The 71,305-nt window shown below is 42.6% G+C and overlaps 2 protein-coding genes across 4 annotated transcripts; both read left to right on the plus strand.

The window, feature by feature from the left end:
- The first annotated feature begins 11,225 nt into the window (after window positions 1–11,225).
- VDAC1 (voltage dependent anion channel 1) lies at window positions 11,226–27,351 on the plus strand. Of its 2 annotated transcripts, none has more exons than XM_080353221.1 (9): window positions 11,226–11,317; window positions 17,802–17,871; window positions 18,407–18,456; window positions 19,426–19,578; window positions 19,669–19,721; window positions 22,429–22,656; window positions 24,899–25,049; window positions 25,506–25,563; window positions 26,384–27,351. In XM_080353221.1, exons 2-9 carry the CDS (start codon window positions 17,805–17,807, stop codon window positions 26,473–26,475), a joined length of 852 nt encoding a protein of 283 aa, XP_080209347.1. In that variant the 5' UTR covers window positions 11,226–11,317; window positions 17,802–17,804; the 3' UTR covers window positions 26,476–27,351. The 2 variants fall into 2 exon arrangements, with proteins under 2 accessions (XP_080209347.1, XP_080209348.1); XM_080353222.1 differs by lacking the exon at window positions 11,226–11,317 and adding an exon at window positions 17,296–17,328.
- Window positions 27,352–28,392: 1,041 nt separating this feature from the next.
- Window positions 28,393–35,387, plus strand: LOC308045911 (keratinocyte-associated transmembrane protein 2). 2 transcript variants are annotated; one of them, XM_080353454.1, is made up of 3 exons: window positions 28,393–28,527; window positions 31,473–32,071; window positions 33,821–35,387. In XM_080353454.1, exons 1-3 carry the CDS (start codon window positions 28,428–28,430, stop codon window positions 33,950–33,952), a joined length of 831 nt encoding a protein of 276 aa, XP_080209580.1. In that variant the 5' UTR covers window positions 28,393–28,427; the 3' UTR covers window positions 33,953–35,387. The 2 variants fall into 2 exon arrangements, with proteins under 2 accessions (XP_080209580.1, XP_080209581.1); XM_080353455.1 differs by lacking the exon at window positions 28,393–28,527 and adding an exon at window positions 31,155–31,383.
- The last annotated feature ends 35,918 nt before the right edge of the window (window positions 35,388–71,305 follow it).

Here is a 71,305-nt window from a genome sequence, read left to right on the forward strand (position 1 = left end):
TTTAACAGCATATGCTGAACCTGTTGAATTGGTGATGTCCCTTGGAAATTGTTGTACAGTGAAGGAGGGTGTTAATTTAGCGCAGCATACGGAGATGGCTTATGTGTTGATTACGGAGTACGATCCAGACAGGGTAGCAGTCAGGAGAAGCATTGAAATACGGCTTTTGAGAGGAGCGCCTGCCTCACTAAAACCTGTGTTTATCCCAGTAGCAACAAATGCTACAGATGATGTAGGTGCTTTGGCAAATACCCTGAGGAAAAGTGATGATCTATTGATTATGACAGTTTCATAACAAGAAACTGAAGCAGCTGCCAAACTTCTGAAAGTGCGTTTACAGGACCAAGGCTGGACAATTAACCTGACTGAAACATGGGGTCCTAATGCCACTGTGCTGTATTTAGGAATAATTTGGCATGGACAGCTTCGAGAAATATCAGCCAAGGTACAGCAAACAGTCCAGCAGTTTTCTGTACCAGCTGCAGGAAAACGATTACATGCCTTTGGGGGATTTTTAGGGCATTCGAGAGCTTTTATCCCTACATCTTCTGTGGAGGAGGCTTTGCCTGGTAAAGTGTTAATACAAGAGCACAATGAAGTTGATTAACTGGAGTCACAAAACAACAGTGAAGTAGATAATAAATACGACCTGTTCCGAACTGCATGCTTAAGCTCCAACTCTGCACGTAGCTTGTGAACATGGATGGGTTTATATCAGATTATATGGGCCCCCTGCCTGCATCTGGGGGGTGGCAATATGTATGCACTGATGTGGATACAGTGTCAGAACTAAGTACAGGGGAAATGGCATTATTTGCACCAATGTATTTGTTTTTCTCGACCCTCAAACTTGACAAAATAACTCGTAGTTCTTGGCGTATATGCTTTCTTCAGAGGTGATAGAAAAAGCTTTCGGAATGTTACTCCTCTCAGCTGGACTCCATGAATGCAGAAATCCATATCCACTGGTTGCAGATTGTAGTCTGAAATGGGTGTTTTCCAGGCCTTTACAAAGTCTGTCCCTTCTTGGAAAACCGGGTACTAACTGCTGGCTTAAAATCACTGCACCTCCTTGTGCACGAGATGTGTGTGAGATGTGCGACCTGAAAGACCTTGGAGCTTCTGCTTCCTGGCCAAGTGTAGAGCAGGTGTGTTGTGAAGGGGCTGATCGTGGCTCACCTGCCAGCAGTGGGGAGGGAGGAGCAGATGTCCTTTGAAATGCTTGCTGAGAATCTCTGCTTTTCTAGTCAGACTCAATACCCTTGTCCCAGCTCTCCTCAGTGCATTTTTTTGTGCTGCTTTGTAGCAGACCTGACTTTTCCAGACCAGAAATTTTCACACAACTGAATCCTGTGGTTGTTCAAATATTTACACTTCAAGCAAGGCTGGGGCTCATCAAATTCCTTTCAGTAGTTTTCATTGTGCAGGAGCAAATGGTTAATGCATGTGTTCAACGAGGCCTCTTCTTGGCCTTTTAAAAAGAGTTATTTGTGGAAATAACTCAGTCTTAGAGAGCAAATGCTTTTTAATTACATCATTCATAAAAATCTTTGTGTTAAACATTTTTAGAACAGACTCATCTGTCTTTTGAAGAAATGTGTTTGTCTGCAGTCAGGAGACAAGTCATTCAAGGCTGTTGGAGAGTAGGGGACCGCTGCTCGCCTCATTGATTTTTAAGAAGCTCTTGAGGAAGCGCCACTTTGCCAACACTTAGAGTGAGTGCCAGGGTTCTCCGTCCCTCGCCGCACAAAACAGCCTTGAGCCCATCAGCACAGGAGAGGCTGTTGGCACCGCGGTGTCTCGCTGTCCATCTCCTCTCCAGCTTGACGGGAAACTGTACAACTTGTTCCACACCCGAGTGACAAATGCAGCAGTAAGTGTATTAGCACAAGATATTTTCATTTTTTTCTTTAATGGTTATTCCCACATCCTCCTTCAGTCTGTGCCCTTCGAACCCACTTCCAGTAATTAAAATGGTAATCCCAGTGTCTGCTCTTTGGCTGCCTTGTTACTTTGCTCTTATAAATCCTGTGTAACCCCAAGGCTTTGATCTGCATGCATGCTCTTCCCTTGGATAATGGTCCCAGAACATCTTTGATTAACATATGTATTTTTTTTTAAATCTTGAGTTTTCTTCAGATTTGAGCAAGCCTTCCATTTATTCAGTTTTCTAGTTTTGCCAGGTGTATCTTATGTGCATGTAAGAGTGTAAGGGTTTGAACACAAGCCTTGTAACTATGTTTGGAAAATTCAGGTGTGTGCTTGCTTTGTTTGAATTTTAATTTTTGTTTTGTGCCAGGGGCACCCAAACAGGGTGACTGTGCCTGGGAAGCAGCGTGTGTACATGTGCAGCCTCGCCGGTGGCCGTCCTTGTGGCCGTCCTCGTGGCTTCAGGCCCTTAAACCTGCCAGAGTATTTTTGCTCCTGCTCAGAAAACTCCTGATCTATGAAATACCAGCATCACTAGATGGCACATGTGAGCTGTTCTTGTCTGACGAGCTGAGCACAAGGCAGGCAGTGAGGTTTCCTATTTCAATATTATTTTTTTTACAGTTCTGCAGGTGCTTCTGCCAGCAGAGCACATACAACAGGTCCAAACCCACACTATAGCCCCATTAAAAACCATCCTGCTATCCAGTGTGGATCTGCCACCTCTGTTCCTGCACTTTCCATCCCAGGGATGGACCAGGATAGAGCTGTTAGTTTGTCAACCTTTGCCAGCACAAAATATAAGCCCAAGAAATACCATATAATAAATAAAACAAATGCTTTATCTTTATAAAGATTGTCTTTTAGCGTATTTTATGAATTCTGTCTTTGTATAAATAACTACCTGCAAAAATACTGGCAAAGTCAAAAAATGCAGAGTAAGGGTGACCTAATGGTCAGTGCTGGCAGGGGACAGGGTGGTGGCTGTCCCACCGCTGGCCCTTTTCATGGGACTTCTCCCCCGTGCCACCACAGGGGTAACATGCATCAAAGTGATGGCCTGAAGTGGCTGAAACCAAGTGTCCAATGTGCTCCTAAACTGCCCCTGGGCTAGTCTTAACATCTGCTGCTTAATGGGACCTTTGTCACGTTCACGACAAGGAATTATTCTGTTTATTAGGTGCCTTGTTCACAGCTTGGTGTGCCAAGTGTTGAACTCGTGGAGGAATTTCCTTCGCTAAAGCTTTCAATCAAAGTTTAACACCAAAGATCAAAAGAGGCTTTTGGACAGAGAGAAGTAAAACACTTTGATCCAAAGAGAGTAGAAACTGACAGCACTAATTGTAATCAGTGAAAGAGAGGCCGATGTGTCTGTGCATATGTGTGCAGTCAGTGTTTATTGTAAAATTCTGCCTTGCTCTTTCATAATTTAACCAAATTTCTGTGCTGTGACTGATGTTTCTCAGAGCTGAAAGAAAATTGCCTTTTCCTTCTCTAAGGTGGAGCAGATTAAAGAGCAGAATTTCTTCCAAAAGGGGAAACCCACATTCTTCCAGGATGCTCTGCAAGCTGCTATTCCTGTCCTGCTCGCTGGACTTAATCCAGGCTGGATGCAGAAAACAAATCTCTGCTGGGCTCTCAAGGCCAGCATCCCCCAGAGCCAGGCTGCTCCCAGCCTCGGCAGAACTGCCAGACGTCGGGTAATGCTTTGGCTTGTGCTCGGGAAGTGATTTCTGCTCCAAACCCTGCTGGGATCCATGGAAAGGCTGCCCTGAGCTCAGCTTAGTGCAGTGAAACATCTGAACTATTTTCTCACTTGTGTCTGAGCAAGCAGGTGGATGTTTTGCTCTGATCTTCCCTCCAACATGGAAGGGAATCCATCCTCACCTCATCCACATGGACTTAATTTGCAAAATCTTTTGCACCATAATTTTGCAGCATTTTCACCCTGCACCTGCCTTTATTTTTATAAATGTAAATCCAGAAGTTTTAGAGATTCTTGGCTCGAGTCACTCATTGATCCTCCCCATATGGCTCAGTGGGGTGACCCCAAGATGACCAGCAATGTTAATCCTCAGCTGTAGACCATATTTCTTTAGGAGAAAATCTTTATTTTCAGGTGTTTCTATAAGTACAAAGCAGGCTGCAAAGGAGAGCTCCTGGCCAGCACTTTGCCTGACATCCTTGGCTGGGAAGTGTGAATTACAATGACCCTGAAGAGCGCTTTTCTGCGGAGGGTGGAGCAGATGTGGGGACACACTCTCAGCAGCGTGGCACAGCCCGCTCCTCCGGCAGCGGGATCTGTGTCCTCTGAGGAATCCCCCTTTGCAGCTGAGACATCTTTCATCTTCCAAAAAAAAACCTCAAACAAAACAAACCTCTTTCCCAGAGCAGCCCCCTGGCTTCCATTGCAAACAGCAATTCGTCTCATGCTAACGCAGTCCTCCCCTCCCTGCAAGGGATGGAATTACGAGTGCACTTGATACTCGGCTTTAATCTGGTGCCAGAGCTTGCTCAAAGGGCTGTGAAAGGTCTTTCCTCTTGCAGGCTCCTGACCATGTAATCCTTCCTCTGGAGTTTCTGGTATTACATCCCTACTATTCTTGCCAGTCAGTTGTTGGGCAGTCCTAATGTTTTGAGTTTTTTGAAGAGGAAAACCCATGTGTTGTGGCATTGAAATGAGAGCTCTGGCTAATCCTGTATAACGCCAAGGATGGGTCTAAACCCACGGTGAGGTGGGAGGGACCCAGTGGCCGCCCCTGGTCCTCTCCGTGGATACTTTGCTTCCCTGCAGTCCTGTGTGGGAAGGAAACTAAAAAATGCAGCTCTCTGGCATGGGCTGTTCTTCCCTGACCCAGAGATGATCCCTTTCTGTCATTGAAAGAAGCAGCTTAAATGGAAAAGCTGTATATAAGATAATATACACCCTTCTGTATAGGTGTATCTGTCTTCCTTAGGCCAACCAATAATTTAACAAACACTATTTATTGCAATAAATAGGAAATATTATTCTACTGTCCTAGTCCAGTGGCAGTTTCCACCATCTGCTTCAGTGGTAATCACAGTTGCATCCACCCAGCAACAACAGACACCATTTGTCACAATGCTTGGAGATAGAGAAGCTCTCGTTTATATACTTAGTTTTATCTGAGTGAATTTAAAAATCTAAACCTGTGTGTCCTGTTTTCTTGGGTACTGAAGATACAGCTGCATTTAAGACTGGGGATGCACACACATAGCCCAGCCACATTTAGAGTTTTTCTCATGCATTTGGTTTAACTGCACGGAATAAACACTGCAGCTGATGAACAGATGTTCATAGTGGTTTTGGTTTATTTTTTTTTAAGCAGTCTTACATTTTGTCAGTATTTTCAGGATTATTCAGTCAGGCAGCCACAACATGACTTGGTTAAATAACCAGTTAAAGAATGCTGAACCACTCGCCTTTTCTCTTTTTTTTCTTGGCACATATTAATCCAATGTGAACAAAAAAAACAAGCATCCTTTTAGCTTCAGCAGTTCTTGTTTGCCAAGGTGAATTTTCCTTGAACATTTAACGTGGCTGTGCAACCTCCTGCTGTGCCGATGGCTGCAGTCAGCCCTGAGCCCTGGCAGCTTCTTCCTTCCCCGAATCTCTTGTCCATCCCCGCAGCTGCCTGGAAAACGCGCCGAGGATGACCCACGATGGCACTTTTGATATCTGGCTCATCCCTTGCATGAGGGCTGGTTTCTCTTGAACTGTTTGTCAGTGGATATTGATATCCATGAGTATTGGATATCTTCATTTTCTGACCACGTTCTTGCCTGGCACAGAAGTGTCAGCTGTGCTGGGTGGCCAGAAATCTCTCTCACCCAAAGGCCAGTTTCTGCCATCCCCACCGTGTCTACTTGATGTGATGAAGAGGGTTCTTACAGTTCTATTCAGCAGAGGCTGGTCCCGAACAAGTAAAATAAGTTACACACTATTGCTAACAATCATGTTTGCAGCTCTGTAAGCACCGTGTGAAAGACTTATCTGCCAAATTACTACCAAAGCTTTCTGAATTTAAATAGCCTACAAACAATGTTTTGCTTGGTGTGTATTTATCACCTATTTATCTTACATACCATCTCTTCACTGCTTCCATAATGTTGCTTTCAAGACAAGATAATCATGTATATTTAGAAAATACTGTGACTAGCACAAACTTTGGCGTTGATTTTCCCTTTTCCTGAGAAGGCTGCTGCTTCCTTCGGCATCTGTAGCGAAAAAAAAGTATGCTAGGAAGGCAGGACTTTGGTTTTTATTCTCCAAAGCTCTCTTTGATACCTGCAGTCACAGCTGCTTGCAGCGATGCCATGCTTGATGCCCCTGTGTCACTCACCGCTTCCCCATGCTTACTGACATTGTCCACACTCTGTCCTCAAAGAGACAACTACTCCAGACAGCCTCGCCCAACATATTAAACTTCCAACTCTCCCCAAACAATTTGAGTTGTAAAAGCCACAACATCTGTTTTGCTGAACCCAAGGCTGAGAGTGCATAGAAGGTCTTTTCCAACCAAAACAATTCTGTGATTCTGTGTTACCTTCCCCTCTCCTCTGCCCAGGGAGCTGCTTGTTTGGCTCTGCAGTGTGAAGATGAGGTTCCTGAGACCACAGGAGTTTGTGCTCCTGCAAACAGCCCTGTTTGAAGCAGATCACTGGTCCAGGACAGGCGCGAGATATAGTGTTGAAACCTTTGCAACTTTTGTTCAGAGCAAAAAGGGAAAACATACAGTGATGGAGAGGCTCTCGGCTTTGATCGTTGCTGGTTAAGGGAAATAAAAACACAACCCAAAGGGAGTGAGCAAGGAGCGTAATAACGTCAGGTCGATCTCTGTTATTTCTCCAAGATCAAAAGGAGCTGGGGGAGTTTAGCTTTTATTACATTCCCCTTTTGTTTTCTGCTTTTTGGCTTTCTTCCTTAAGAATCAATACAGCTCTCTCTGCGCTTGTAACAACCCTGCGCCCCTCATCCCTGCCAACCCCAAGCTCACAGCAGATGGTGTTGAACAGCACTGGGGTAGCCCATAGGTCAGGGATGCCCATCTGCTCAGCCTCCTGGCTACACTTCAGTAGAAATGCTAAAAAACCTCTTTCTTCTGTGCTTTGAACTGGGGTTTCTCCCCTTGGTGAAGCTCACCTTGCCATGTTGGTGAAGGCAGCCTGTTCCAATGCCCAACAACCCTTTCCAGGAAGAAATATTTCCCAATATCCAATGTAAGCCTCCCCTGGAGCAACTTGAGGCCATTTCCTCTCATCTTGTTACTTGGGAGAAGAGACCAACACCTCCTCACTACAACCTCCTTTCAGGCAGTTGTAGAGAGTGAGAAGGTCTCCCCTCAGCCTCCTTTTCTACAAGCTAAATAGCCCCAGTTCCCTCTTATGCTTGTTCTTGGAGATCAGGAGTAATTCATTTACACTGGTCAAGGTAGAAATTACGATGATGTATGAATGCCCCGTGGGACACTGGAGCTGTGCAAGTATCCCTGATGCAGCGCTTGCTGCAGTGGAAACAAGGTGTGCTCTGCTTTGGGCCAGCAGGCAGGAGGGGCTTGCTCGGAGCAGCAAAACCTCAGTAGAGTTTGTAAGTGTAAGAGGCATGAAGATGTGTTTAGATAGTGTGATACCAAACAGTGAGGCATCCTTGCTTATTTTATCATTCCATCAGCGTGTTCTTGGCTGATTATGAATCAATTCCTTGCAAGTTAACAAGATGAAAACATTTTTGTTATTGAAGAGGGACAATTCAAACTCTACCAAACAAATACATCCTGAATCTATGGCTAATGAGTTTTTCAGCTGTTCACACATGTTGTGTGTTATGAATGATGCTGCAGTTGAAGTAGACCTAGCTGTTCATGTAAAATGCACCAGCTGCAAAGGAGCACCAGGGTGATTTTATTTCTCACAGTTTCATTTTAGGCAGCTAAGTTCTTTTGTGAGGCAGAGAGAAAAAAATGTCAGTTTTGCATAGTTTAGCTGTATAAATGTGCTTAATGAAAATAGTATTTACTGATCCCATTTTATGAAGAAGTTGAATCAGCAGCATACTTTGAAATGCAGAAGGGCTGATTCTCCCACCTTCTCACCACTACCTGCTGTACAGAACAAGTGTAAAGCTGCACTCGTCTGAAGAAGCCCCATCACCATAACCTGATGTTTTTGGTACTTGCAGTGAAACTCTTGACTTTGATTTATTCCCAGTTCAATCGGTATGAACTAGTATCAGAACCAGGATCATGGCTATATCCATTAGTGATACAGGACAGAGCTTAAAAAGAATCCTTTGGTTGACACGCAGGTTTATGTAATGAAGGGTGGGGCAGTTCCAGATTTCCCAGCAAACTGGTGTTAAATAAGGCTCTCTGTGTGCTTGAGACCTAAAGCTTGTGATGGCAAGGAACATTTAGATAGACCTTCTATGTGCATTATTTGTGGCATTATTATTTGTCAGATCTATTATGATGAGTTCCCTTTTATTCCATTTTCGCCTGGTAAAATAAACTAATCAGTTACAAAAACCTGCCAAAATAAGAGGGAACTGACATTTAGAGCATTTTGGTGGTTTTATACTGTTGAAGGAGTCTCTAAAATTTAAACCAAAGTCACAAGCACAGATTTTTCTCCCTTGAGAACATCTAGTGTAATCCTTTGGTTCACCTGGTGCTCGCCAGGGTAGCCTACAGCTCATAGCCTGTATGAAAAATAAAGCCCAGCAGAGCAGACCAAACGGATGCTCAGTTCCATATGAGGCGATTTGCTGCCATCTTTTGGTAGATGCACGTTCCAGAAAGTAATGAAAAATGATCACTGCACAGATACTAAACATCTCCCTCTACTTGTTCTTCGCCCACCTGCAGCTTCCCCAACCACACCACAAGTCCTTTTTGGTATAAAGATCTCCTGAGCTAAAGAAAGGCTGTAGGGAACAGGACGCAATATCTGTATTCCTGCAGGTAATAAAATAATTTTTTATGCTTGGAGTTAATAAAAGGATATATTTGAGAGGACAGGGTGGCAGTGGGTACAATGCTAGGGGAGGGAGCAAGGCGGGGAGGCAGCGCTCTGTGAATCACACTCCTTGTTGTGCAAGTGCCCTGTGCAAAGGGTGAAGAGCTGGTGTTGCGCTTTAGCAGGGGACAGGTTGAGGAATTGCTTCTTGGGATGAAAGTGCAGCCTGTGGCTGAGCCAAAGGGATCACAGAGGACGTCCCGTGTCCCTGCTCCCCTCTGGGTCCTGCCTACGTGCCAGCAGCCCTCTCTCTTCCCTCGCTCCTCTGCTCTTGGGTGGTGGGTTCAATGCACCCTAGCAGAAAGCCGCCCAGCTGTTTTTGCCGGGCTGGGTTTTTTTCATGGGCCAGTGAGTGAAACCAGCCCAGGGCAGGCTCTGGCAAGCCCCAGAGTGCTGGGGAAGATGGAAGGCAAGGGCTGCTGTAAGCAGCAGATCAGAGAGGTTGGCCAAAGCTGACACTTCACCCTGCTTTCAACCCCGTGCTCTGGTTACGAAACTCCCACTTGTAGGCTTGCCTTGGCAGCTCGATTGACAAAATGACTGTGGTTAGAAGTAACTCTCTGAATTTGAAAGTGACTTCTTGTTTCTGTTGGTTCCTGTGCTGATGGCAGGCTGTACACTTTATTTTAGTGTGGAGTTGGTATCAGGCACAATCACTTCAGCCTTTGCTGCCATAGATGCATTTCCAAAGTCTGTGTGTGGCTCCACACAACCCTTTCCCCTCTACAACCCATCATGAATACCAAGAAATTCCTGAGATCTCACCGAATCCCACACCCCACTGCATTTCAATGTTTCTGGTCAACATAAAGTCTTTTGCAAGATTTATTTAATCTGAACCCCAATTTGAAGTTCACAAGTGCTGTCTGTGTGTGCTCTGGTCACGTTTCTGAGCAGGGTGACACTGAGCTCCGCTCACGGATTGTGCTGGGGCTGTGCACCCATCGCTGCTGTGGCGCAGCCCTGTGACAGCCATGGGAGCGGTGCCTTTCTGGAGAGGTGCCACTGGGAAAGCAAAGGCACGAGCCAGGTGAGAGCACGAGTAGGGAAACTGCCTCTCGCCATCCATTCCCACTGTGTGAGGGAGAAAGAGTAGGAAATAATCCATGGTAAAAACAGCAACCCAGAACAACGATGAGTTCTCATGGATGGGATGTGAACTCTTAGCAATTATTTCTTTTTCTAATGAAAAGGCTGTTTTAGCCAGAAGGATGACTATCAAGAACATCAGGAGCTTCCTGGGTGGGATGATTCTCCTGTTTATCTTGTGGGTGATGCTCTGAGCTCTCCAGAAGCCTCCAACAGTGAAGGACCCGTTTTTATATCTCATCCTGAAAGCAGGGCAGCTTGAGCCTCTGTTTCTCTCCGATAGCAGAGTGCTCCCCACCTGACCTTGTCACCGGGACAATTTCGTTACAGACTCAGCCCCAGCTTCCCTGGAAGTCGTAAAGGCTGAGTCATATCCGAGTGGGAGTTATGAAAGATGTAAAGCTCCCTAGTTCACTGGGGCATCTCTGCACCCTGCGGCTCAGCCCTGCCTGGGCTCACAGCTGGCCCCGGCTCCTTCAGACACTCACCACCACACAGGGCTTCACCTGCTCAAACTCTCACCGCTCTTGTCTCAACAAGAATATCAGGAATCATAGACTCATATAGAATCATCAAATACCAGGTTGGAAGGGACCACAAGGATCATCTGGTCCAACCTTTCTTGGCAAAAGGCCAGTCTGGCCCAGCACCCTGTCCAGTGTCCAGTGTTGGGGAATTCAGCACTTCCCTGGGGAGATTATTCCAATGGCTGATTGTTCTTATCAGGAGAAATTTCTCTCTTGTATTTGATTAGAATCTCCCCAGGAGTAACTTGTACCCATTGGCCTCTCGGCTTTTCCATGGGACTCCTTACAAAAAGGAACTCTCCTTCATTGTAACCACCCTTCAAATACTGGCACATGGGGATGAAGTCTCCCCTCAACCTTCTTTTCTAGGTAATTCTAATTTAACGAACTGACTAAATGAGGAGCTTCCACCAGAGCAGGGGATCCGAGTACCCAGGTGCTGCAGGTGCCCTGGGTGTCTGCGGGGCTGGAACCGGCACATCCCGGGGATGCTGTGCCCTGGGGCCGCTGGGTTCCCGGTGCCGGGCCCGGACCTGCTGCGGCTCGTTGTCCCGGTGCCGCTCGGGGGAACGCGGGACCCGCTGTGGGCACCGGCCCCCTGAGGCGGCCAGGCACGGCACGGCACGGCCCGGCCCGCCCCTCCCGGCCCCGCCCGCCGTCACGCAGCCGCCGCCGCAGAGCCCGGGGAGGCGCCGGGCAGGGGCAGCCGCCGCCGGAGGAGGCCGAGGCGGGAGCAGGTAGTGCTGGGGCGGGCGCTAGGGGGTCTCGGGCATCGTCCCCTCCGAGCCGCGGCGTGGGGGAGCTGCGACAGCCGGTGGCGGGTGACGGGTGGGAGCGGGGGCAATCTGCGGCCACCCGGAGGGTGTTTGCCATCCGCGGCCTGGCAGAACGGGAATAACTGTTTTCGAACATCATAACGGGCATTATGAAACGAGGGCCTGTTGGCGAGGCGCGGGTGGCGGTGGCCGCGGCGGCTGGCCGGGCGGTTACGTGCGGTAAGGCGGGTGGCGCTGCCCGGCGCATCGCGCGGGGACCCCGGGGAGGCCGGAGCCGCCCGGGCGCGGGCCCCGTGACCGGGATTTAAAGGTCGCTCGGGCGCGGGGGCGCGGGCAGGTTCTCCGCGAACGCTCCCGCAAGCGCGGAGCGTTTGTCGCGTTGCCGGGGAGCGAAGGTCGCGGGTGGCCGCACCTGCTCGGGTTGGTGAGGACATCCCGGCCACCTCGCTCATCCGCACCGCTGGGAGCTTCTGCAGGTGGGCACATTCATCCTGACTTGCACCCAGACCCCACCCCAAGCAGCCAGACTGATTTTTGTTTCATTTTGCTTATTGTCAAAATGTAGTGCTTTACTTGCGGGGGGGGAGAAATAATGTCGGTTTTAAAAATCCTGGAGGACTCGGTTTTGCCCTCCCGACCCAGCCGCAGCGGTGCCATTGCCTCCGTTCTGCCTCCTCACAGCCCTTCCTGGGAACAGCTCTTGCTGGAGGGTGAAAGACTCATTCAGTCTTTGAGCATTTGTAGGGAAAGAAAAAAAAAGTAGCAAATGTTTCTGAAAGCAAAGCCGAGCTGACTCATCTATACTGACTGACGCAGGGTTGTGTCTCTGGGGAATATTTATAGTGATGCCAGCTGAAACAGATCCCATCTCGTTTCTTAGACGGGATCAAAAGCGTGTTGCAGTCTGTTTTGGTCAGTGAAGTGGATGGTTGACTAATCACCTGTCTCGTGGAATTTCAGCTATGAAATTTTGGCATAGTTCCTTCAAAAAAGGGTTTTTGCACATCCCAGAGTAATCCCTCCCCCCAGGACTCTCCATTAGAGGTTTACGCTTATCCACAGTCTGCACTTCCCTGCCCACGTCTCAGGTGGCGTGGGGCCTGTGATGCTGAGTGGGACATCACTGTCGGTTGCCATGGCAGCAGGCGTGATGTCCCCAGCCCCGGGCGCAGTCAGGAGCACAGCGTGGGCACTCTTGGCTTTGACATCTGCTGCAGGTAGAGCAAAACCCATCCACCGGCTCCCCAGCCTGCACTCCGGTTGGTGAATGCTCCTTTTTTTGCACGAGCGGAGCAAGGTGGTGAATTGTGCTGGAAAACAAAAATGCCATTTTAGTTATTTGTCCCCATTGATCTGGCGTTGGGTGTTCAGTAGTGGGATCAGGAGTGAGGGACGTGTCCCTTTTGAGCCCTGCACCTCTGCAGATATTTGAAAGGAATAGACAGTTAACCTGAATGTTTAATTAATGTACAGGCTATGTGGGTCTTTCTTCTTCCCTTGCAGTTTTACTAAGTACAGTAGCTACAGCAGGCTGCAGTATCCCCCAACTTTGTTTAATTGATACTTATATGTGATAGTTTAATGAGGGGTTTCTGTACAGTGTTGTCATTCTTAATTTATACCAGTGCAATTAAGAGGAGGGTCTTTCTTTAATTCCATAAATATTAGTATAGATGAAATCATAATATTTATATATGCTTTTAAGGTGTTTGTCTCCTCTGTGCTTCAGCATTTCTTGGGCTACAGAGATGGTGCATAAACCAGTATTTAAATCTGCTCCATCATGTCTGTGGTTCAAAAGCAAAGCTGCGGTAGGAACGCATGAAAGAACCTGTGGACTCAAAATGCTAAATTTTGAGTCATAATGGTGCATGGATTATATGATAGCGCAGTACCAAGTTGGGGCAAAAAGTGTTGTTAAGTATTGTGTCCCATGATGCAGAGTATTTACAAATCATGTACTTATACTGGCTTCTCAAAAGACTTGTGAATGTGCCAAACTTGATGTTTGACTGCAGTGGGACTACTCACATATTTACGAGTAGGTGGGATTTTAAACCTCTGCAGGATTAGGCTTTGAACCTTGTTGACCATAAACCCCAAACTGTGGAGCGAGGACCAGCTGGCTCAGCTGGCAGCCTGGGATGTGGAGGGGGCACAGGGACACCAGTGCCATGCGGAGAGAGCTGGGCCCTGTCCTGCCTTTGTGGTCTATTTATTGGTATCACATGTTGGTTGGGAGGTGACACTGCACAGGCTGTGGGCCCAGAAAGGTGCTTAAAGTTGTCTCATACCAAAGAATAGTATTTCCTTTAATTAAAGAGATAAATGAGAAATAATTTTTATTTTATTTTATTTTTAAGTCTTGAGGCAAAAGACCCTTGTGTGCTTTTTCCCCATGTGGACAAACTGTACCTGCTCTCATAACCTGATGCTGGCTGTGCCTCCCAGCTCACACGCCGGTGGGATGTGTCAGCTCTGCAGTTACTGTCTTTTCAGGGGTACTGCTTGTGGCGAAGGGGAGCTGAAATGCTAGAACTATTGTTACCATCAAGAAATTACATACAAATTCAAATTTATTAGGAAAAAAATGTGGCTAGAGTAAGGTTAAATCCAACCTTTTTATTTTCTTAGCATTGAATCTGACAGACTTCTATTGTCTTCATGGGAATTTTGTTCTTATAATGGATTTCATTCTTATCTTAAATTTTTAGATTGCTCCTTCCCCTCATGTAGTATCATAAAATTGATAAGTCTGTGCAGGGAAACTTTAACTTGGGCACATAAGAGAGTTACCAAGCAGAGAAGAGTTTTCCTTTGGTTGCAGCCAGTCTTTACGTTTGCCAAGAGCACCCTGGGGATTTGCTGCCTGTTGGGCTGATTTTGATTTAATTCCCCAGAACTGCATCTTAGAATGAAAACTTTGCCATCTGTGACACTGGCAAATACTCAGATTTGGCCTGCTGGAAGTGCTTTGTCTTTAATGAAATCTTCACCAGGGCTGCTCCTGGGTCCTATAGCCCCACAGGCAGCTTTTCTCCTGGTGACAGATACAAATCAGGCGTTTGTGGTGCTCACAGCAGCACTTTCAGCTTACTCCCCAGTGCAGGTTTTCTTCAGTCATGACTTACAGTACAGCATTTCCTACTCAAGAAAAGAAAAGTATTTTCCTACTTAGAACACGTTCGATATATGCTGCTTGGCCTGCTGAGGTACACACTGAGCTATTTGCACAGTTGGACAAGGATAAAAGCCATGAATTTGTTTCAGCCCTAACCTAATCTGAGTTAATGTGCTGGGATCCCGCTGGTGAAAAGCAAGGGCACTCGGCCACGGCCATTTCTTGATCCTTTAAGAGTTTGAATCCTTGTTAAGCATGCTTGTCTTACAACCCGCACTCACACAGGATGTAATCAGTTTTGTTTTCCATCTGTTAAACAAGAGGCTTCTGATTAGCCAGTGCAAACAGAAATAATTATTTTTGTTGTTGCAGATAACAGCAAAGTTCACCACCACCTTCCCAGCTCGTAGTGTTTCCCATACTAGACAATTTTAAATACCTTGCTCTGTGTGCATTACATGATTTGCCTTACAAGCAGCAGGGATTTGGCTTTCAATATTGTCCCTTAATTATAGTAATTGCCTAAGGGGAGATCTCAGTGTCTCGAACTGTCCTGTAGCCCCAGCCCAGGCTGCAGCGGAGGAGCCGCCTGTCACAGCGCACCCCTCCAACGAGCCCGGCCACATCCAGGGGACATGCACAAATGTTGGTGGGAGCAAAACTTGGCTCCAAATCCAACCCAAAAGCATACAGCATTCAATTTTCAATAAAATATTTTGATTTTATGAAGTGACTCAAAGGAACTGTTGATAAAGTACACCTGGTAGATTCCAAAGTGCATCTGGCTGCATTATCTTTCAGAGCTAATTTGGTTTTCAGATGCAGGGATTTGTAACATTTGTAATTTTCAATGATTCTAAACACACACATACACACACAGCCCTCTGAGTCCTCCCATCCCTCTCCCGAGTCCTGCCTTAGCTCTGGCTTTAGGGTATGATCTCCTAGATGGTCACTGGCCGCTGCTTACAGGGACTTTAGTAAGGAGCAGAATTACTTAAAAAAAATTTGTTGATACTTGGTTTCAGTGTGATGTGTGTGGTGTTTTTTCTTTTTTTAATTTAACTGTTTAGCTGCATACATATTTGGGGTTGCAACTTATTACTGAACTATACCTGGAAAGAGATCACAAGACTTCTTGGTGCATCCGGGTCACCTCCACAACTGAAGCTACATCATAGTGTGGTGGCCTTGTATCCTACTTTATTCTTGTTCTGAGAAGACTAATTGCTTTTATTTAGCCACCAGATCTGTTTTGTTCCCTCTAGGACAGGGATTCTTCATTTATGCCATAGAAATATCCTGCTTTAACAGGCAGCAACTTGTTGGATGGAGTGCTTGAGGCGCTGAGCGACTGCTGAGACTCCCTCTGTGACAGTCATGGGGTGGTTTGCTCACCCAGAGACCTGCACCTGGGTCTACAGCCAGAGGGGATGATTTGGAGCATCTCTCCTGTTCAGAGCCAGCTGTTTTGTTTGTGGTTTAAAGGAATCGTTTTCTGCTAACACTGAATAGTCTGGAGTAAGGATTGGCAGGCAATTTTTTAAGCATTTGCATGCTTAAGTAATAAGCTGGTGATTACTTTTGCATAACCAACAAGTTTGGGAGTATGGAATTTTAGTGCAACATCTGGTATTGAGAGGACCAGCTTTGTTAGTATGATTTCTCTCTTTTGCTTCTTAAAAATTATGAAATCTTGTCTATAAAGACAGAAGATGTACATCATTTCAGATTGAATTTGCTTCCCTAGAACAAATTAGTGTATTTGGGTGGGAAAGTAGATTTGTTGGTTTGTGCCTCACAGGATCCTACTTTCTTCTCATATACAATGAGACAATTTTCTCAGTGGCAGAGAAAATGGAACACATTGAATTTCTTGCAGGAAGCTACTGAACTAAGAATGGTCAGGGTCTGCCAGGAGATGGGAAAGTGAGGGCACACGTGGCAATGTGGGCATCCCTACTGAAGAAAACGTGATGGAGAGAGCTGCCCGGGCTTTGCAGAGAGCTGTAGTCTGCATTTGACGGCTGGAGCAGGGTTGTGGCCACACCTCCTGACTGCCCAGCATCCCACTGTAGACTGGATTGAAGGGCCAAGGCCAACTCTGAGGCTCAACAAGGCCAAGTGCTGGGTCCTGCACTTGGGTCACAACAACCCCATATATCAGCACCAGTGTGGCCAGCGGGACTGGGGCAGTGATCGTCCCCTTGAATTGGACACTGGTGAGGCGACACCTCAAATCCTGGGGTCAGTTTTGGGCCCGTCACAACAAGAAAGACCTTGAGGTGCTGGAGCGAGTTGAGAGAAGGGAACGGAGCTGGGGAAGGGGCTGGAACACAAGTGTGATGGGAGCGGCTGAGGGACCTGGGGGTTCAGCCTGGAGAACAGGAGCTGAGGGGAGACCTTCTGATCTCTGAAGCTTGGAGCTGGGGGTGTCGGGCTCTGCTCCCAGGTAGCAAGTGACAGGAGAAGAGGAAATGGCCTCAAGTTGCACCAAAGGAGGTTGAGGTTGGTCTTGGGAACAATTTCTTCCTGGAAAGGGTTGTCAGGCATTGGAACAGGCTGCCCAGGGCAGTGGTGGAGTCACCATCTCTGGAGGCATTTAATAGATGTGGACATGAGGTTCTTAGGGACATGGTTTAGTGACAGTGTTGGGTTAACAGTTGGACTCGATGATCTTAAAGGTCTTTTACAATCCAAACGATTCTATGATTCTATCCCTTCAGTCTTAATATTTCTCAGCAAGCTCTTTTTTTTCCTCAGTTCGTGAACCAAACAACACTTAAAGGTCAATGTCTAAGGAGACATCTTAACCCATTAGCAGCAGTACCAAAGTAAAAGAAAACTGAAGGTGAAGAATGATCATTTATTGATTTTGCTAACATATGTGATATCCATTTGCTGCTGTGAATTAGGGGGAGAGAAATGCTCCTGATGCTCGATGCCTCTCCTGCCTACATTTCCTAAGTCGATGACTTGGGGACCTAATGCTTTGCATGAGAATACATAGATCTGCTGCAAGAAACAGGAGAAATGTTTCTGAGAAATTGTTTTACAAAAATAAGTTGTTCATTCATGCAGTTATACTGATAACATATGTATCTCTCTCTGTCTATATATATATGTGTGTATATATTTGGTGTGCAACCTGTTATTCAGCCGTACAGCCTCAGTGACAAATGCATGGTGATTGCTTCTGCTGGCTAATGAGCAAAATCAGATCAAATTGGCTGAAATGGAATTAGGTTTCTTGTTGTATAAATTAATTAAACAAGTTTCTGAACACTGTAATTTCCTTTTTTTTTTTTTCCTGTTCCCTTCCAGAAAATGGCTGTTCCACCTACTTATGCTGATCTGGGCAAACCTGCCAGAGACGTTTTCAACAAGGGATTTGGTAAATAAAGCCAAAATAAATTTAGTCTTTCACTGTGTACCTGATTCCCGAAACTGCTAGGATTTGATTATTTCTCTTTGATAAATATTCCAATAATTTCCATTAGAATCCAGAGACTTTTCTGTTGTAGCTTCACCTTGCCCTTGCTGTCTGGAGAGAGAGGCTAACTTCTTTTGACAAAATTCTTCCTGTTCCTTGTGTGTTTTATTTTGACGATTTCCTTATATCATGAATAGTATCATTGATGTCAGTAAGTTGCTTATGAATAAAGTGCTGCTCAGTATGAACAAAGATCTTATTACCTAATTTGGTCCCAATTATACTGCTGAGGTCAGTAGCATTAATCAGTCAAGTGCTATCTGAAGTGAGTATGAGCTGTGTAATCTGCTTCATAAAACATATGGTTTGATAAGTGTACCCTTGGTTTATTTTTTTAATAGTTCACAGGATTTTTAGAAGGGAATTTTAAGAAATAAATTGGAAACGTTTTTCAAATTAACATGTATGTAATTCATACTTTTTCCTTATCTTGTAGGTTTTGGTTTAGTAAAACTTGATTTGAAAACAAAATCTGAAAATGGACTGGTGAGTTTGGAAAGACATTGAAATCTAAAACATCGCAATGTTCTTGTGTTTACTGTGTATTTCTTTCTAAAAGTCGAATCCCTTACTCCCTCCTTAACATTTTATAACCTTCCAAGCTACTTTGCATTTTTAATTTTTGTGTAATACATGAGACTGTGCACAAATTAGAGTGGAAGACACAATGAAGGGCTCCTTCGCAACTGTGATAATTACTTACTATAAAAAATCATGTTGCTACTTGAGGCCATCGCCTTGGCCTGTGCTCAGAGGACGAGTCAGTGCCTTCCTCTTGCTTTACTGGTTTGAGTGAGCAGAAATACGCTGGTTTCAAGTTCTGAGAGGTTGTGCTCCCTCGTTGGTTTCTTCCTGGAAAGGTTTTGGTTTAGCCCTGTTCTCGCATGGGGCACAAACTCTCTCGGGGTCTCTTAATGAGCATTTTAGAATAATGTTTTGTCGATAATCAGTTTTAGAAGTGAGCTCGCACACAGTTGTGTCCTGTGGTCAGAATTTCAGACAGTATCGTTTCTAAATGTGCTGTAGGCTCTTTTTCTTACCAGTCTCTAAACAAGTGTAGCTACAATGTAACTGTATATTGGAGCTAATATTTAGAATATCTCTATGAAGCATTTGCAGGCTTGTATGCCGATTCACTGATACAGCTTGTGCAAACCAGCACCTAATTCTGTGTTATTTTGGTAAGAGTTATCCACGTTCCTGTCCCACAGCCATTCCCTTAGCAGGCAATGCTTTTTCTCCCAGACACTGACGTTTCTTGTGGGGCAAGTGTGTGTTGATATTAGTGACTAGCAAAGGTGTTCTTAAATCTGCTGAGAATGTAGCAATATTGAATAATATCACAAATTACAATGACTAATATGTTCTACAAGTATTTGCCTACCTGCAAATATATATATTTTTGTAAATAGATATATATTGTGTATATACATAATATTTATTTTTTCCTTTTAGGAATTTACAAGCTCAGGTTCAGCAAACTCAGAAACGAGCAAAGTTAATGGTAGTTTGGAAACAAAATACAAATGGGTGGAATATGGATTGATCTTCACAGAAAAGTGGAACACCGACAACACACTAGGCACTGACATTACTCTTGAAGATAAGGTAGTTTTTGGCTCAAAAAATGCAATTTACAAATTAATTTATTACAATCTCTAATTATGAATCCAACCAGTGAATTTATTTTCTCTTCAGCCTGCACGTGGCCTGAAGCTGACCTTTGACTCCTCCTTCTCTCCTAACACCGGGTAAGAAGTGAGCAAGCTCAAGTGACAAAAAAAGGGCATTTTTAATTTTAGTTTTCCAGAATACTGTCTTGCTTCTTTACTCCTTCTGTCCTAAGATATCGCAACAGTAATAATCAGCCTATGCATGATGAAATCATGTACATCTGATTTAAATCTTAGTATCAGCAATCCCTTTTTAATCCTAAGATACAGCAAACAAACTTTTAAATACAGTAACTTGACAATTACGGTCAGAATTAGGGTGAGAAGAAAAGGTTTTGTTTGTACCCCTGTTGCTTATTTCTGGCCATGTCAGAGGATGAGCTACTGTCTGAATAAAAGCGCTAAACAAGTCAGCTGTAATGCAAAGCTTAACAAGCTCCGGGAGCCAGTTGGCCACGGCTCTAATAGGTCGACACAGTAATTGGGCTCTTCTCCCGAGCTGAATTTATCATCTGAATTCCCGCTGGCCGCAGCGTGCCTTGGTGGATGAGTATTTCTGACACAGCGATTGGATGCCACGTTTTATGTGGGCCAGAGGAATTAAGCAGCAGCTGTAGGTCTAGATGTTGGTTTATTTTTTTTCCCTGATTATCTTTTTGCAGGCAATGCTGCCAGTGAGTCACAATATTCTGCATGTTAGCTTCCCAGAGCAGCATGCTGCTGTCACCTGCTTCCAGTCCATTCCCAATTCTACATCAACTAGATATTTTTTATATTTATTAACCAGAATAATCTCTAGTGTCTGTTGGTAATTATTTCTTAGCTGGTAGTGTTGTCCCAAAAAGGTGGCATTGTGCCCTGGCATGCAGGTATCAATCAACTCACAGGGTTGAGGTATTTGCTTTACTCACAGTTCTGCACAGAAAGGGGTGCTAGGCAATCTATTGTGAAGCTGGCACACCGGGAAACAATTGTATAATACATTTGTACATTTTCATTTTATGACCACTCCCAATATTTACACGTTTCCACCTACTTAAGTCTATTGATTCAAACTTTTCTCAGCTCGGTTTAAAGGTAGAGTAAATGTAAAATCATCTACGCGTGCTGAGTGAGTGTAGGGGTCTTCTCCTGGAGGCGGGTAGCCTTCGATGTTTTTGCATTAAAATAAGTGTATAATTAGGGTGGCTCACCAAAATTTCACAGTATACCACTAGTCCTTGCCAAATTTCATGGTTTGTTACTGTGTGCATATTCTTCAAGTTTTATCTCTGGATTTGTCCTTCAGTTTCCTCTCATAAGTAACCAATTCCTTGTTTCTTTGACTCATATCTTGTTTTATGGTCTGCTTTGTCCTTCTGTAAAATTCCATTAAACTTAACAGAGACATCAGTAGGTTCCTTAAAAAAGTAAAAAAGAAAAAAACTGTACAGGAATGACAAATTACAGTTCTACAGCTATTTCTTAGGCACTTCACAGACACTATAGTATCTGAGTTATAACAGTCTCATTGTGGCACTGTTATAATCGGAATAAATTGAGTGAAATTCAATCCTGGTATGACCTGGTTTAGGTTTAGGGATGCATCGTGTTTGAATATAAGACACCTTCTCCCGCTTCCTTCCTACTTACTGACTGTGAAGAGTCTTTCAACAGGGCAAGTCATATGTAGGAGTGCCCCGTGTTAGCTTGGCTCTGTCCCTATTGACTTTGGTGGGACAGGTACTGCTGACTTCTACAGAAGTTGCAGACAAGCTAAAGCTAGTGCTTTTGGCACTCTTGCTTTTTATTTCTGGTTTTGCAAAACACAAGAAGTTCCTGAGTCTGAAACAACAAAAAAAGAGAGCAATCTCTATGTGAGTCTGATACAACATTGAAATAGTTCTTGGAGACCATTTTTGCTAGCTGAAGTGGAAGGTTGATTTGAAATTTCAAATTAGCCTGACTTTTCCAGAAAGATCTCAGTAAAAGATTTGGTCAAACACAGAAGACTCTTGTAAGGTAAAAAGAGAAGAAATAAATCTTAAATAAGAGTAGCTGAATATATTAGATGCAACTCTCTTGTCTTGTGAGGATCTGAACCCTTGATATAAACAGACCTGAGAATAAATGGGAGAACACTGACCTGGCCAGTAGTATAACAAGAAAAAAGTGAGGCAGGAGAGTTTATTTCTGTGTTACCCTGGCAGCCTTTCTCATGGCTGTAACCATTTAACTTCATAAAGCATCCTAAGGAGAGAAGGGGGTGTCAGAGCCACTGAAGCAGCCTCCTTCCTTAGCAGCAGAGACTTTCCCTTAGGATGCTGGAGGCAAAGTCATTTCTTGATGTCTGTCACAGTAAATTAAATTACCCAGTTCACTAGGTTTTTCTAAAAGTTATTTGTTTGGGACAGGCCAACTACTATTGACTTTGCATGGCAAACTTGTAAACTGCTACAGGTTCCATGTCTCTACCAAACTTCCAAACCCATCAGATTAGTTGATGAGGATTTGTTTTTGTCACCTCCAATCTGGCTTATTGTGCCGCTGCTCTTCAGAGCACAGCCCAGAAGTGCTCACTGGGGTGTCACACCACATTTTATTACTTGATTGCAAGTAATTCACTGTGGCTGAATGAGTTTTTTTCAAATGCAAAAGGTAAGAAGGTGACATACCATGTGGCTGTCCAGATCCGTATACTTTGTCTTCAATGACTATTACACTGAGCTAAAGTAACTGATTTTATTAAATTGCTGCCTATGAGCGTATCCGTTCAAAGATATGAGATTATTTCTTTTCTCTTTAGGAAAAAGAGCGCTAAAGTTAAGACAGGATACAAAAGGGAACACATCAACGTTGGCTGCGACATGGATTTTGATATTGCTGGTCCTACAATACACGGAGCCCTGGTGGTTGGCTATGACGGGTGGCTGGCAGGTTACCAAATGAATTTTGAGACAGCGAAGTCAAGAATAACCCAGAGCAACTTTGCTGTTGGCTATAAGACTGATGACTTCCAGCTTCATACCAATGTGTAAGTATTGGCAGATGGGCATTAAAAAGGAATTTGAAAGGATTTTACTGCTTATTAGAACAATGAAAAGGATGGAGTTTCAGCAGTGGTGAAAGAGGAAATGGTGGATTTGAAATGACTTCTTCATTTCAGATGGTGAATTGCATTTTTTTTTAGCTGCATTAACTTTTCTTTCAGTTATATGAGGGAATGCATGATGAAAGGAGCTGGAACTCACTGAGCACCCAAGCATCCAGTATCTATCCTTCTGACAGATAATGATTATTAGAGTCTATTAGTGGCATAATGAAACAAGGGGGTTATAAAAATATTCTTCATGAAATAACAGTAATGCCTTCCTTTTGCACATATCAAAATCTAACAAAATGGTGGTTTGATCTGTAGATGAAAGAGTTAATCAGAGGATGAACAAGAACAGACAAAAGGGAATGAATGGAAGAGATACGGAGTGGGTTTGTTTTAGTACTGGAAGAGATACGGTGTAAGAGTTTCTTTTAGTATTGTAGCTCCTAATAATCTATTTACACAAGCATTTGTCCTTCCTGAATGCATGGGCAGTGGGAAACCAGGACCAAATTCCATGAAAACCTTTATTCCTCTGTCTCCTGTTCCTGTTAAAAAAGCCACTTATGCCTTTGGAGAAGACAGATTTTTAAGATTAGGCAACCCTTAATCCATTCCCTTGGATAACTGGATATTTCACATGTAGCTGAGCCATTGCAGGCTGTTCGCGTTTAGGGACTGAACAACTGCTCTGCTTTCCTGGAGCTCTTTCTTCAAAGACTTTCTGTTCTGTTTCATGCTGTTTTGCAGAGATCTGTTTTAGGAAGCTCACATGGCTCAAAGAACAATTGAAACTTCACAGCCCAGACAGTATGTTTGAAGGATTGCCAAAGCACAAAAATGCAGGCAGAAGAAATTCATCAAAACAATATGCGGGGTCCCCCTCCACTCAGTGTTAGGAGTTGTTCCTTCAAGCACAATAACTTTCAACTTTGTTATACTGCAGTAGTTCAAAACATTGTATTATTGGCTTTTGCTATAAAATGCTGTAATTATTATTACCCTTAATTAAAGCAACTGCAGAAAATAACTTTGTAACAGCAGCAGGTGCTCAGATTGGACTGTACTGTTTCTTGGATTCCCAAGGGTCTGTTTCTGAGGTTGCTGTTATTGTATGTGGGTGATAAATCTTCAGGAGGACACAGAGTTTGTTTTTTTAATATTCATACTCTACCAATTGACAGGCAAAATCATAAATATGTGATATGGATAGTAATCTTATTTATTGATATTAATAGATTACTTAGGTATTTGATGTGTTTCAGCTTTGAAACGTGTCTGAGTTTTTATATAACCCCAGAAGTAGTTGTGTGTGGTACTCCATCACTCGCCTGCTTGGCCTTTGTATCCAGGCAGCGCAGCGTTTCATAGGGACGCTGTGGCAGAGCTGATAATGTAACTAGGTGGGGCTTGAGGCATCGTCTTTTTTTCCTGGCTGTTTCACAGACCAGCTGGGGACTTCAGGAAGTTACTTCCCTTAATGGGGCCTTAATATATTAATTTTCAAGGGATGATAATGTTTTTTTAATCTGCATCTGAAAAGTGCTATTATGACTGTTAGAATTAAAGAGGCTTGCCTTTTTCATATATATATTTTTTTTTAATAATAAACAGTAACTAAAGGGAGGTAGAGCTGGATAATTTCTAGTTTTAAATATGGCTTTACTAATTTTTTAAGCCTAGCTCAGACCCCCCCCAATGTTGCAGGTCAAGACAGAGCTGTGTTGGAATCTTGCACAAAATCTGCCTTTAGAACCAGCTCTCCTCAGTCCTTTTTAATCCCTCCTTTTCTTGAAAGCCAAGAACATTCAGTTATATGTGAGCTTCAGTCTTATCTGAAGTATGTGTTGTAGTGTTTTCTGGAAGAATTGCTCTACAGATTTCAAAGGCTGCTACTATTGCTTGAACTTGGAAGCTGTCATTAGTCTGTTTTTGATAGTCTGTCATGGCTTTTTTTTCAGTTTCACAAATTGTTTGTTGAAATACAGTAACCATCAATGGATTTAAGCATTTAAAAAATGACTTCATAACCCATCTGGCCTAATGTCTCTGTCTTAGTTGTTACAGGGATATTAAATGGGTATAAGTGAATGTTCTACAAATACAGATCTTTCTGTCAAAAAAAAAAGATGATTGTTTTGGGGTGCAGTTTAATACCAGACTAATGCATTCCTTCCAGGAACGATGGTACAGAATTTGGCGGCTCCATTTACCAGAAGGTGAATGATAAACTGGAAACCGCTGTGAATCTTGCTTGGACAGCTGGGAATAGCAACACCCGCTTTGGAATAGCGGCCAAGTACCAGATTGACCAAGATGCCTCTTTTTCTGTGAGTGTGGACGGTGATGTGCATTTGAAAATAGGCTCTCGTAATGGAAGCGTGCAGCAACCTTTACATCAACAAAGCCGGGTTTTGATGGTTTTGTGATGTAGAGTTGGCACATGTATGTGTTTGTCCTGGTTTTGGCAGCACGAGAGCACAACTATTGGGTTTTTCCTAAAAGTGACACAGAATGTTTTATCATATTACTATTTTGAGAATTTTTCATGTCAGTGTTGAAAATATTAAAAAATATGTAATAAAAACATTGTTTTCTATAGTGACTGTAGATTTACTGAGATTTTGAGTTTAAGTTATGGCAAAATTCACTCTAGATTTTTTTTTTTTGTGATTGAAAACATAAAATCCTTTACCTGCTTAAAAGGTGCCACTTAATTTTCAAGCAGGAAGGACTTGGAAGAAAGATACTAAATTATTTACATATGGGTTTTTTTTCCCTTTAAGGCTAAAGTGAACAACTCCAGTCTGATCGGATTAGGATACACTCAGACTTTAAAGCCAGGTAAGTTTATGCAGAAGAAATTCAGAATCAATAAATGCTATTTTAGCCTGGAAATATCAAAGAGGTTTTTTTTGGTGAGAAAATGTGAACCATTTTGTAATTCTGCTGTTCCACTTGCTAAGTCAGTGACGAACTTTTCCAGGGACTGCTCTGTTGATTTTGGATGTCTGTTGGAAGCAGAATTATTAGATACCACTATCCACTGACCAGTCAGATGCTCTTATATATTGATGCAAAATATACCTACAATTAGTTGTTTCACAGATAAGTAAATGTGATTTTAGTACTTTCAGAGTCTTCCTATTACTGAGTTTATTTTTGCTTGAAAATGTGAGTTTCTCAAGGTCCCCTGGTTCAGGAAGAGGACGATGTTCCTGCTATAGTCTCATAAATCTGCTGCCAGAATACCAAGATGATTGACATGAGATATTACAGTAGACAGGGCTTGGGCCTTTTCATACCTGGATTTTAAAGTGGTTTAGAAAGGTGGATATGTGTCAGGGTCCCAATTTTTCATAATACTGGACTCTAAAATTAGATTAATCAATAGACCAGCAGCAGTGAGCTAAGAGGTTTAATTACTTGGAGTGATAAAAAGCTGAATCTATCACCATGGTTTATTATAACTTCCATAATTCGGAAAGATTTCATGTCTGCAAAGTGCTTTAAAATTCCCAGTCCTTAAAAGGTTCGCTGCCAAATTACGTTAACCTACCTACCCAAGAAATCAAAGCAGCAGCACAGACACTGCACTTCCTGACCATAAAGCTCATTCCAAGTTTTAACAGTTGTCTTTTCCCTCATTTTCTCTGTTTCACAGGTATCAAAATGACTTTGTCAGCTTTGCTGGATGGCAAGAATGTCAATGCAGGTGCTCACAAACTTGGTCTCGGATTGGAATTTCAAGGATAAGGAGTGATTCTACAATCGCTAATTTGAAAATACAGCATAGCTACCTTCAGAATATAGTGTACCTTTCAGTGTTTTATGTCTGGGATGCGAGTATTGCTAAGTATCAGTCCTGCTAGTCCGGGTTCAAGACAGCTAAGCTTTAAAAATGATGTTGTTGTTAAAGAAGTGGAGACAAAAGCATAAAAAAAATCCTATTTCCAGCTTTTTTTTTTTTTTTTTTAACGTTACTACCCATCACATCTGTCAGCTGCCACATGATAGGAAATAGGAAGGTATTGATTACCTTCACTAATGTATTGACCGCACAAGGAATATCATAATGTGGTATAAAAACTGAGCCATTAAGAATTGCAGACCACTATATTGTACTGCTAATTCCGTAAGCAAAATGTTCTGCCACTTGAGGTTTCAATTCATGGAATGTGCAAACTTGTCTGAAAAGGGATTATTATTATTCTTTTTAATTTTAGATAGGCATTTCATGATAGTTTGTCTTTTTTGGTTACCTTACACCTACAGCTGTCTCCAGAATGCTTTAGGTTGTCTACCTTGTATCAGTTGGTTGCGGAGGAGGTTTGTCGTGACTCAGCCAATACTACCTGTCCTGTGTTGTGGTTCCTTTCCCTTGCACTGACTGGAAAGCTGTAAGATGGGGCCATAATCAGGGAAGAGTCTTTCTAACTGCCATCACATAGTTGCATCACTAAAGTGAAAATGGACTTTTGTTTTATTACCACTTTTTTTTAGCAACTAAATGGGTACATTTTTAGAGAGTCTTCCATTTTGTGTGGAACTAGACCCTAAAATGCTGTACTTGACACTACTAAAAATGGATACAAAACCCGATCCCAACTTGAATAAAATATTGAAACATCACCTTTTACTTTGCCTTTATTGTGAAAACAATTTCATATTAATTCTCAGCTCTAGAAGCAGACTGTCAACATCTTAGTGTGTATTTTGTACCACACAAGCAACAAATACTTGGTAGATTTAAGTTCCAGACATGGCCATGTTCTTAGTGGTCGCTAAGCTCTGGCAACTGTGCATATGAAGTGTTTGACTTGTTTATCTTTCTTTCATTGCAGAGTTCACCGATTTTGAATTACCTTTCTATAAACAAATAGGTGTGAACAATGAACAGCTGTTTGTTGGGATAAACTTTGGTGGCTTTTCACTAAAACTCTGGTTTTTGATACGTTGTGGCAGGGGCAGACGGGACGTGCTGGTGAGGCAATGGTGTCACCGCTCTGTGAAACCGTTGATCTGCTCCAGTGCCAGCCGCAAATTGTGCAACACCCTCTGCGGTCACTCTTAGTACGAGTCTTTCCTGAGTATTTCTTAGTATGCTTTATCTCAAATATTTAACAGAACACTTGTGGGAGAAGTGGTCTGCTTCCAGACTTCACCGATTTAAACAAACCATGTGCAACCAGCTCACAGTAAGGTGGCAAAAGCTCAAAGTTAACATGTGTTCCTGGGTGCTGTGCTGTCTGCTGTTCTCAGTGTCTGCCTAAGCCTTTGGGCTCCACCTTGTTTCTCTCATGCTTGGGACATCCGTGTTTTGGGATTCGCTCTCCCGTCATCAGCTTCAAGGCTTCTCTCAGGGCTGGCACTGCCGCACATGAGGTGAGAACAGGAAAGCATTTTGCCACACACCTATCGGACTCTGCACAGAGCAAAACCCAGTCACGCACACGGGCTCTGATGAACCCTAGGGCTGTGACGGTGCTCGGAGGACCCAAGCCCTAATGTCAACCTCTGAAGGAAGCAGGAAACCCCTTATTTCCTGTCATTGTGCCGCTCGCCCCGACACCCGAGGCGTTACCCCTCTCCCCCTTTCCCGCCCAGGCGCATGCGCAGCCACTTCACCGGCGGCGTGGAGGGATCCGCCCTCCCGCGCGACGCCAGGGGCGGAGCCATCGCCACGTCGGTGCGGGGTGCCGGGGAAGATGGCGGCCGCCGGCGAGCGGGGCGTCCCGGCGGGCCGCGCTCTCTGCCTGCTGCTGCTCTGCGGTTGGGCCCTGGCGGCCCGCGGGCAGGAGGCCTCCGGTGAGCAGGGCGGGGGGGGCGGGCCGGCCCGGGCCGGGCGGCTGTAAGGGCGGGGGCTGTGGGCGCTGTGCGGCCGCCCCGCCGGTCTGTCACCGGACTCCGACTGCAGCGCGTTTGGGCATAAGGGCCGGTGGGGCCCGCCTGCCCGGCTGTGCGCAGGGGCTGCGAACCGGCCTCGGGAACCGGCCTCGGCCGCATTTTGTCGCCGCCGTGTGGGCGGGCGGCCGGGGGCAGCGCTGAGGGCAGCGCGGCCGCGGAAGGTGCTGCCGGCTCGGCGGGTGTGCGGGAGAGCGTCTTGGCGGGTGTTCACCTGCTTCTGCTGCTGCGATGGTCAGTTTAGCGGCCTGCTGCACTCATCAGACTTAATCTTTCGTTTTAATTGTTCTAGTTGGGTGCCTGCTTTTAGTCCCCCCCTCCCCCCCCTGCTCCAGAAAATAAATTACGTTTTTTTTGTGGGTAGACTCCTAGTTAAGTCCTTTTTCTTTCTCCCACTTCCCTTCAACCTACAGACCAACTGTAACCAAGTGCTATCAGAAATACATAGTTCAAGTGCAGTGAATTCCGCTTTGTTTTAGATGGAGTATTGGTTGGGCAATGAGAGAAGGGGAATTCCTGAAGGCTGTTCTGAGCCGGCGGTTCCTCTCTTGCTCATCGGTCAGAACATCGGAACCGGCTCTGTTTGTGTTGCCCTGCACCTGCTCTCATGGGTAGGCGGAAATGAAGGAAGAGGTTCAGGATGTGGGATGCACACATGTAGGAGACAAAGAGTTTTTCACTTCGGAAATCACAGAACAACTTGCTTTCTAAAAAGTAACTTTTCTGAAAGTGATTTTTGACCATGTTACATGTTTTTACTTACAGTGTTTACTAAGAGGGCTGTGCTGCTAGTTCTATCCCTGTGACGGAGCATTAATATCTCTGTCTGAAGCTGAGGCATCTCTGGAGTCCAGGCACTGCGTCTGACATCATCCGACAGTGTTGTGTAACTGTAAACAGTGAAACCACCCTTTATAATGCCACATAGTTCCGGGTGGATATCATAAATCAGTTGTGGTGTAGTTGCTAAGCTGGCTTCTCCCATTAAAACAATAAATCACTTCTTTTAGGAATCAGAGGAAGTTATTATTTCTCACTCTGAAGCTGTACCATTAGCTGGTGGGAGTCCTTTGCATTTAGGCATACATCCTTCTAAACTTTCCATGTTAAAATGAGTTTAAGAATCATTGGAAGTGTAAGGACACATGCAGTGGACTTCTATAGGAAAAATATGCTTGTTTGTATTTCAATCAGTTTAACTATTACTTTTTAATACTTTTTGTCTATTCACTTGTAATGTGCCAACTAGCTATAAATTTGAAACTACCTTGCAGCTGCCTTTCCTTGTTTATCTCCACGTATGCAATTAGCTGACTGCTGAAGGGAGATAATAATTCCCTAAACTTGTTCTGTACAAGAGCTGAACAAGTTAACATTGGTACGATAATTCAGGCTAGTAATTTCTTCAACAGTCATGAGTGTGTTAGACATAAAATAGATTACTTGAAACTTTAACAGAGGGGCACCATAATGTCTGATTCAAATGGGATTAGTTGAGTCTTTTCTGGTTCAGTTAATTAAAGGGCAGTTCATACTGGGAACGTGTACCATGTAAACAGCAAGAAGTCTGTTGTAACTGATCCTCTGTAAATATACGTTTCATGAATAACATGATTCAATGTCCCCTGTATAATATTTTACTTATAAGTAATTTGACACAAGCAGCTGATTGAATGCTCCATTTCTGGAACCTGTAACTTTCCAGTGAACTTGGGAGCTCTTAATAGGAGTATTCTTACTTTTTTAAAACAGAAAATTAAAAAAAGTTTGGCATGCCAAATACAAGGCAAGCATGGTTCCACTATTTTAGGTTATGTTGTGTACTGAAAGTCTAAAATGTGTTCTTGATTTTTAAAGTGCCTCCTGATTTTAATCTGGAGGCGACATGCTGTAAACATGAATAGTTTGCTCTTTGCTATTTCTTTTAGGGTTAAAAAAAATTGGCTCCTTATACATCTGGTTTTACCTTGCTTTGGGTAGAGAAGAGGGTGATGTGCCCTGCATGTAGCTTTAATACTCACCTTGTTTTTTATCTAGTTCTGAAGAGGCATCCTAACATTGGAGAGATTATGCATTTGCCCAAGGCTGCACTGTTATGTAGCACTTTCACTGACTTTCTCCGTTATAATAACTTGCTGCTGACAAAAGGCTTTCCTACAGGAGCATCTGCAGTCAGATTGCCCTTTCTTCAGCTTTTTTTTTTAACCTGTGGTATAGTAGTTTTGTTCGAGTTAATGTAAGGTTGGAAATCTTTTTCTGTTTCTACAAATTAAATTAAAAGTAGGTGCCTGGGAAGAGGTCCTAGGACCTTGTGACATGACTGAAGGAGACAGTGCAGTGTATTCTAATTTTTGTTGACAAAATATGCAATGATGAAAGACTGAAAAACTTTTAACTGCAGGAAAAGCTTTAGTGAGAACATCTTCCTCAATAAACCTCAGCAATTTTTGTGACAGAAAGAGTCTGATGATGGAGAAAATACTTATCATGCATGATTGTACAAGGCATCATAAATCCACAGAAGGAGGGAGGACACATCTCTGAAGTTCTCTGTCTGGAAAATATGCATGCTAATGTTTTCAAGGACACTTTGGCATGCTAATCTAGTAAGCATGTGCTTCCAGGCTTTAAGTCCTGTCCTACTCAAGACTTCTCTTTTGAAGTTGCTGAAGTAAAGGAGTGTGTGTTTCTGCATGTGAACTATAAAAAGTTTGCAGTGTGAAATATGCCCTGTTCATCATATGATTTCTTGTCTATAAAGTAAGTGCCTTGCAATAATTTTCATTTATAACTGAAGTATTGCGAGAGGTTGGTGCCTTAATATAGACTGTTTTTCATCCTTTTCTCAGATTCTGTGAGAGTGGAGATGCTTCAGAAAAATATTTCTTCTAAGAGTGAGAATGACACACTAAACAGATCCCGAAATTTGACAGATGGCTTGCAGAGCATAACCTCACCAAAAAAAGACGTGAGCCCAATAACAGCTAAAATCAGTTCTGTGACCACAGTAAAACCGTCTACAGCAAGAGCTGATTCTCTGCCATACGTTCCCTCTCCCGTGGTGACTGCTAATCCTGTATCTCAAATGGATGTTGATGCTTCTGAAGATACTAGAATTGAGGAAGAAGATCTTCTAACAGATGTGAAAGACACACTAAATAGTTCACCACCCATCATAAAAGAAACTATGGAGTCAGATGGAGTAGATGATTATCCTACTTATGAAATGACACCAAATGCCAGATACAACCCAGACCTAGAGCTGCCAGAAGATGATGATTCTGACACCATTAGTAATTACAATGAGGAGATAAAGACCCTTGATGAGAAGATAAAAGATGTATCTGTCACAGGGTTGGAAGAAGAAGACACCCATTTCTTTTTTCATCTGGTTGTAGTTGCCTTCTTAGTAGCTGTTGTTTATGTCACCTATCACAATAAGAGGAAGGTAGGTATGCTGGGGAAGGGTGAGAGTAACAGCTTTAGTATTAAAAGTGAAGTTACGTTGTGTGTACACTTTTTTATAAAAGAGGAGTTTAGCATTTTGGAGAACAAAATCATTGATCACTTAGTCTTTTTACACTGGTACGCAGATCATTACTGTCATTTTTATCTGTTCAATGAAAATAAACTTGAATCAGACATTTTCGATTAGAAGATCAATTAATTGATAACGTATGTAATCAATCAGTTCAGTAATGGGCACTGGCAGTGTACAACAGGAGTTCTGTCAATGAAACCTGAGGCACGTGGAGTGAAGGTGATTGATTAACTAATTTTGTTTCTGCACAGGATTCTAAGCAGCAAATTAAGGAAGGTTTAATCCCAAATGACGTGAGAATGTTCTTGTTGTAACTGTGGTAACCCTCGTAAAAAGTGTTCACTTTAAGGTGGGATTTAAGCCCTCGGGAGATCTGTGATATAACTACGAAATTTTAGGAAATTTTTAACACTTTTTCCAGATGTAGAGAAACCCACAGTTAGTGTTTTCAGGTAACTGCTTTTTCAGTACAAACTAATTCTCTGTATCTCAGAAGTAGCCTGATTAGTGTTATTTTAAAACATATTGCTAGCATAGAAAATTAACTCCAGCCCAGCCAGACCCTGTACAGATGCATACACAAATTTGCAATTAAATAATAGGTTATGGGTTTAGGTATGAGGAAAATTTAGTGTTTATTCTTTTAGAGAACACTGGTTTGGTTGAGGATTTGGAGGACTCTGAAAAGAACACAGCTAAAAAACCCGCCAAACTTATACTTTACATTACAGTGGCGTATCTGGAATATGCATTGCTAAGTGTTTATAGAGGAAAATATTGAAGACTGTGTTACATTTGAAAATTTAACTTTGAGGGAAGTTCAAGTAAGTGATTAAAAAAATGCCTTTGCTACATAAGTGAGATGATGCTTGTACTGTCATTTGGGTAAATGAAAAGCTATCTGTTGATATTACATTTTAGCATTCAGAAATAATTTGAGGAGCAGAAAATACACTAGTACTTTGAACACGTAGACAGTGGTACGTATTTCTGTGAAACAACAGTCAAATTAGTTTAGGTTCTCCTTTATTTTTACCCTGTGCCCACTTACACCATCCCATTTCCCCTTTTGCAAGTGTAGTTGCCCTGTCTAGTAAAGTCAGTAAGAAACAAGGCTACATAGGATGAAAATGATAAACATTTAGAAATACGATCACGTGGGTGATTTATCATATAACCTCTTTAACTGCTCTGCTGATGTTGCTGAAGGGGGCACTGAGCTGTAATACAGAAAAAGTTTATCAAGTTACACCATTGCTGCTTCTATTTCCTTTTGTTTCAGCGCCAGTAATACAATTATTTTCAGTGAGTGAAATGCCAGGGTAGGTAAGATAAATAAACTAACAAATGTCACCATCTGGGGATAGTTTAATAGCCTGTAATGTGCAGTACTTCAGAAGCTACACACCTGTCTTTACCGAAAGACACATGGGTTGAATGCTGTGGTTTTGCCAAACTGCAGCCGAGGTTGCCCATTACTTGGTGACAAGGACATTAGGGAAATGGATGACTCCTGGTGCCATGTGTTATAGCAACAGTAACACCGTTGCCACTGCCCAGGGGTAGAACCGTGATAGCAATAAAACTCTTACGCTGTCTCTCAACCCCAAAATATTTCTGCATACCACGATGTAAGTTGGCTGCTTTTTCTTTCAGATCTTCTTGTTGGTTCAGAGTCGAAGATGGAGGGATGGCCTGTGCTCTAGGACAGTAGAATATCATCGTTTGGATCAAAATGTTAATGAAGCAATGCCTTCCCTGAAAATAACAAACGACTATGTATTTTGAAAGCACTGTGATTTGAGTTTGCTGAACTTAACACTCTTTGCCTGCCTAGTCATGTAATGATATTCAGGTATTCTAAATATGCTGCTTGTACCAAAATGAGATTTACTCTCTTTGACCTGGGTGATTTTGAGATTAAATCTCGTGCAAGATCAAGGGCATGATACATCTGTTTGCTACTTTGTTCAGGTTTTATATCAACTATACAGAGTTTAATAATCAGTGCTCTTTCCATTCATTAAGCAGCATCCCTTCTATCTGGAGCAGTCTTAATAGTGGTAATACAAAAATAAGCATAAACTGTTTTAGGCCTAATAAATGAATGACTTTGTCATTACTAAATCAAATTAATGATCTCTTTGCTAATCACTTTTATGGATCATAAATCCCTCTGTACTGCAAACTTAAAATTACTTTTTTCTGTGTTTAAATCCTGATGCTGCAAACTTTCATCTGAGTTTCTTGGTTTTTTTCTTTTTAATTTGTTCTGTTTTCTTGTTCCATATCTCGATCCTCTTCTAGGCAGAAGAGCTAGCATGGCAACTTCATAATTTCTGGATGTGTTCATGCTGTAAATAATTTAAAAGTAATTATGTATAAACCATTTTATTTCAGAAGTTATATGCCATATATTTCTTTAAAATAGTCAAGGTCTTTGTCAAGGTATGCAGCTTATTGACCATTTTTTTTTCTCTAACTGTATTTATGACTCTTTTATTATCTTTGTAATTAATGAATGGAAAATAAGCCTTGTATAATCTTACTAACATAGATAGTTGACAGGCTTTCAATAAATTGAAGCTTTCTGTTGAATTTTAGGACACTTGGGAAACAGTTATGTGATTTGCTGTATTCTAAATGGGAGAGGGCTGAGAATGTAAGAATAATTTATTTTGTTGTTATTCTGACCCAGGTAACAGGCAGATGAAAGTGACGGTGTATGGGGCTGCCAGGCTGTGGTCAGCGCACTCTAATTTTTGACAAACATTTATGCATTAATGTAAATCAAGTTACTGGTACTGTAGGGTTTTTTTTAATGTTGTCCTTTGTACTTTCATTATTTATGTTTTTATGAGTTGTAAAATATAAAATCTTAGTTTTCTGTACATTCTGTTTGTGATTTAGTTTTCAGACCGATAAATATGTAAATAATGGTGGATCAGAACCCCATAATTAATGACTTGGTATTCAAGTAGTTATGTAACATTTTGGAAAAATCAGTTTTACTGCTGTTGGCATGGGGAGGCTGGAGGCATGAGCTACCTTACAAATGGAGAGCTAAAAGTTCTAAATCCTACTGTTAAATGCATTCTTTTTGTAACCGCAAGCAGTAAAGCACAAACGAAATATCCCAAAACTCTTTTCTTGCAGTAATTTTTATGGTATTTGGACTTGTATCAATTAGTATTTTGAATAAGGTTTTTAAAATAAATGACAATAATAAGCTTGTGGTTTTTTTAAACTCTTTCACTGCTTGTCTACAGTACGTTCCGATAAAGAGCTTACTTCCGCTTGGGATTGGGCAACCAGTTCAAAACCGCCTTTTATGTTGCTGATTAAATTCCTCTCTGTGTAGGGGGTGTACAGAGTTTTGTTTTATACATCTCTTAAATAGGGTGTAGGGTAGATAGCAAGGCTTTAATGAAATCATTTAAGCTGTAGGAATTAATAATTTCCTTAAAAAGTATTTTTTTACCTAAGTTTTATAATTTATGATTCTCATGGAAAATACTTGGGAACTCTTTCCGGAACGTGCCCACGTTAAGGTGTAACACTATTGGGGACATGATCCAAAGGGAAAAGTTACTTTGCAAAGCTCCTTTAGGATGTTTGAATGTTGGAATCGGAGAGAGGTAGGCTGATGTTTTTGCACCCAAGAAGTTCAGTAGCTGTCTCCTTAAATAACATTCATAAAGTGTAGTAGGTTTGACATGAGGTGATAGTATATTCGCAATTTACAGTGGTTCCTTTCAGGCTGGTAGTCCGTTGTCACATTTGTTACCTTTTCAGACACTTGACTGACTATAGTAACTAGAATACTAGCTATTGTTTAAAAAATGTAGAAAATTAACATTGACCTACATTAGTAGAAATAAGGCATATTGTGTTGATTCCTGGAGTTCATAGCTGTGTCACCTTATTCCATCTTGGATGTCTTCCAGAGCTTTTGAAGCACAGTTCAGCTGAGCAACCAAAATGTTTTTCTTGCAGGTTTTCTGACCAACAGACAGTGTCCTCTTTATACGTCAATATATTGGTGGAAAAATCTTGCGTTTCCTTGCCCTCTCTCCCTCAAATTCTTTGTCCTTGTGAAAAGACTGAGAGCAATTTATTAACTTTGCAGCATTCAAGATGTTCCTTCCACCAAACCCACTCTTTTAAAACCCAGTAACTTTTACTGGAGGAGAAATGCACACAGCTAAGAGCAAGATTGCTTTTTTTCCTGAGATTTTTTGGGAAAAACTGTCAAAGGCTTAACATCAACTCAACCTGCTGCTTTGTGGTTTGTTTTGCAGTCATCACATTTTCAAATGCTCTGCTGTTTAGCTGTGCTGCGCCAATACTTGTCCCTCAGATTTAGTATTCATTAGGTGTGCCCAGCATTATAGAGACCTAATGGACTGCAACTGGCTTCGGCTGCACACAAAAGTGAGTAAATTCTTTTCTGCAGTGTCCATTGAGCTGTCTTCTCTGAAGATGTTCCAGTGTGAGGTTACCTTAGAGGAGAAAAATAGGATCTTGAGCCTTTTGTTCTTGGTGGTCATAATCAGGACTGAAATATTTGAGTTAGGTAGGTGATGAAATGGTGGCTGGTGTGTGTGCCTTCTCTAGCAGGGTGCAGCTGTGCCTCACTTCACTCCCAGCAGTTTTTCTCTGCTTGCTCTGGCTATTGTGCACATCGTCTTTATCTCACAAGTAAGAAAAATGTCTTTTAAATATTTAAACAAATATTGTTTTGAATAAGCCACTTCAGCAATGGTACTGAGGGCAGCTTATTTGAATGTTTTTAAATTCACAGGAAATTAACGTGAATTTGAAATCCTTGAAGTTCCTTAAACAGTGGGTTTCATTTGGGGAATTGTCTAAGCGGATTCAGTTCTCAGATGCTAATGTATTTTAAGTCCTTGGGGCGAATCTTGCTCGGTGAGGTTGACAGTTATTGTAGCTGGCTGCCCCAGGGGATAGGTTTGGTCATACCCGAGCAAGTTTGTGGATGCATCTAAGCAAATTAATTCAGATAATGATGTTTGTGAAATACCATTATTCTTAAAACCTGCCCACTGTTGATCTGCTCCCGTATCCAGCTACGCAAAGGCTGCGGTACCAGTTAACACTTGTTATTTGTGTCCCCAAAAGGCGAATGTTAAATAATGAGTGTGTCGCTGAAGGCATTTTGCCATCCAGTCCTTGCAATGTCGTGTGTACTTGCTCACCTTCACATGTAACAAGATAATATCACAAACAAAGTCAGAAACTAGTGAACCGTCACCTTCACCCAGGCTGGTGAGTGTGTGCAGCTGGGTCACACTTGTGTGTCACTGTCATCCTGGTGGTGTGAAAAAGGGCCTGCACCCTCATACAGACCAAAGATTTGAAATGTCCATGATGACTTAACACTTCTTTTTTCAAGGTTATATTTTTCATTTGCAATAGCCCTTGAACTGTTGCCTGAAGAGGGGAAGTGCTTTGCTCAAGTGACTTGGGGAGTTGATAACCTGTTTCTTAATAGTACCAATAAAACGGGAAAAGTTTCTCGTGATCCAGTTTTATAAGGGCTCCGCCAGCAGTGGGAGAGTGGAACATATGTCATCCGCTCTGCAATAAAAGAGCCATTTGCTGATGAGGTAATCAGGATTGAACTACTGTTTTTTAATTTCTTTAATTGAATTTGCTTGTGGAAAATTAAGAGCAGGCTATCAAAAATTCATAAAGTGCTGAGATCAAATAGAGGAAAAAGCAAGCAGATTTATGTCAGATCTTACCAACAAGAAATGTCTTGATCAATTTCTTTACTGAAGAAAGGAAACTTTCTCCCATTAAGGTGAATTATGACTTCCATCAATATTCTGATAAAAGGAATAAAATATTCCTGAAGAGCTTTCTGATTAAACTTCTCAAGTTTAAAGTTGAAGCTCTATTTATGTAGGTTCTTGTTAGTGCTTGAGTTTTATGAAATGAGGAAGGAAATAATGAATAGGATAGTTTAAACAAATGATACATTTCATTTTTACTATCCAGGAAATGTATTTTAAGATATTTATAGTTTAATTTTCATTTAGCACCAGTGCATGTTATTCAGCTAAGGCAACTGTCCTTGGCTGCTGCTCAGCTGTGTACAGGGCGAACAGAGAAAGGTTTATCTGAGCAGGGTGGTTTGAGTTACGGGAAATTAATTTGCAACGTGGAGATGAAAAATGTGATCTCTCTTACATTTAAATGCTACAGAAATAGCAGAAAGGGCAAAGGGATATTTCTGTATCTCTAACACAGACAATTGATATTAGAAGGAGAAGGGGGACGCTGTTACAGCTGTAACTCAGGCTTGGGAAATCTGCTTGGTTTCTGAATAGTGAGCAGCTCAGTTGCAGGCCAAGGTGGGCAAAGCATTTCTCAGGGATTTTTCCAAGTCTCGGTCAGTTTAGGAAGCCTGCGATGAGCCACAGTGGGTGAGGTTTTATTTGTTTTCATTGCCTGTGAGAAGCTGAAGTGCTGAGCAGGGAGTCTGGCTGTCGGCTGCTCCTGCCTCAGCTTGCTGCCTAAAGCTGGGCCGGGTTTGCTGCCCAGGGCTGGCTGATCTGCAGCTGGCCCTGCTCGGGGGGAGCAGCTGGTCCTCCCAGGTGGAGCTTCTGAGCTGGGACCAGTAAGGCGGGGGTTGTGGGTGGGGTGGTCCCGGCCCATCGCTGGCCTGACTCTCGGAGAGGAGGCTCTGGCTTCCCTCGCCACGCTCCCCTGCTCTGCAAGGTAAGCGAGTTCCTTAACCCAGCAAAACAATTCATCTTTCTTTTAAAATCTTTCTTCTTGGGATGGTTTTCAATCATTTTGGGGCACTGAGCTGGTTTACCATGCAGCCAGACCAGTGCCAGAGCTGGCTTGGGGCAAGCAGTTAAAACAGACATGGGGACATTGCCCATTCAGCAGCAGCAAACTGTTAATTTGGTTTCTTGTAAAGCTGTTACTAAACTCTCATAAAACCAAGCCCAAGTAAGAGTGGTTTACATTGTAGAGTCCAGGTGAGTGACTGGCCACTGCAGTTTCAACATAAAGCTGGGGTTTTTGTTGCTGAGAGGCTGTATCAGCCTGAGGATTTGCGGTTTCTTTTAATTTGGGTTGTTTTTTTGTGGTAGTTTTCTTGGAGGGAAGGTCCTGAGGGTTCCCAGTGCGGAGGCTTTGCCCCTTACAGGGATGCTGTGTGCACTGTCCCCTTGTGTCACAGCACCTGCCTGGCTGTGCTGCTTCCTTCTCCTGACCCAAATCCAGACCGAAGCTGCATTCTGTGCTCCTGCGAGGCTCAGTGGCTTTATGGACGTGCTAAATTCTCGTGTAAGGCTGATAGAGCAGTAATCTTCAAGGCCATATTTTCCAAAGCAGCAGAACTAATGACATCATTCTTGCACCTTTTCTTTTACAATCAAGTGTCCCTTAAGGAGGAGTCCCTGTACTGGTTTTTGTTAAACTTTTCTGATGTGAGGCATATGAATGTCCTTACTGTAATAAAAATTGTTAATATCAGAACTTCTCAGCTTCACTGTTTCCAGTATATCTAATTAGAAAGGGAAGGATGACATCTTTTCTGTAATTGGTCCTTAAATCATTATCAGAATCATTTAGCAGTCTCCTAAAACTTATTTTTAATTACAAGGTCTATTGCCTTGTTAAGTTATTAACACTGAAAACCACTAATCTTGACAATTTCCTGTCTTCATTGAAATGAAAATATGAAGGTCCTGTTACCCTTATTGAGGTGCACTCATTGAGGTTTTATTAAAGATTAAGTGAAACCAGATTTAATCATCTTTTACTATTCTGTAAACAACATTGAAATGGATGTGATTAAGCTATTGAAGGGGGTTAAGAACTGAAGTTCAGGTTCACAGATGGATCAAGGACACTGAAATCCTTCAAACTGAGAGTACATGAATTAGGGGCTCTCACACTTGTTGATCACAAAGCTTATGCTCGTTACCACTAGCTCTGCAAGGCTGTGGAATTATGTTGTATATTTTTGTTAGCACTTTACTGCTTTTCATCTGCCAGTGTCACGTGGTGGCTGCTGGGGGTTCTTTTTGTCCCTGCATCTATTTACTGTTTGTCAGAGGGGAAAATGGTTCTGCTCTCCTTTTCTCGCCCCTCCGCCCAGCAAGTGGGGCACAGAGAATAAAGCTTTCAAAAGTACCTATATGAAATAGTTTTGCATTACAAGAAGCTGTGATGACTTACTTCAGGATTTATCTTTTAAGGTTAACTCATGCTTACGCTTAATAGTTCTATTGAATTTCCAAATTGTTGCAGGGTGACTGTTCTTGAGCTGCAGTCAGTGGGGCAAGGAACAGCTGATTATCCTTTATGAAGGTGCAAAGTGTTTTCAATGTCTACAAGTTGTCCTCGCAGTATTAGCTGAGAAATTCTACCAGTTGATCTAGAATAGGTTTTAATTCCTAATGCAGGCTGACTGTGAATCCAAACAGCTGGAATGCCAGATGTTCAGAAAAGAAGAATTATATTCCATGTTTTTTGAGGAGGGAAAGAAGGTGGAAGTAAAGGACATAATGGCATCATGCCGAAACTAAGACACCATCTCCCAAGCACTGAAGTCATATTTTCATTATCATTTATGGGGAAGATTCTCTGCATTTGAATAGTTGTTCCCTGGAGAAGGAGAATAACTGTCCTTGATCCTACCTGAGTACAGAGGGTTTGGGCTGGATTGTACCACAAAATGACGAAAAGGCTGTGTGACACATGCTATTTTAGCAGTATCAGGGTGGCCCGAGAGGCAACCTTCTTTGGGCCTCTTTGTTATTACGTTTAGCTTAATTTAAGATGTGTAACTTTATCCAGGGGTGGCTGTGTCGTGCTCACACGTAGCAGTTCGGTGACTCTGAGGGAGGCGGCAGCACCTGAAGAACTTTCCTGTGGCTGTGTGGTTTATGATAAGTTGTTTAGCTTTGACCAGAAAGCTCATTCTCCTACCTGAAACCAAATTAAGATGATTCTTCCAGACAGTAGTAAGATGTAAATATTTGAGAGTCCCAATATCATCGTGGCATTAAGCAGTGGAAAGCCCTGGAGAAGCTATATATACTTTATATACTGCACGCTCCAACTGTTCATGGCTGAAGCCTGTGTGACAGGCTCTTCTGCACCATGTCACAGCTGAAAGGACAATCTTCTGGAATGCTGGAGTGGTCCAAACTTTCTCCTTTTGCCAGCTCCATGCCTGACTCCTCATTCTAGAGGTCAAGAAGATGCAGGAGGCTGGATGTGCTTGCCCAACTCTCCCTCTTCCTGTGTCTTTCGCAGTCACATGTCGGTGCGACGGATTTAGGGGAGTTTTGCTGACTCAGGAGGTTTATTTATCTCTCCATCCCAGAAAAAGCCCCATGCTTGTCACTTCTCATTTCGATGTGAATATTATGGGTATCACAGTAGAAACGAGTTGCGTTGTGCTGCTGGGCAGGTGGTGGCTGTGGGAACAAGAGGGTCCTGCTGTCATCCATGGCACTTGCCCTGCTCCCTGCCTGCAGCTGCGCTGCTGGGTGAGCAGACTAAGTGTTAAATGAAAGATCACAGAAAGAATTCAGTGGTGAGGCAGAGGAAGGTATTTTAACTGGCAACCAAGCTTACCTTGCTGGTGCCATGAAACCATCACTACCGAGAACAACTTCTCTCTAAGAAATACCCAGAAAAAAAGAAATCACCAGTTTAGATATTAAAACAATTTATTTTCCCCGGCTCTTCCTGACGCTGCCCCTCTTTCGGAGAAGCAGCCAGCAGGGGGGAGTGTGACTGCGCCGTGCAACGCAGCCTTCCAGCCGGCAAAACGCCGGGGGAGCGCAGAGTGCGTTCAGAGGTGAGCGTTGGGAGCCCTTCAGACACAAGCTGCCGCGGGGACACAGGCGGCCCGGGCCCGGCAAGCACCCGCCTTCGCTTCCAGCCGCTTGCCTGGGGACCGAGGAGGGCTGGGGCTGCACCCGCACCGCGCGGGCTCTGCCTGCACCCGCCGTGCCGCGTCCGCGCTGGTGCGGTGCTGGGGGGAGGCTGGAGGGGCCCCCCGAGCTCCTCTGCTCTGCAGGGCAAGTGCTGGTGTTAAGGACAAGGTGAACTGGGGTGCTGTCCCATAGCTCCATGGTTCCTGCATCAAGGTGTTTACCCACTCTTTTTAATTTAATTTTAAACCCCCACCCTACGAAAGGGAAATTTTCCTTTGGATACGTTCTTACATTACATCCCCAGACCTATCTTTTTTGTTTTCTCCTGAAAAATATGAGTCTCTAACATCATGAGCTCTTATATATTAATCCATCTGAGCTATAGTAATGTGTTTCTAAGAATAAAAATAGGCTTTAGACTTGTGAGACGCAGCAAAACAACCTCCAGGTTTGAAATCACAGAGATCTTCTCTAACGCTGGGGAAAATAAATCTGTTTCCCCAACCCAACATACATTTCTGTTATTGTGCAAGAGGAAGACACTGGAAAACAGAGACAGCAATCTCCCTGAATGTTACTGTGTGGTAACAGAAAGATATAAAAAGAAAAAATGTTGCTAATTATGGGATTATAATATGATTAATTTTACCTGACATGATCTGACCTTTTACAGAGCAATATACAAATGATTACTATGTGCTTGAGTAAATATAGATTTAAAAATATGTCACCCAAACACTAGTTAATAGATTAATTACATGCATGCTGCTAATACTCATTTCCTTGTTGAACTTGGTGTCTGAAAAGTGGTGATTTTATATCTGTAAATAGTTTGTTTACCTAGTTACTTGCTTAGCCATTTCTCCTTCCAATTCCACACATGTGCAGTCATCATATAGGAATTGCTAATGCCTGTGGAGCTGAGCTCTGTTAATGTTTGAGGGGCTCTGATGGACCTCTGAAGGATGTCAGTCCTTGAGAATATTCCTTTTGATGCTTAATGTAAATAATAAAATTGAATGTGAAACCTAAACCACTTACTAGATTGGTGCAGTCATTATCACACCTCTTTTCTTAAGAGAAAGGTGTTTGATCTCGTAACAAAGGTTAATCAGAAATACTAAAAGAAAAGAACGACCCTCATGGCATCCACCATGCCTCCTGGTTGACTTCCCACTTTATTTCTATGTAACATGCCAGCCCTAGAACACAAAGTAGGATCCAAAGGTAGATATATCATCGGCAGAGATGGTTTCTGATTAAAAATATGTCAGTGAGACTTCAGGATAGCTTGGAGATGACACAGTGTTTAAGAAGTTCAGCAGCAGCACCACCAGAGTGATATTGGATGATGATTCATGATTATCTGAGTGCTTGTCTTAAATATTTGAATCTGCTCTGCAGAAGCTGAATAGCCTTAGAAGTTTTGGATTGAACTGAATTAATTTAATTCATTTATATTGTTTAATAAAAGTGCTGTAGCTCCCTTAGGCCTCTCTGGTTTCCATCCAGTGATGGATGTAGGAGTGCCATTCTTCCCCATATAGTAACTATTGCAGGAAGGGTTTGGGGCTGTGAACACAGTAACATTGAATGAGTCTACACATTTCTGTCCAGTTTCTTGTTGCATTAAGTGTTGTTTAATTCCCTCTCTACACTGAATTGCAAACAGATGCTTGGAAAATTGAGGCCTGAGGCTTTAGAGATGATGATCCAGGTTCTGATGCTGACACTCAAACTGGATTATACCTTACTGTGTAAGCAATCCCACTAGCTTCAGTACAATAAACCAAACAATATTGAAGAGGAATAAAAAGAAAGCCTAAATTAAATGGAGCACTGTGTGCAGCACCGTAAATGAAACTTGTTCCTATTGAAATGCCACTGACAGGTTGTGCTGGAGCTGCCGGAGGGACAAAGTGGGCTTTTAACAGGCTTTCCTTTTTGCCAGATGGTCCCATTCTTGTTTGGGTTCACAGCGCTCTTTCCCCCTCTCTCTGAATCACTTCTGGGATTAATGTCAGTGGGTTTTTTTTCAGGGAGGTCCACTGAGGGTGAGGAGCAAAGGGGAAACATTCTGTCTGTGTGAGAAAATAAAAGAAAATACAGAAAAAGCAGAGGGTGTTTTGGCTGCTTGGCCCTGGTTTGAGAGCAGGGAGAACATGGTTCCTCCCCTCTCTCCAGGGCTCATGGCTGCAGCTTTGCCAACACCTCACCAAGGACAGGGACACCTGTTGGGGACACGGTGGGACCTGCTGTGGTGTGACTGTGAAAGGAGGAAAAAGATGTCACATCTTCTCTAAAAGGAAACAATCATTTCCCTTCAATTCATGATGCTTGCTGCAAAGCAGCAAAATGCCCTGTTGGCCTAGGGAAGGGGTTGGCGTAACTCCCCTTCAAATTAGGGAAACCTTCTTGGGAAGGTGGAGCCACCTCAGCGTTCAGGGCAGGAGATGGGCAAGTAGCTCCTGCAGAAGCACTCAACAAGAAAACCTTCCCCAGACCAACACCACCCTCCTAAGCCCGGCTGGGTTCTCCTCCAGCCCCAGGATTACACAGCTTGACCAGCCTGATCATTCTGAGCCTTAGTCCACTGTTAGGAACCCAACAGCAATGAAGGCATTCAAATAAAGTAGCTAGTTTTTCTATTTCAGAGCAAGATTATCTTGAAATATTTACTACAGAGGTGTTGATGGAACCACCATGTTCATGTCAAGATGTCTGACTGACATGTTTGGTTTCAAATAACCCTTTGCTCTCAAGATACTTAAAAGCTTTTCCAAATGTATTCTCCTATCTCTGAGGGTATAATCTGCTTGTTTCATTTCTGTTCTGCTAAAGATTGTCTTTTTGCTTTTGGGTGAGAACATTTGAATGTCACAATTTCTTCTGTTTGGTGAGAGGGACATTTACAGACACTTATACAAGCATTTACCATTTGTTGTGGAAATCACTGGTCAGGTAGCAGTCTTCACTGCAAAAATGATATATGTAATGTATCACCTATTACCATCAAATCCATTTTTAAAATAAAAGAAAAACCTAAACCCTAAAATAGTTTCCTTGATTGGAAAATACACAAAAGCCTGGTGCTTCTAGCAGAGTTTTGATCCCAGAAGTAAAGTGCAAGAGCTGGAAGTTTTCCAAGTTATTGTAGTTGCTATAAATTCTCAGATACTGTGGTTGCATGTGGAAATATGCATGTGTCATACAGAAAAATGAGAACCTGTACCTCACAGAATTTATAATTCATTAGCAGCAAGACACAGCACATATTTTAGTTGACACCCAACTGAAAGACAAACCTTTCCTTGTCTGTGTGACTGATCCAAGCATCTTCGTTACGCTGTGGGTCCTGAATCCTGTGTGTATTGCAGCCCAGTGTGGTCCGAGGGCTGGGAACACAGCCTGATCTGGCAGCGCTGCTGCCTTCGGGGGTTATTTCCGACTTCTGTGCCTAATAACTGCCATCTGGGCTCGGTGTGCTGTCATATACCTACTTCTACTTGCAATAACACAGCAATAAAACTGCAAGATGCCTACAATCTGTTTGTAATCTTCTCCAGAATATCACCACCTGCATCTTGCGACTAAAAGATGTAAATAATTCCTTCTGCATAGAGTGGCTAAAACTTTCCCAAGGTTCAATTGCTGAATGAATGGGTTTAGTTTTGCAAATGTTGTAAAGCTTGTGCCTTTTTCCCCAAGAATGCAGCTTTTTTTTTCTTTCTTTCCTTTTTTTTTTTTTTTTCTTTCTTTCTTTTCTTTTTTTCCTTTCTTCCCCTTTGGCTCCCTTCTCTTTCCAGGGAGCCCATTGTTCAAAGCTCAGCTCAAGGATTTACAGAGTCCTGGGAGACCCTTGGTTACGGCTGACCCAGAGGCCCTGGGGCAGATGAGATGCTTTGCAGCAAAATTGTGTGTAACACCTGACTTATTCTGTATTACAGAGGGGGAGAGGGACTCTTAAATTAGGTATGTGTTTTCCAGTCCACACAGGTGTCTTCCTTGGCTATAACACTATCTGAGTCTGAGGTAGGGAACTGGTATGAGCTATGAATACATTTATTACTGAACGAGAGCAATGGGATATGTAGAGTGTGCGTGCAACTAAAGCATGGATACCGGCCAACTGCTGTTGGCAAAATGCTTGATTTGGTGGAGATTTATCATAACAAATTCTCTCTGCTAGAGGTGGGCTGCCCAGGACCTTGGCTGCTGTCTCCTGAAAAGCAGCAGTCACAGCAGTGGGGCTGAACTGGTGACAAACTGCAGAAGAGCTCATCCTATATGACACTTGCAAAGTGGCAATGGGTTTTTCCTTTGCCGTTCTATAATTTCCTGCAAATAATTTTATTACAGTGCTGCCCAAAGGCCTCAACCCAGCTCAGAGCTGTGATGTACCAAACACGCTCTCACACCATTATAAAAAAAACATTAGGCTGATACAACACAGTGCATCTCTGTGAGTTTCTCACAGGCATTACAAGGTTATCTAATCTGTGCAAAATATTGCTGTACTTTGCTCTCCCTGCATCTGCCTATGACCTTTGCATGGCAATATGTGTTTTGGGGTGTTTGCACATCTAATTTATACCCACACAGCTTATGATTAAAAGGAAATTAACACTTCCATAGCAGCATTATTTACAAGGAATAGCACATTCCTTGTCTAGAAGATCATCCTTGCTATAACTAATTAACACAGCATACTTAATTGCTTTGTGCAATTGAGGGTGGAGTTCCATTTACCTCCAGTGAGATGTGGGGAGCTCCCTCTGTGCAGTCACCCCAGGGCTGCACTGGGCCTTTTGGTGATGGCAAAACAGCCATAGGGAGTCTGACACCTACAATTATTTCCTTTAAAAACTCTCCCACAGCTGAGTATTTAAAATATTAAATTAGCTGAAAGCCGTGATATCTGTCAATCACGTGTTGCCTCAGATTTGGGGTTTAAAGGGCAGAGTTATTACTGCAAACTTATTATTAAAGGAAATTACCAGTACAGTTGGCTCAGATCTTGCTAAGAAACAAGATTACAGATGGGTAATGTTACCATGGAAAACCAAACACTTTAATCATACCCCAGTACATAGTAATAGAGTTTTGAAAGCCGTGCTACCAGAAAACTCAACAAAACCTGGGTGTTAGATAGATACTTGAATATTAGCAAGCACTCAAGGGAACTTTTAAATGTTTGAATTCATCATGGGGCTTTGCAGCCGCAGCAGCAAGTCCTCATGTCTATCTGGCATGTGTTAGACATGAATGGGAATGGCTGCACAGATTCACTGGGCGATGAAAAATTGAATCCTGAAGAGCAGCAGCATGAGGATCTGGTTAGAAAGTGGTTGGACGTACTGAATGAATCTGTCTTATCCCATAGTTGCTGGAAAATAGGTATAATTTGCCAACAGTGACTTATATCAGGGGAGTTGTTTCTCCTTTTTCACCCAGAGAGAAAGTGAAGAAGGTTTACTCACTTGCTCATGGCCAGCGATTAGGAGATATTGGTGCCACTGTTCAGGCATGGACAGGTCAGAAGTTTTGGCCATGCTTTGGGGCAAGAAGTCAGCCCTGTGGGGTAGCAGCCAAGAGGGTGGGCTAGAAATCTGCATCCTGCCAGTGGAAAAATGTTCAATATCCACAATCTGAATAGACACAAACCCATGATAATCCACAATCTTCGATCTATTTAAAACAAAATAGTCTCAAGTGCCCAAAGTTCTGATGGAGTCAGGATAAATTGGCTTTTACTTTCTCCTGTAATTCAAGGCTGAGTGAAGCAGAAATTGCATCATTTGGGATTTTCTCATGTTGTGGCAAGACAATGAGAATGACTCACTTGGACGTTTTATTATAGCCACTGGGAACCAAATGTAAATTATACACTTAAAAATGAAGCCGATAAAAAGCAAGGAGATTTAAATAGGAATGTGGCACGTGGCAGTCGGATTTAAAGCCAGCTGGAGGTTATATAGTAGCAATGAGATTAGGAAAGCCAAAGAGAAGGCCCTGGGCAACATAATAGATCTGATTTGTTATGGGTACATAGCTGAAATAATAATAATAATAATAATAATAATAATAATAATATGTTCTGCCTGTTGCCAGACTCTTTCCCTGATCTCATAACATCAACAAGACCATGACGAAATGCTGGCAACTTTTGGTGTCAGCCATAAAGTTTGAAGGCATGCTCTGGTCTTCTCCTGAATGTCGTAGGACAATGCCCCTCAATGCTGCAGACTAATAATAGTTTCTTCTCATGCAATCAAGTTATGAATATTTTGATGCATGTTCTCTTAGGCAGGATTTAGTGCCTGAACTGTGATCAGTGTTGGTGATGAGATAATACCTTTCTTTCCCCTTCTTCTGTTTGTGCGTAAAGAACAAGTATTACCAAATACAGCAAAGGGATGAGTTTGATGTGAGCCAGGAGAATTTTTTGATTGTATTCCTGTGAAGGAGGCCTGATGCTCAGATCTCTCTGTAGACATATGCTGGTATCTCATGGATGTGTGCTAGTCATTTCAACGATAGAAAAATATATTAATCTGTTACCTGGAAAGACATTTCTTGGTCCATTTGAATCTGGTTAGCATATTTCCCAAGCTCCGATTTCTGAATCTCATGAATCTGGGAAAAAAAAAATGGAGACCTGTTACAAATGGATCAGCACAGAAGCTGGTGTAAAGAAAATATGAAAGTTCCTTTCAAGGAGTTAGTGCACTCTGTGAAATTAGATTCACGGCTCAGCAATGTGAGTGAATGCATGAAGAGGCTGTGCCTAATCCCCAGTGCTCTCAGAGTCTGAGAACAGTCGCTCACGGATTTCAGGCTTTGCAGTCAGACAGTTACAGATTCACTGATGCTTATTAGTGATCCAGCTCAATCATTCTCTCCTTTCTCATAGCTTTTAATTGCTCCTTTGACTCCCATGTTTGGAGGGATGTCCTCATGCCTTACCACACAGGCTTGCTGCCTCCTCCACGTCACGAGCCTGTCTGGACCGCTCCATGATTTTTGTGGAGGAAATGGCCACGGCCAATCTCATCATCTCCTCACTTCATTCTGTTCCTGCTTCCAGTTGCAGAGATCTTTATATTAATGCTTTGTAAAAATAAGTCAGAACGTTCCGTTGTTGCAGCCCAGGTTCATTGGAAAGAGTGTGCATTTAACTTCCAGGCTTGTTTGAAGGGAAAGTCGTGTGGCTGCAGGCAGTGGAGATGGTTGTTGCTGTTTCTAATGCCTCCATCTGTAGCTCTGCTCCAGGAGAGGCTTTGTTAGATGCCAGCATCTAATAGAAGTTTTTGCCTTGCTGGTACCAACAATGTTTTTATCAGGTGTTTTCACAACCTTGCTCTGCCAGACTGCATGTACTGAGTGTTGCCATAGAAATTCCAGCTGTGCTGATGCTATTACACCCATAAAAAGTTCTTAAGCTGGTATTATAGCATGATAGCTTCAGAGACAGTTTAAACATTTCTGCTGGTTTTCCTTTACTTTCTTTCCAACTTTCTGCACTTAAAAAAAGAGAAATCTTTGTTTTCCGCTTCTCATTTCACCTCTCTTTCTGAGTTACTGACTTGTAGACTTATTGTTAGGCAAAGTATGAGGCAACGTACGGGGCCCTTCCAGGTAAAGGACTCTGTCCTCCCTCCTTTGCTTTATATCCAGTTTGCACACTATGAGTTTGTTGGTTAAACCAAAGACTACAGAAATGGAATTACATCTGTGCAAGCACTTGGCAACTAGTTGGTGTTTCAGGTTGGTCTTTTGTTAATAGGTAAGTGAAGTAGGAAACTTTTTATTTTGAGCCCTGAGGATAAGAATAAATAGTATCTTGTTACTTAACTGAATGCATGTCCAGTTTTAATGATCTGCTGCATCTCAGGCATGGCAGAGGGAGAGAAAATGTGTGAATGGGGAGTAACCAAGCCAAAAGCTGGAGCTTAGCTAAGAAAAAGGCTGTCTTTCTTGGACATATCTTTTTTTTGTTTTAATTATCTATTTAACATTATTTCAAGAAAATCTTATTTTTTGACTAATTAGTTAATCCCTGTCTGATGCTAATGAAAAACTATGTTTTGGGGAGGTTTGTTGTTGCACAGCTGAGGATAAGGCAATTAGTAGGAACATACACTAAAGCTGAGTCTCCAAACTTACACAAAATGCTTAACGACACAACTGGGATAGATACGAACAGGAGCCAAATGTGTTGCGAGTTGCTCACTGTTATTAAACTGAAAGCATATGGGTTGGAGAGTCTCCCTGATCCCTGCCCCGTCCCTCCTGTGCTGTCTTGGCTGGGGAGCAGCTGCTGGAATGGGGTGCTGTGATCAGAGCTCCCCATCCAAATGTTTTGCAGAGCCTTTGAGCGCTTCCCCTTGCTGCCAGATCTCCAGCAAGGCGAACAGCTTTGTTGCAAGCACCAGATCGCAGTGTCAATAATTGATTTTTTTCAATTCCTACTGAGATCTTGGCAATCAAAGTCCTGGCAGCCTGAACAATCTCAGCAGTGAGGTAGAAGATCTTTTGTTTTGGAAACTTTTCTGAAGATCTATGTTTAATTGATATGGGGATTGTTTCAGTTGAAAGAAGGCACGTTATCGAATAAACACCCTGCCTGCTGCTTTAGTCAGCAGCCTCACGAATTCCTGTAATTCCAGTCTTGCACAGATCAAAAGAAACACGTACCATGTGGATCTTGACCTACAGCCATAATTCCTATAGCTGAGCCTCAAACACTTATTTTGAGGGCTGTTTCTCTGCAGACCATCTGCCCATCTCTGCACAGGCTTTGGGCTGAGAAGAGTCAGGTTAGGCAGTGCCGGTGGACAATCCTGGCTTGGGCTGAGCTTTGGGTGCAGCTTCTTCAAATCAGAGTTTCTTCTGGTGCTAGAGGGAAGCTCTTGCCCCAAGTGCATGTGGTGGAGGGGAGAGCTGGGTCTCCCATCTTCTCGCAGTGGTGATGCTTATTTTATGCCCATTGGTATCACAGGAGATAGGAACCATCCTTCCTGGACTGCTATGGGATAGTTAGTGAGATGCATCACTCATCTAATGGCATCTTGGATGGGAGTCCGGCTCTTCATCCTCTTACAGTAGAAGAGGGTGCAGGTGGCTGGTAGGTGGAGACTTATGGGTTTTTAATTTTATTTTGGAGAAGCTGGACTGGACTCGGAGGCATGACGTGCTCCACAGGTGAGCCCAATTCAGCTCGTGAGCAGTACAGCTGCTTAGCAGAAATAAAATGTCCTTATTTTGGATGTCTCCCCCGTGAATGTCTGTGAGGTCAGGATTAGCCCCTAGTATCTGACTGCTTGTGTATAACATCTCAAAAATGACTTAAAACTGTTGCTCTCAGATTTCTTGTGTGCAACTTTCACACTGGAATAATTTGGGTTTTTTTTTTTTTAGTTATAGAGCTGTGGTTAAGAAACAGTGCAGTCATTACAGCTGCTATGATCTTCTGCCTAACCTCCACCATCTCCCCCAGCCACCCCCCAGCAGCATCATTCTAAAACTCAAACAAATAATTTTCTTGAAAGAAATGACATCCCGGAATGAACTCCCAGGATGTCTGTCTGGAAAAGTGGTTGGGTCCCCTGCAGTAAATTGCACTGTGGTAAATTAGAGAGGCGTTTCATAACTTCAAAACTGATCATTTTTAAATGAATGTTAATATATTCAAAGGAAATTCTGTGATCCAGCTGTGCCAGCCAATGCAAGCATTAAGGCAAAGAGTCAATCAAGACATAATTTTGTGATCATATAATTTAGAATGGCTGTGTATTCTTTCTAACTCACTCATTTTTTATTGCTGTGACTCTATTACGGATAGCTCTAAAATGCTTTTTATGCCTATTCATTTATTCTCTTGACCCTTATTTAAAATATCTTTCTTCTACAATTCATTTTAAGCTGACAACATGTCAAACTCTGCAGGTAATAAGAGTGTTAATAGGAAAACATGCTTTAACTGCAGCCTTTCTCAATGCATTACACATCAGTTACTAATTGGACTTGGGGAAATTGCTGAAATATCTCATGAATGTTGGGTCTCATCCACCGAGCATCCCTCTGGATCTGTGTCAGGAGAGCCAGTTGCCTGATGTCTGATCCCTTTCCAATTTCTTAAGCCCAAATAGCCTGTGTATAGTTTAGCTCTGGGGAGTGCAGAATTAAAAAACTGGCTAAAAGTTGACTGAAGTGATACAGGTCACATCATGGACCAATTTATTTTTTTTTAGCTTGGTTTCCTAGGAAAATGACACTTGTGTCAGCATGCATGCTTGCGTGAGGCTGTATCCTTTCTTCTTGTAACTTTTGAACCTGTTAACATATTTTAAACCGATGTTCCAACAGTAGAGGCTCTGAAGCAATGATATTCCTACAAATTTCATGACAGCAGACAAACAGTAGAGAAAATCCTTTTCAGAGCTTTAGACTATGGGAAAGGCTGAAGTGTTACCTCAACTCTTTGCTGAGCACCAGGGAGTCGGCAGAGGAGAGGGATCACCTGGCGGGGATGCTGCACGTGAGTGGAAATCTTCCCCCAAACTCGGGCTTTTGAAGGCAAGCAGGAGCCACACCAGCTCTTGAAGGATGGCTTGTTTAGATGAAAAGGAAGAGAAAAGATGGATTTTTTTTTAACAGAGTCAAAAGCCCTGTTGTTTTTCTTAGTTGCTCCAAGACATCTTTCACACTCTCTATTTTATCTTTGGATTCTTCACGTTGGAGTAAATCCAGAGACAAAGCAATCTTAAAGATTGGCCGTGTGCACATTTTTAATATTACTGCTCTGACGCGCATGGTTATACTTCTGAATGCAATAGTGTATTGGGCACAAGTGTATTTTCAACAATCCATCTATGCAGTACCCTTGCAGAGGCTATGTCGGCCAGTATCTTGCCCTCCTGTTCATCTGTTGAGTTTATTGTTACTTGTAAGACACTCTCAAGGCTGCTGGTTGCTTTCATCTTGCCTTTTTACTGCCTTGCTTATTTTTATCTTCATCCTGTTGCCTCTAAAGAGGTCTTTGTAAAACAGTGTCTATCTGCTATGTATGTCTCTCTATTATTAATAATTCATTAATCAATTTAGACTAGAGAGAAAAAAGGCACCAAAACCAACAGCTAGAAGTGATCACAGCTCAGAAATGGTGTGGCACAGATTTTGCACCTCAGGCTGCATCATTTGATAGCACTACCTGCAAAACTCCTGCCAGAGATATCTGGAGATTTTGCTTTGTAGATCTGTTTAAAAATATATATATATATTCTTTTTTCTTACATGGGAAAATGTTCCCTGGGAAATCGATTGATATTGTGCAAAAATGGCACCACGTTTCTGGAGCTGGTGTTTGATTTTTGCAGGGAAGCAGACATCCACGTATGTGCTTACCGGAGTCTGCTGGGCAAAGCAATTACAAGTTCATCAAGAATTAAAATTCACCAGTGACTGCACAGTCATTTTGCTAAAGCTTCTGCTAATAAAGTCAAAATTGTTTCAATGACATGTAGGAATTAATGCCTAATTCTGAGCAGGCAGCTTGTTTTTACAGCCAACATCATTTGCCAGTTACTTTTAGTACATCTTGGAGAGGGAGATGTTGCCTTTATCTGTGCATGAGCCTGGAGACCTCCTTGGTCTGAAGAAATCCCGTCCCATGGCAGGGCAGGACCTGGGCACAGATCCCTGTGCTGCCCCTCGGGTTCCGTAGCACCCGGTGGACAACAGCTGGGCGGCAGCTGGAGAGAAGAGCATGGCCACTGCTGTTGTGCTTTTTATCTAATTGCTCCCAGATTAGCAGTGTCTGAGCTCTGATACTCCTTGGGCAGCTCGTGCAGGGTGGTTTGGTGATGCTTCTGAAATATGTTATTTCAGATGTGCACAAACTCCTCCTCCCTGGCATTCAGTGCTGAATTGTTTCCAAACCCAGATATTTTACCATAACCAAATCTGCTCTACACGCCACAAAGCTTCGTATTAAGATTCACCTTTACTTTTGTCCTCCGGACAGAAAATAAAAAGATTTGCTTGGTTTTCCTATAACCTTCAGCTGGTTCGGTGCTAATCCTACAGTGTTAAGGCAGTTTAATGCTCCGTTAATTATTTTGGAGGCAGTCTGGGAGCTGTGCACGGTAACAACTACACTGCTTATTCTGTGGAAGCTTCTTAGCACAATGTTAACCCCCATTAATAAATGCAGGCTGGTCACCAAGGAGAGAGTTTTCCCTGTAAGGAAAGTTAAAGCCTTTTCTTAGTCTGCCTGTGACCCAGAGTTTGCCTCCTATAATCCTCCTTTCAGCAGGCACAAAGCTGCACATTGTGAATTAACGGAGCTTGAGCAACCCTCTGGAGGCAGATGAATCCCCAAATACGTAAGATGTTAAACAAGTTCACATACTTCATCCAAGCTTCTGCTACAAAGTCACAGGAAGGGATAACATTATGAGTTTGTAATTTATTTCCATATTCTTTAATCATATTTCAGTGGCTGTTTGGTTTATGACCTTTAAAACCACCTTAGATTTAGATTGATAAATGGGTGGCAAATAAATTTAGCAAAATAAGCAATTTTAGCCTATGGAAGGTCAGCAGAGGGCTATGCAATCATGGCTTCCATTAATACGTTATATTTCAGTCAAAAGCTTTGAAATGCTGAAGGTTTTCAGAGGGAAAACGTATAGCTTTGATGAATGGGTTTCTTCTAATAGCTGAATGGGAAATGAAAATAAAAGGGAAAAAACACCTTGTTTCCGAAGCAGAGATGAAGTTAGGCAGTGGGTTTTCCTCTGGCATAGGGGCAGGACAGTCAAGTGGGTTCAGTAATGAGCAAATTACGTTTCAGCTTGTAAGGCCATTTGAATAGTCTTGTAAATGAGTTAATTGACAGAGAGTATGAGTAATAACTATTATTATTATTGACATGGGGCTTGAGCAGAGGAGAGCCACACACGACAGGTAAACTAAATGGGCATCTTTATTAGCAGATATTAATAGGGAGAGAGAGGAGAGAGCTCAGTGATGTTAACTCTCCATTTCCCACTGGCAGTTTTTCCAGCAATGTCAGCCAAGGTCTGGGTTGGCTGGGCAGGGGATTAAGCCTCTTCGAAGTAGAAAAGTTTATTAAATTAATTACTTGCTGGATGTTAACTCAGCTACATTCATAACCATGTGCAGGGCTCCCTTTTTTGTTGGGGTATGAGAAGTTTAATGGAGAAAGCAATGCAAAAGCTTCTTATGGGGCTGAGATGGTGTTTTCTTCAAGTTTAAAGCTATGGAGTTTTTGTGTGGAGTAGGAACTTGTATCTGTCGAAAGCAGCAGTGAGGAAGAATCATTACAGGGATCCAGGAGATAAATGAAAGCAGCACATTAAAAACTGAGTTAGAGCTTATTTCTGACTCTCACTAAAGAGTATTTTTGCCACAAGTGGACTTAAAAATCCATTGTGAAGTCTCATTTAAAAAAAACCAAAACAATGAAGCAAAGTCAGTTGTCGTTTCTAAGTGGTGTGGGTCAGACCACTGGTACAGATATTATAAAAATATCTCGACTAGCTCCCGCAAGTCACAGGTGCCTTAGTGGTGATGTGACTTGTGGGGCTGGGGTTTGTGTGGGACAGGGAGCCCTGTCCCCTGCGTGAGAGGTTCTGGGGCGGGCTGTGGTTTGCCCCTATGACAGAACCAACCAGGGCAGCCTTGGCCTGCTCTGCCCTGGGGCTGCCAGGAGGACGCCTGGCAATCATAGCATCGTTTTGGTTGGAGGACACCCTCAAGATCCTCAAGTCCAGCCATAACCCAACTAGCACTAAACCATGTCCCCAAGAGCCTCGATCCTCGGCCCTGGGGCAGAGTGAGCAGAGATGTTCCCATTGCTCTGCTCCCACAGAGGCACAGCTCAGCTGCAGCCACCTCCCAGTGCCCACCACCAGCCAAGGTGGAGATGTGGGGCAAAATGTGGTTGGGGAGAACATGAGTTGGTGCTGGCTGTTCTCCCATGTGTGTGACATCTCTGCAAAATGCAACCCCCCCTGTTATGCAAAGCCATGAAAGTTTAAATGCATATGACAACCAAAGCAAACACGTGTCTGCGGACCAATGCACAGAGTGGTGGCGATGTGGGGCAGGGTGGCAGGGGCAGACTGGCTTTGTATGAAGCCCTGTGGTTTACGCTGGCGGAGGACCTGTTGTCTCTGGAGCGGGGAACTGTTCATTAATGCTTGAATTGCCAGTGGTGTTTGCGTCTGATTTAGTATCACTTAAGTAAGTGATGTATGATTTCAATTAGGAAGCAAAGATGCTTACTGCATCTTTGTGATATGTTTGGATGGAGAAAAGTGCTTTGCACAGTCTTTCTGTTTCGGGGGAGGTAAATGGAGCACAGGGTGTCTGTGGGTTGCTTACTGCAAAGTTATTTCAATGTCGGCTGGGAAAGCAAACCGTGCCAAGTTCGTCCAATGTGTGCCAAAGTCGATGTAAAGTCACTGGGGTGGACTTGAGGGCTCTGCTGGCACTGGAGCCAGGCTGGTGAGTGCCATTGGGGATGGTTTCTTAGCAAATTAGTTGGCACCATACTAAAATCCTCACAAAATAAATGCCAATCATGATTTTAAATGTTATTTTCAGAACCTTGTTGCTACTAGCTCTGCTGGTGAGAGATGTTCCCATGTTTCAGCCGTGTGAACTTTCAAACTATTGAGCTAAACAGAAGAGAGAGAATTTTCCTTTAAAATATCACAGTAAAGGGTGAAGTGCTTACAAACAAATTAGAGTTACCATGCACTAATTAGAGGAGTAATTGGAAAGCCCCTGTAAAGCCGTAACAGAAATCACTTAACTGTGCAGAAAGAGAGTGACACATCACCAATTGTGCCAGTGTTGTGTTTCCTACCAGATCCCATCCCATCTGCAGGCAGAGCAAGTTTTCTAGAAGAGGAAAACCCCAACCCTAGCGCTTTCCTTTTGGTAGCCGGGAGCCTTTCTTTTCAGTGAGAAGACAGAAGAAATTTTTTACAGGTGCTGGGGTGACTGGAGGTGCAGACAATGGCTATTTGCTGCCTTCTGGAGTATCCTCTAAAAAGCAGTGTCCTTTCTCTCTTGCCACATCCTACCATGTGTGTGACCATTCCTGATTTACCTGCACAGTCCATCACTTTCCTGCATTGCTCCAGCATGCTCATTCCACCTTCAGGAAGGGTTTTCCTCTTAATTAAATGTGATTTATTTACATTGTGCTGAACTCCAAAAGGGTGTGAGAAACCAGCCCTCTCCCAACAGTTGGGGTCAGCTCCTGGGCATGTTGTCCATCCTCAGCTCAGGAGTCCTTCAGGTCTGGATTCCTACAAGCCACATTTTTTGAGCTGAAGGTGAGTCTGACAGCAAACTCTTCAGATTCATGCACTATTCATGCAGTCCTCTAGGCTTCAGTGAAGCCCTTATAAGATAATAAGAAATTAATGAAACATGGCAGTCTACACCTCCACTACAGTTTTCATCCAAGGATCTCTGCGTTTCACTAATATTTATTAACTGAGCCTTGCAATAGTCCGGCAGAGTCTGAGATTCATTTCAGGTCCAAGGGACTTGCTCCGTGCAGTGAGCCCTTGGCAGGGTGGGGGTAAAACCTCAGCTCCTTGGGTGTAAAACATCAGCTCCTGCTTCCACCTACTGGTCACTGTGCAAGGACACGGGCATCCCATCTTGGACTCCCCACCCCCCTTGCTATCCCTAGGGTGCTATGGGGTTTGCTAACAGAACTCTTGCACCTTTGGGTACTCTACCTTCAGCACTGTGGGAATGGAAGGAAAACTTTGGATCCTGTGCCTATTGTGAAAGGACAAGGGCTGATGGTTTTAAACTAAAAGAGGGGAGATTTTGGCTAGACATGAAGAAGAAATTTTTTACAATGAGGGCGATAAAGTACAGGTTGGCCAGAGGGGTGGTGGACGCCCCATCCCTGGAGACATCCCAGGCCAGGCTGGATGGGGCTCTGAGCAACCTGAGATGGTGAAGATGTCCCTGCTCATGGCAGGAGTGGTGCTGGATGAGCTTTGAAGGTCCCTTCCAACCCAAACTACTCCATGATTCTAAGGGGGGTGAAGATGAGGGAGCTCAGTGATATCAAACACAGTTGTGAGTAGAGACAGGTATACTGGAAGGATAAAATGGGCACTGAAATGAAGGACAAGGTCAAAAATGATGTCCTGCTTCTCAGCTCTCCTGAGTCAGATGGAGGGAACTGAAGTATCTGGAGACAGAATGTTGCAGATGAGAAAGGGCCGAATAGCAAGCAGGAGAATTTAAGGCAGGACAGACCTGAGTGAGAAGGGATTGGCAAAGACAGGAGCTGCAAGGTGACAAGAAACAATGGCAAGAAAAAGGCATTCAAAGAAGAAAAAGATAATGGGCTGGGAAAATGAGAGCACCCAGGAAGTAATTTAGAAAGCACCTGTACGTGTCCATGTGTCCCTCTGTCTGTAAGATGGCTGTGACTCAGTTATGCCCTATTTTTACAGAGGTATAAATGTCTTTTTTCCAGCTAGATTAAGTGTGGCATTGGCTCTTATTTCCATTTGAAGCTGACTGAGATCACCCATCGCCGGGAGCCGACTGCCCGGCTTCAGCACTTGGAGCTCCAGGCAGGGCGCCCTGTTGACCTTAGCGATGGCCCCTGCTGAGGAAGCAGACCCCTACACTGTTCTCTTGAAAAGATATGCTAAAGAAAATTACTGCCGTGATTTATATGAGTGCATATCTGCCACGTATTATATGTAGCAATGAATGTGAACGGAAAGAGTCCATCATTTTTCAGGTTATTGAATCTGTCTGTGTAGCCCACAGATATGAGGCAGTTGACATTATGTGTTTGCTTCAGAAATCAGAATAATCCCATCTCACAGGCTGGCTCCCTTTCACAGAGATTTCGTATCCTTTTTTGCTTTTTTTAAAAAGAAATTGGACAACTAGACTGAAAATATCTTTTATTCTTCCTGATTCCCAAACAATATTTGGGAAATTACTTACTTGAAAGTAAGCTCATTCTGTACTCATACCACTTTAATTTAAAATTGCTTTTAATTTAAAATCTGTGATATTAAGGAGCTACACATCTTCCACCCATAGCTAGTGGCATCTGTGCAGAGGCAAATACACTAAAAATTGCTTGAGTGACTCCAGCCCTTGTTGAGTCATACCTGTGTTTCATATGGTGGTGGATAGCAGATGCTGTAAGAGCCCCATCATAGGCAGACTTGAGATAATCTACTTCTGCCTCTCAATATCTGATCCTAATCCCTAATAGTCGGCAAATGTCTTAGACCTAGAAAATCCAAGGTTTTATGTTCTTTACAGTGTTTTCTCCTGTTGTCAATTATAAACCTCAGTCTATTTGTCAATGTTCAGTTAAATGTCTGCACCTTCAGCTGCAAGCCTTGGAAGAAACCTCTTACCAGCAATTTAAACCAAGACTGGTATTGTAATTTCTTTTCTCTACCTCCTAAAATTAGATTTCCTATATATTATTTACAGTTGTTTATTGTCGCCCTGCTGTGATAAAGACAACAGCTTTGTGGCTTTTTTAGCAAAAATCTGTTGCTAGCTTGCTGTGACGTCCCCACACACGACTCTCTGTGTCAGCACAAGGATTTTCCTCACGCGGTGTGTTGAAAGCTAGAAATGATTTACATCTGCAGAGTATCACTTACCACTGAGGTTACTTTTATGAAAATCAGTGCTTGTAACAGCTGCTTCGTGTGGGTTGTTTGTGCTTTTTTTTTTTTGTGCAGTATCTCCTCTTCTTCTGTTGGTTTCTGCTTGGGGAGGCTGAGCCTCATAGGAATGAAGAAATTTGGGGTCACATAGAGCTATTCCTCTTCCCGAGAGCAAGATGAACCCCTGTGATCAAAGCAAGCAGTGACAGTAACAGAAACCACCTGGCCATCCCTCTCCTTTCATAGCCCTGGGGCGCTATCAGCGATGCATCTTTTTGTTTCTCAAAGATGCGGGAGAAGGAAGAAATTCCAAGCACCGAGTGGGATCCAGCAATGAGAAGCCTGAGGGAGGATATACACCTGAAGTCTCGCATTACCGCAAAATTGCTCTTTCAGGGAAATGTAGCAAGTGACAGAAGAAGGTGTTTGGCTTCTGTAAAGGAAATAAGGTGTCTGAGCAAAACCCAATAGTTCCTGAAGGGTAGGACCAGGCCAAGCCACTTCATTTTTCGGGTATGTTCGTCATTCAGCTTGGGACATTTGTGACACTGAAATCTCACAGCTGCACAGGTCTGAGGTGCTTGTGGTGATGCACATGGCCCCTGGCATGGCAGCAGGGCTGGTGGCTGGCTCCCCCTTTCCCCGCCGCAGACCAGAGAAGGGCTCTTTGGCACACACTTCCATGCAGACCTGAGTCACCAGGTACCATATGTGTTACCTAAGATGTAGAGAGGTATATCTCACCTGACAAGGTGCTCTGCCTCTGCACCTTCACGTGTAAGAAAATTATAATTTATTTAAATTTATTATGGCTAACGGGCTTATCTAACTACAGTTAAAATAACTTGCTGAATTATTCATGTGATATTTGGAATCATGATTGTGGGAACAAATTAGCTGACTGAAACCTGGAGACTGATGTTGCTCATTAATAATACATGGAGGGAGGCCGGATGCTGCGCGAGCGGACGGGCTGGCTCCCAGCATACAAATGGGTCGTTTCCACGTTAGAAATGTTCTTCTGGGCAGTGGTTGTGTGGAAAAGTGTCATCAGCTTCTCTGCTGGCTGAGTGGTCAGATCTGTTTGCAGAAGCAGGAGTCTGCATTGCATCAGGCAGGTATTCTGTGCCTGCTGCTGAGGATATTTCTAAGCTGAAGCACCGTGTCCTGGGCAAATGCATGGCTATCCCATGGAGAATTCACACTTCTTAAAATGTCTCCAACAACAATCCAAAAGTTTCCATCTTCAATTGTGCAAGTGTTCCCCAAAAAAGACCTTTTTTTTTCTAGAGACTTTCCTTTGTAAGATAAAATGGTACCCTATGTCACTCAGTATTTAGCAGTGATACTTTGCTTCTTTTAGGTCTTGTTTAAAAAGTCAGATAATATGGTGGATGTGAAAAGAAAGGTATCTTATCAGCTGGAAATCATCTAATGTCCCTTGCTCTACATAGACAAAGAAGTGGAAAATATTTTAGGGCTTAGGATCACATTAGCTTTGAGGATTTGCCAGATGGTTTGGTGTGCCATCAGATAAGGATGATATAATACAAACAGGGCACGACTTGGATAATGAGGGGCTATATGTGAAGTGACATGATTGCTTGATTAAGATAATAGTTGAAGCATGTGGAGAAGGAAATTATAATTTATATATTGCTGATTGTGAGGTTTATTTTAAGGGTGTAATTTAAAGATTGTCAAAATCAGAAAGAAAGATCCTGAGCAAAAGGAAGTCAATGAAAGAAAAAGAGAAATTGCTACTGAATAATAAATGTCTGAGGCCACCAAGGAGGGACTGGTGGGCAGTAAAGGGTGGAAGAGCTGGAGAAGACAAAGACAAGAGCTCCCATACTTAGCAAAGAACAGAACAAGGTGTCAAACAACTGTTGGGGTTGGGAATGGCGATGGGTATATCTACCTCAGCCTTTTAAGGTGCTGCCAAATTTCACCTGGATGCATGGAAGCTCCTGCTGCCAGCTCTTCCAGCCACCCATGTCCATGTTGTTGGGGGTACCAGCATTGGGGGCTGAGCTGGCCAGTTCCGCTGCATGTCCTAAGCAATCTGCACGATGCCATGCATTTTTACTGATGGCAGATATGTGCAAAAGGTATTGCTGCATGATCTGGGGGAAGTCATCGTAGTTTCCAACCAGGCCAAAAACTTCAGTGTGAGTCCAATTGCAACCAGCTCAGTGTCTCGGTGATGCTTCGGTGATGATGAATGTTGTTGGTGATGGTTTTGGAGACCAGGGAAGGCGACGGGCATGGTGGGCAAGATGCTGGCATGGCCCACAGCCATCTGCAGCAGCAGATAGATATCGCTGTGTCTCCAGAGTCAGTGCCATGTGAGGACTTTCTCCAAGGCAGCCAGTTTTCTGTCTACATTGCTGATTTGTTCATCTGCAATGTCTTTAATATGATTAATGTAGAGGGTTTTTCAAACTGATCAAGACAGGCCTGGTCTGCCTGTAATTTCAGCTAAATTACTGCGATGTTCGATTTCAAACATACCTTTGATACGGTAATAGAAAAAGCTAATTTAGCATATTGCACAGACTTCAAGTAAAGTGGAGGCGATACTGAATATTGATCAAATACATACACAGGTAGCAATATTGGGGGATAGTGATAAATATTTCTGTAGAGACTGAGTAGATTTATTTTGTTATCCCTCTGCAAGCATGTACCTTAACTCCTAACACCTTTAATTAGAGCTGTTCAGGGCAGGCTTTCAGCTTGCTTCCATTGTGTTCCCATTATGAATCAAAAGTTTATTTGCTTCTTTGGTTGATGTGTGGGAAATAATGATATGGCATATAAGCTCACAACTCGCACAGCCACCATCAAAATGCCACAGTGAATGAAACTACCCATGTGTTATGACCTTGATGCACAATTTAAACAGGTGATTTTTCAAGCCAAATAAAACCTTTCACATTAGCCAGTAGATGAGCCACTTGTATGTGCTATAAATGCAGCTCCCCTCTCTTCTAATTAATAATACGAAATAGTGGTGGAATAGATTTATGCTTGTCAGTAGAGCAGTTAACTGTCACGCCAGTGATGAGTCAATGGCTTGTTGTATCCTAAGTGCTGATAATACCCAGATCTGGGCTGGGCACTAAGCTGTGCTATGGCCATTTAGTTTTCACACACCATTTAGTTATGCTTTCATTTCAGATTAATCTCTGTTTTTTTCCCTTTTTATTTCCATTTTAGTGCAATAGGCTCAACAGTGACCCAGGTCACAGTGTGAGAACTTGCCATCACATGCTGGACTTCAGCCGTGACTGTTTCTGCAGTTTTTGGAGAGAAGGATGCCTGGCAGAACCAGGGGAACAACCATGTCAACATGATTCCTGTTGAATTTTATGAATTATAGACTAGGCAAATTTTGGAGCATGCAACAAAAGGGTCAGACAGCCCCAAAGAGACAAACATTTCACTGGTCATCTTGTATTTGCGTTTTCCAGGAACTCCATAGTGGTGAACGGCCCCTTTGCCACAACAGCAAAGCTGAAAACCTTTGTGTCATTTTTGCTCTTGTCAATGCACTGCAACCTGTTTGGAATGGAAAAGTTTGCAAAGGTCACTTATTTTCATAACAGGTATTTCTGATATATTTTCTGAAGATCTATGGATAAATATAAGAAGGCTGCATTTAAAAAAAAAATAGTAACCGAGTTACTGGAATATTTAAAGTTTCTGTTAACATGTCTAAAAGCAATAGAAATGCCATATACAGTTTGAAACAGGGAGGGAGCAACAATTCTTTTTTTAAAACTAACTGCAGAATGTTTGGATGGAGGGGACGCTGAAAAAGCAAATACTGGAAGAGGAAATCTGGTGTATGTGCAGATTAAACTGACAACACTGCAATACCTAGCCTGCTCCTCTGAAATATTAATGATTTATTTTACGTACAGTGGCAGGAGATGTTACCGGAGATAATTCTGACCATTTCTTTATCCCAGTGCTGGAGCAAACAGCTGGCAGAGGTCCTGAGCTTGGTCTTGGCAAAATGGCAGCAACATTGTCCTTGTTAAATGGGTAGAGAACTGAGGTGCTGGAAAAAGTGTGTAGTTGTCTGAAAGTGCCACCAAAGAGGTAAGGGAAGGCAGGTCCTGCTTTGCTTGAAGCATCAGGTTGTCTTTCCCTCGGGCACTGCCCTAAAATTGTGTAATCTATCCAAAACTCCTTACGTTGAACCTGTTCTGAGCTCAGGGGAGCTGAGCTTGACTTGCCTGTGGCCAGTTAGAGCTGGTTTATATTTCCGCTACCCGTCACCCTTTTATATTCTTTGTTCATATACATAAGATAATAAGGCTGAAAGAGGAAAATGGGTATGGTGATAGAGAATATATAAAGAGTGCAGATGATGCTAAGTAATGGCCGTTAAACTACGTAATAAATCCTTGGAGATAGTACAAAACCTTTGCATCTGCTCACAAGGTAGAATTATTTCATTGCTTCCAGGCCCTGTAGGTGGATATATAAGTCAGTGCATCAGCATCTTCAGGGACACATCCATAATAAAGATAATACTAATTTTCATAGCAATGTTTTTTCCTGTCAGCCAAAGGTAATTAAGTGGTTAAAGGAGAACTCAGTTTGCTACCTAATGTAAAAAATAACTCATGCGTTTTATGTCTCCTAGTCTTCTGACTTTCCCCAGTGTCAGGCCACATTGGTTTTGCATTTACTATAACCACCTCTCAGTAGATGTGAGATAGAGCATGCTAAGTGTGGGGTTTCTAATCACTTTTCTTTTGTGTCTGATGTCCCAGCTATCTGGGGACGTTAGACAGGATCAGATCATGGCTCTGAACTAATCAGATTTAATGTAAAAGTAAAAGAATGGATCCCAAATGAGGTGGAACTAACAAATTAAAATAATAATGAAATTAAATGACAGTAATTGAAAAGGTTTCTAATGTCTTAGATGCAGTACCATAACATTCCTTTACTGTTTATCCAGCCTTGAGACCAATTATTTGCTTTCGAAAAGTTTTACAAAGGTACATAGATTGATGTAACTGGTGTATTTTCTGTACCCACTCTATCTAGACTAATGCAAAAGCTATCATGGAGAGGAAATTGAGTTGGTGTTGGGGGTTTGTGCTTGTGCTCTGATCTTCAGGAAGCTGTAGGAAATCTCCAGAAAATTAATTGTTTAGACTTGAAAGTGTTCCATTAAGCTGAGGTAATGGGCAAATTTGGCATTCTTCAACAACGATCTCAGGTTTCCTCCAAATCTTACTACACTAATCATTATTTCTGCATCATTCAGTCCTGTATTTTCTAAGCTTGCAGAGCATATACTACCAAATTACTGCTGTAGTTGGCGAGGCCTCATAGCAGAGGTAGGTACATTTTAAATTGCAGTAAGTTTTGCAGTGTTTTAAAAGAGAATATCATCCCAGGGTGATAAGTTCCCACCTCCCCAGCAACAGAAGGGTTGTTAAAAATCCCCATAAGAATAAAAACATGTGTTGGAGCTTAATTTTTAATGTTGTTTATGTGTGTATATAAAAGGGAAATTTAAGCCTTGTTTTCTGGCTGAGTCCTCATGAAGTCCATTCTTCTGAGGACCATGACCCTCCTGTGCCGCAGGACCAGTCCCTCCATCGCTGAGGACATGTCCTGTGATTTCATATCCCTTCCAACCCTTAGTGTCTCCCATATGTAGGAAATAACTTCCTTTTCTTCTCTTTATTTGCTTTTTATGCTTTTAACAGTGTCTTAGTGGCAGAGAAGCCCACGGAAGTAAAAGCTCTGCACAATAAGGCTACGGCAAAATACTTGATACCAGGGAGGGATGAATGAGACCTTGAAATTACAGCCTGCAATATATGACTCAGTCCTGCTCATGGGTACTAAAGACATTAATTTCTGAATACTGTCTGCTTTAGTAGGTAATTTTTGTGAAATGCCTGGAGAGGCTGGTGCATTTCACCATATACTATAATGAAGTATGGCAGGTTTTAGAGAGATGAAGGACTTTGCAAAGGTGCAGCAGCCTGACACCAGGATTCATTTTGAGCATGAGTTGGTTCCTATTTTATCTAAGCCTAATTCCGTCATCCTTGGAAAGGAGGGTGCTTGCTTTTGATGGTGAATCTTGTTATAAGTACTTATTTGGCATGCCAGTGAATAAGAAAAGCTATCATGATTTGACATGTGAAACGTGAAGTCTCAATTACTTTTATGTTGTTTTTCCTTCTGTAGATGGGGAGTGAAAAATATATTTTAATTAAAAAGTGAAATATGATATCCAGATCTCAGCATGCCTCGTGGAGAACAATCTGAATTTTGGAGTGCTTCATAAGTCTTGGAGCCGAGCTTACATTGCACTTCACAGGCATGGGCAGCAGCCGTGGCTGATAACACTGACTGATTTATTTGGCCATTATCTGACAGTTTCTTTACTTAAGGGAAAAGGAGCCTGTGGATTACATCCTGCATATTCAGATAGCTGTTATTTTAGAGTTCCTTTATGTATTTTTTTTATATATAGATATATATATATATATATATGTACTTTTTTCGCCTTGCAGACCTAATTTTTTAAGGAAATGAGGGTAATGAGGTTGTGCTTTCTGCTTTCCTTCATCACCTCGTGCCCAGCCACTTTTGAATCCCTTGACCAGCCTCACTTGAATTTTCACAGAATCACAGAGTGTTAGGGATTGGAAGGGACCACAAAAGATCATCTAGTCCAATCCCTCTGCCAGAGCTGGAACACACAAGACAAAGGCTCAGAGATGTTAAATCTCTGAAAATACTGCGCCAATCACTGGTGAAGCAAAGATATTGCTCAGGTAAAATAAGGAAAAATTTCATTATTATGTGTTTTTGCTGATAATGCATGAGTTACTATTTGGCATCTAAGATGGACTGGCTGCAGCAGAAGTTCTTGACCATGCAGTGAGCCAAAATAAAGCCGAAAGCCACTGATAATGCAAGCACATTTCTAAACTTGTTGTGGTGCTAAGGTCATGTTGCCTCTCTTTTAAGGAGCTGAGCCTCTATCCACGATGTCACTACAACCTGGGAGAATGTTTTCCACTGACCAGGAATACAAGCAAATATGATCTTTTGCTCAAATTAATGCCTAATTAAATAAAAAGGATAATTCTTGCTATGTTGGGCAAAAATGTCTCCTAATGCATTTTGAAGAGCTATGTCTGAAAAAGTAGAGGGTGTTTTCCTTGCTTGTGTTTCTTGATAATCAGTAAAGGTGCCTCATTATTAATAAATAGTAACACATTCCTTCAATCAGTCTATGTAGTATAAAGACCTTGGCTCCTCCTCCATTACAGTAAGTGGACTGAAACTAAAGCTCCCTCTAATTTCCGCATGTACCACACCACTTCACTAATAAAGCAGTATTTTTTTTTCTTAACAGAAAATTCTATTTACCCAACACTTTGTGAAGCGAGCTGTGTTGAAAGCAAACCATCTTTAATATCTAGCTCATAATGATGCTTGCACTTCCCTTTGAATGCTCCAGCTGCTGGGGGCTGAGGTCACTGCATATTGGTGGATACTTCAGCTGGTGCTTCCTCAAAGCAGCCTCACTGAGCAAGCTTAAATTTAGTCCATGCCTTACTGAATAACACTTGAATCATAAAATCCTGTGCTATGAGATTGGCAATCACTATGCTTGGTGGTGCATGGTTTAAGCAGTACCCTGTGTATCTAAAGCTGTCAACAACTTAAAAAGGAATCAAAATGACAAAAATATAGATGGATAATTATGCAGTATTTTAATGGAATTATAAAAAATTCATTATATTATTTGCATATGTTGCTCTCTTGAAGAAAAAAAAAAGACAAAAAATACTTAAAAAAAAAAAAATCCTACCTCTGTTAAATTAGAAAGATCTGCAGAATTTTTTGTGCTTTGCTCCAGAAATGACCTGGTGGAAATTAATGGCATAACAACCTAAAATCCCAGGGATGTGAGAACCGCAGCAGGCAGGAGGTTCAGGAGCAAGGAGGGGGAATGCGGCCCAGCAGAAGCTCACATGGGCTGTCAGCCCAGAGTTTGCCCTTTCCCTGCCAGGGCTGGAGCTGGTGGAAGGATGTGGTGGGTGTGGTAGAAGACATCTGCTCCCAGTCCCTGTCTCTCTGCAGTAGGGATGGCTGGGGGACCTCAACCCCTTCTCCAGATGTATGGAAATGGGCAGGACTCGCAGAAATATGGGGCTGTGTGCGTAGGCTTTCTGCTGAGCGCTGTTGTGCAGATTTGGTGTACATAGCATGTGCTTTTAACCAGGTTAAGGGGTTCATGGTCGAATAAATAGGGTCTTTCTACATTAGCCCATTTGGCACTTTATGTCAGGTTAGAGCTCATAATAATTGTTTATTTAATACTTCGTTTATGTCACTAATCATCTTTATGCTCAAGGAACTGATTGTATTTAAACCCTGGGAAGTCAGTGAGTATTTTATTACCAATTTCATTAAGGCCAGAGTTTTAATCCTTGCCATCTAAATCTCAGCATTTGAGTAGAAATTTCTCTAGAGCTTGTTACTTTAACTATGAGAGCAATGGGTGAATCTAACCAGTTGCATCATCCATTATTGTATTTGGTTCTGGGGTAGCTGCAATGCTAGAAGGGCTGTTCAAATAAATGGTCATTAAGTATGACAGTGATAATGGAATGTGCCCTGTGAAAGTATCTAATTACTGACACTTCGAGTCTGTATCAACAATTTGTTTTGAAATAGAATATAATTAAATTCTTTTGCTCCAAGTACATCCTGAAGAGCAATAAACTTTCAGACTTCAAATAACAAAGAGTGAACAAAGGGTTCCATGTAAAGATGATTTTGAACATTTGGAAGATAATATTCTTGCAGAAAAATGTATGTCACGACTACCATTCTTGAACCTGTTTGCTGGGATCTATTAAAACCTGTTGATGGTTATGGAAATGAAAAGGATGTTCCCGAAGGAAAGGGAGAAGATGAGAATAGTAACAGATGCTACAGCACCACTGAATGCTTTACTGTTGGCTGTGGAAGATATCTAGAGCCTGTTTTGAACAGTAATTGCTTTATTGGGTCATAGCTTTGAAAAGTAATGTGGCAAAATGAACAGATGCATCTAATCTGTTATTCAGAATAAGAATGATCATAGATGCTTCGAAGTGTGGAAGTTCATCATTGCAATTTGTTGGAACAGGCTGTGAAACAGAAATACGAGTCAGACTGCTAAGCAATAGTTAGCGTTAACTGGACACTTGGAAAGATGTCTGCAAACACGTTTGATCCAAATCTGGTAGTTTTCCACAAATCTGAGTGTATGAGTATCACAGGTAGCAGCTTGTATTTTGCAGGTGAGGAAGCCATGGATGAAGTGGTAGGAACGTGCCCGCCAAACTGCAGAATCACAGGATGGTTGGAATGGGAAGAGACCTCTGGAGATCATCCAGTCCAACCCACCTGCTAAAGGAGAGTCACCAAGAGCAGATCACACAGGATCGTGTCCAGGTGGGTTTGAATGTCTCCAAAGAAGGAGACTCCACAACCTCTCTGGGCAGCCTGTTCCAGTGCTCTGTCACCCTCAAAGTAAAGAAGTTTCCCTTCATATTCGGATGGAACCTCCTGTGTTTCAGTTTGTGTCTGTTGCCCCTCATCCTGTCATTGGGCACCACTGAAAAGAGTCTGTTCCAACCTCTTGACATTCTCCCTGGAGATACTTATAAACATTGATGAGATTCCCCTCTCAGCCTTCACTTCTCCAGGCTGATCAGACCCAGCTCTCTCAGTCTCTCCTCATAAGAAAGATCCCCCAGACCCCTCAGCATCTTTGTGCCCTGCCACTGGACTTCCTCCAGTAATTCCTTGTCCTTCTTAAACTGGGAGCCCAGAACTGGCCACAGTGCTCTAAATGCAGCCTCACCAGGACAGAACAGAGGCGGAGGACAGCCTCCCTGACCTGCTGGTCACACTTTTCCTAAGAGCAAAGCAAAGCCAGAAGGGGACCTAAGAGGAGCCCAGGAGCTGTGAACCCATCACTTGCTGGGTGTCCCTTGGGCAGCGGGTGCTGCGTGTGTGGGTGCTGGCTCAGCCTGGGACCCTGCACCGGGCAAGAAGCATCTCTCTGTCTGGTCATGGTGACAACAATGGAGGCAGATAAAAGATGTCATGACGTTTTCTGTCTCCTGATGTTTGGTCAGGAGTGTCCAGGAGAGAAATAGGCTCTAAAAGTATTTTGAAGGGGGCCTTTCTAGGTCCTAGCACTTGTATTGTTGTCAAGAGTAAGAGTAAAATTCAGAAAAGAAAAGATGGCAAAAGAAACAACCATTTTCTAGATTGCGTTGCTTGTAGCTTGCTAGAGCTCCTCCCTGTTTATCTCTTTATCAAGAAATCTAGGTTGCATGCATTTTTTTTTTTTAAATGGTGCTTTTCATCTACTAGCAAGAAAACTTGGGAGTAACGTTGTCTTCTCTTTTTTTTTTTTTTTTTTGAATTAATTAGAAAATATATAACCAAGCAGTATAAAACAGCCAAGAATGTCATCTCTCAAGTATCATAGCCTTTAATAAAAATCGAAGTGGCATCATTCATGACCATGCGATGTTTACAGCTGCTGCTTCTAAAGTGCATTGTGTTTCAGCGTCCACCTTGGCTCGTCTTCATTCTTGCTTTAACCTCAGTGACTTTGGCACAGTTATTTCAGTGCTGAACTTCGCCCATTTTATCTTCCGCAGAATATGAAGTCTTCTGCTTGCTTATCAAATATGAATCTGTGCACAACTGGGCAACATAATGCTAATGGAATCGATACAGCAAAAAAGATCTCACAACCCCTCTGTACTTTTTACAATTTACTTTGTTCGTCACCCATTAATTCTTATATTGATTTTGCTATAAAACACAACTGCATTCCTATCACAGCCCAAGAAAAAAGCACATTGATTATATTGGAACAAGGTATGTTGTAAAAATGAAATGCCTAAAACATTTAAATGTAGTAAGCTCTGCTAAAGTACATAAATCACATTGTTTAATGTTGTAAATGAGTGGTGCTGGCTTAAACAAGGGAAAAATATGGTGCCATAAAGCAATTTTGACACAAAATAACAGTCTCTGTTTCTCTGTACCTGTCATTTTAGAAATGCTATCAAGAATGGTTACGGTTGTTTGCAAGTGGGAGGGGGGAAATGTTCTCAGTATCCCTTTTAAAAAGTTCCTTCAAAGTCACTTTGTGAAATTGACAACAGTGGTGTTATACCTCGCTATAAATAAAACCTGATTATTACTGTGTCCTGTTTACTTTTATCATGCACTCATAAAAAACTTTTTGATGCATCATTACTAACGATGGTTTCACGAGCCAAAGTCGTCCCATGTGTTTGAATTTTGAATATTGATGGGGGGGGGAACTGCAGCTGCTTCCCACCACCTCGGTGACCACAGCCTCTGCTGAAGATCATGGACACAGTTCCCCCACCTTAAAGGGAAGATGGTTC

This window comes from Nesoenas mayeri, assembly GCF_963082525.1.
Source record: "Nesoenas mayeri genome assembly, chromosome: 14".
NCBI classification, from domain to species: Eukaryota; Metazoa; Chordata; class Aves; order Columbiformes; family Columbidae; genus Nesoenas; species Nesoenas mayeri.

Excerpts from the sequence above, each read along its gene's own strand:
- VDAC1 (XM_080353221.1), top strand. The coding sequence starts at position 17,805 with ATGGCTGTTCCACCTACTTATGCTGATCTGGGCAAACCTGCCAGAGAC. Across the intron at positions 17,872-18,406 it reads CGTTTTCAACAAGGGATTTG|GTTTTGGTTTAGTAAAACTT; the intron begins GTAAATAAAGCC and ends CTTATCTTGTAG. Across the intron at positions 19,722-22,428 it reads TCCTTCTCTCCTAACACCGG|GAAAAAGAGCGCTAAAGTTA; the intron begins GTAAGAAGTGAG and ends TTTTCTCTTTAG.
- LOC308045911 (XM_080353454.1), top strand. The coding sequence starts at position 28,428 with ATGGCGGCCGCCGGCGAGCGGGGCGTCCCGGCGGGCCGCGCTCTCTGC. Across the intron at positions 28,528-31,472 it reads CCGCGGGCAGGAGGCCTCCG|ATTCTGTGAGAGTGGAGATG; the intron begins GTGAGCAGGGCG and ends TCCTTTTCTCAG. Across the intron at positions 32,072-33,820 it reads CCTATCACAATAAGAGGAAG|ATCTTCTTGTTGGTTCAGAG; the intron begins GTAGGTATGCTG and ends TTTTTCTTTCAG.